The 72089-nt window shown below is 43.6% G+C and overlaps 1 protein-coding gene across 1 annotated transcript; it reads left to right on the forward strand.

Moving 5' to 3' along the window:
* Nucleotides 1-36428: 36428 nt before the first annotated feature.
* On the forward strand, nucleotides 36429-39763 carry LOC136493199 (uncharacterized). Its single transcript, XM_066489258.1, has 5 exons — nucleotides 36429-37540; nucleotides 38439-38496; nucleotides 38581-38664; nucleotides 38745-38886; nucleotides 39093-39763. Exons 1-5 carry the CDS (start codon nucleotides 37057-37059, stop codon nucleotides 39492-39494), a joined length of 1170 nt encoding a protein of 389 aa, XP_066345355.1. The 5' UTR covers nucleotides 36429-37056; the 3' UTR covers nucleotides 39495-39763.
* Nucleotides 39764-72089: the final 32326 nt, after the last annotated feature.

The following is a 72089-nucleotide window of genomic DNA, read 5'->3' on the forward strand; positions in this document are numbered from 1 at the left end:
TCTCCCGGGTACCATCGGTGTCCCCTTGAAGTCAAAGCCCGCGTGGGCCCTTTCCTTGCAGGGCTGGACACGGCACACTATGAAGCTCGCTGCCACCAACCCGCCATTCATCTTCACACCCTTAATTAGGCTAAGGAGCTCCCTTACCTACTCCATGTTAGCACTGCTCAGCCTCTCCGACCAGCTCCTCTATTTCTCTAGAACAAGGTCGATGTCATAGTGGATGGTGGGATGGCTCTGCTTTATGTAGAACCACCTAGCGTTCCACCCCTTTAGCGAGGTGTTTAGTGGTATAGTGATTTACTCACCTGCCATTCCATCGCAGAGTTAAAGATAAACACCACCGACCACCTTCGAACTGCCGCCACCCTTGTTCTTCAGCCAGAATAGATGACGAAAGAGGTTGAAGTGGGGAAGAACTCTAAGATATGCCTCACAGAAATAGATAAAGATAGAGATGTGCAAGATGGTGTTTAGGTGGAGGTTGCATAGACTAATTCTCCAGAACTCTAGAAGATCCCTCAAGAAAGGATGAATGGGAAAACCAAACCCATGCCAGAAATAATCTTAAAAACTACTACTTCATCAGTATGCGGCATCAGGAAGGGATCACCTGTCGTAGAACCAACCAATTTATAAGAGTACAAGTACAATGGCAGCCCGCAAGTGGTCGCACTGTCATACTTGAACCTATATAAACCTAGTAGTCCGTCGAGTACCACGACGGGTCTCGATAAACGATTTACAACAACCAATATCATACAGGATTCAATATACATGCCACATATTATATAAAGTTCACAGATACATTTTATCATCAGAGTATGAATAAAAGTTATTACAAACCGAGTTTGATAAATAAAGCGGAAGCAATTAAGTTCGAAAATAAAGTTTCCAACATAGTTTGATATTGTGCCAGTCGGATCACGGTCCACAAAAGCAAGGATAGGAATTAATAAAGAAGCCTGCCCAAGGCTTACTCCTCATCCATGGCAGGATAGAAGCAACTCTTGCAATAACCATGGTACACAGTGCCATCTGCAACAATGGGAAATAAAACCCTGAGTACGAGAAGGTACTCAGCTAGACTTACCCGTCATGAACCAGAAATAAAATGACACTAAGGATTATGCAAGGCTGTATAAGTGGATGCAACTTGACAACATTTTGCGTAAAAGGCAATTGACCCGTTGTACAATTATGATTACTTTATCAAGTTAATTATAACTATCCATTTCTAGATTAGCAACTATCTTGTGCCAAACATGTGGTATATCATTTAGAAGCATACAATAGTAACCATAGCAGGTATTGTAATTCCATATTCATCTGAACCATCATGTTTCATAACACAGTTACTATGATGTTGGAGCTAGTCAAGTTTCTCACTAACCGGGAGAGATGGTGATTCGAATTGATTTCAACCAGCTGGGAATTTATTCCTAACACAAACCCAGGTCTACCAGCCACGATAGCCTTAGGTCACCTTTGGTACAACTCAGGTACACATTTCATGGGTCCGTACCACGCCGCACAATCTGGAACACTAGATGCCAGGATGCTCAGGCCAAGCCAGCCCTTGGGCTCAGTCTGATTGTTCCCTGGAAGGAGCGCACAACAGAACGGGTCCCAGCCTGAGTTGAATTACTCGGCTTCGCGGTCGGAATGAGTTATCCGGCTAGCTAAGTGAGAGGCATGCATTCAATCTTGTTAGAAGTTCCAACAACGGTATGGTCCTTGATCGACACAGACAGGGATAGATCCACACCCAAGACCTCCATGTCTTGTTGCTTCTCTATCGACCTCCCATCCGGTCTCGATTTACTTTTACCCCATGGTTCTGTTCCACGATAGCAGATATAGCCAACCGTGCTCCGGTATCCACCTATATCTCGCAGGTGACAGGATATCACCTGACTTCTACCGGTCTAAGCATGGCTAAGCATATATTCGATCCTGGACCTATACCGGTTAAAGGTGTAATATCTAGACAAGGAATGTACATGCATCAAGTGGTTCCATTCAACTCTTATAACCTAATGCATCAATCATAAGTACTTAAGTAAATAGTTGTAAATTACTGGGAGACTTAGAATGCTCATAACTAGAGTTCTACTAATCCAAATACAGTAATCCTAGACTTTCTGGAAAGCTTATCAAATTCTCTACAACTTTGTTATTAACTATTTTTACAGTACACATCATTTTCAACATGCAACTCATCAAACTCCAGAATCTGTCCAGAAACTATTCAATTTGCAATACAAAGCAACAATACTTCTACTTCATGTAATCGGTCAAAATTTTACAACATAAAATCTACCAACAGTTTAAGCATACTAAATACATTTAAGATAAAATAATGGTGAAGCCCAAACTATTTATTTAAATGCCTTTATTATTTTACTGAGATATTTAGGTTAAATAATAAACATATACCAGATGTACTTCATAAATTCTCAAAAATTTATAGTGCCTTGCTAATGCTATCAAAGGACTACTATAAAAATTTCATGTCATTTTGCCAAGTAGAACATCCTATACAAAAATGACAAGGCAGCAATGCTTGAAATAGTATAATTAGAAAACCCTATTGAAAAGTGTCAAGCAATAGATTTCCTATTTTTCTTAGCATCCATATACTACTAGTATACCCTCCAACAAATTTCATGAGTATTGGATTCCTAAATAATTTATAAAAATTTACACAAGGATCTCCTAATTATAAAAGAAAAATCTATAACTACAATTCTACACATGCACTCATCTTCCAATTTTTACCAGAGCTCATATATGCTAAGACTAGCTTACCACAAAAATTTCATAATTTTTTGAGCATGGGAACTCTAGATATAAAATAAACAAATTTGAATGCATTCAAAAGCACATTTCAAATCCCTATTTAAATCTCCAAAAATTTCTACTGTAAATGTCAAGAACATATTTTTCCTAAATACTACACTTCCTAAGGAACACCAACAAATTTATTTCACAATTTTTAAAGCTACCAAACTAAAGATACAAAAATTACAAAACATATGAAATCTCCATTCAAAATGAACTGGCTTTAATACATGGAGTCGCTGATCGGTGGGACCCGCTGGTCAGGGGACCCCACGAGTCAGTGACTCGAAACAGGGCAGTGGCGCTGCATAGCGCTGGCGCGGCCAGAGCTCATCGCCGGTGAGTTCTCCGGTGAAACCATGGGCAACATCATGACCTACTACTCAATACGCGTCGGATGGTCTAGGTGGTGACTGTGTAGGTGCGGCGGGGCATGCTCGTCGCCGGCCATGGCGGCACGGCGGTGCTGCTCAACACGGTGCCAGCCATCTCCGGCAATGGGAATGCTAGGCGAGGCACACAATAGTACCATGGTGACCTAGTGACTCTATTTAAACCATATAAGCTTCACGCAAAGCTCCGACGACTCATGGCCACGACGCGGTGGTGCGAAGGTTAGAGCGTGGCGGCGCGGGTTGTCACGTTCCACGCCGGCGGGATCACTAACGAAGGTAACATCCTAGCACTGGCTAATACACGTCCTGACCAAACGCTAACGCCATCAATCAGAAGAAAATCGTAGATGAGCCGAGCCATGGCAAGCTTGCCATGGAGGCGGCCATGGCGACCGAGAACTTCGGCGAGATAGAAAACAGCAAATACGCCCTCACCGAAGCGTGACAGCCGCTACAATCAAGACGAGGGGTAGAGGGAGGTGTGGCGTAGCTATGGGTGAGATGGAGGTGGTGGTGGTGCGACGTAGTGCACACGAGGTGATGGCAGAGGCGGTGCTGTGCTCGGTGGCGTTGCCTGGTTCCACGGCGAGAGCAAGGGAGGGCGCTGGAGAGGGAGAGAGCTGGCGTGAGTGAGTGGAAATGGAGCGGGCGCACGCGGGGTGATAATGGCCGGCTCAGGCCTGGCGCTGCCCGGTGGATCAGAGCAGCGGTGACGCGTGGCCTTCATTGCGTCCACGTGGCGTTCGCGTTCTGGTGCCGGTCGGCCACCGAGCGCTGGTTCAGTTCGTCAGTCGTCCACGAAGCTGAGCCTGACAGCGGGTTTTCAAGTCGATCAAACTCCTAATCCATGGACTTCTAGCCAAAACTTCCTAAACCAAAGTTGAAGCCCGAAGTACCAGCTACAAATCTTGTTCAAAGAACTTGTTCTAATTCGCAACAGAAATGGAGTAAAATCATCCCAAACATCGGCTGTTAGCACGGTTAGGGTACAAGACTTAGAAAAATTTCTTAAGTGTTTAAATCTTGATTTTGCTAATTTTTGTGGGACCCATTCAAGCATGTTAGAAGCAAAATCAGTCAATGACCCAAAAATAAAAGTTGTTCCTTATGTCAAATACTACAATTTTGCTTTAGTGATCTCCTCCATGCAAGGTCTCTATCACCTAGTTCAAACTTGGTCAAACATGTCACATTTACATGATGATACACATCAACGCATGGCTTAATGACCTTTTTACCCCTAACCATGAATATCAAAGTTGTTCATAATGATACTCTAAACATGTTTAGGCAATTTGCAAGGTCATCAGTCATTTCATGTAGTAGTCACTCATTGAGCTAGTTAGTGTAATCACAAGAAAGCTTAAGTGTTGGTTCATGAAATGTAACCATGAACAAGGTCCTATTTGCTACCCTAGGTGTTGCTACATGTTTGTGTGACTCACATCCATCAAGTACATGTGTCCACTCATGATCATATGCATAGACACATGGAGACATGAAATAATGAGAAAAGTTGCATATGTTTAAGAAACATGCGATAATAAGCAAACGCTGCAGATGTTTCAATCCAATGTTTCAAGTGTCAAAGCTTATATATGAATGCTTTATGATCATGCTCATGCTATGCAAGTCAAGTTATGCAAGGCTAACACCTGAGGTGTTACAGCCCCTCCCCCTTATAAAAATCTCATCCCGAGATTTGCAAGACCTACCATTCTTGGAAAAAGGCGGGATAAACTTCTCGTTAATAATCTTCTCTTTCCCACGTAGCATCTTGTTCACTATGATTGTTCCACACCACCTTATAGAACTTAATAATCTTACTCCATGTTACTCTCTCCATCTCCTCTAATACTCGAATTGGCTTTTCTTCATTGGTCAAATCTGATTGAAGCTGCATGTTGGTGGGTGCAATAGCTTCTTCAGGTACTCAAAGACATTTCTTCAACTGGGAAACATGGAACACATCAAATATTGCACTCATTTCTGGTGGAAGCTGTAACTTATACGCAACATTTCCTTTTCGTTCCAAAATTTTGCATGGCCCTACATATCTTGGTGAAAGCTTCTTTTTCATCCCAAATCTTTTCACACCTTTCATGGGTGATACTCTCAAGTATACATAGTCACCCACTTCAAAAGTCAGTGGTCTTCTTCTTCTATCAGCATAACTCTTTTGTCTTGATTGAGCTGCCTTCATATGTTGTTGGATGATATGTACTTGCTCTTTGGCTTCATTGACAAAGTCAATACCAAAGTATCTCCTTTCATCGGGCTTAATCCAATTCAATGGAGTTCTACATTTTCTGCCATACAAGGCTTCAAATGGAGCCATTTTGATACTCGCTTGATAATTGTTGTTATAGGAGAACTCAGCTAAAGGTAACCATTTCTCCCATGAACCTTTTGAAGATATAACACAAGCTCTAAGTAAATCTTCTAGGATTTGGTTCACTCGCTCTGTCTGTCCTGAAGTTTGCGGATGATATGCCGAACTTCTGATTAGCTTGGTTCCCAAAGCCTGGTGTAAGTGCTCCTAGAAACGAGCTATGAACTATGGTCCTCAATCTGAGATTATCGTCCTAGGTACTCCATGCAGTCTCACAATCTGGGAAACATATAACTCAGAGTATTACCCCACGTGATATGTTGTGTGAATTGGTACAAAATGTGCTGACTTAGTGAGATGATCAACAATTACCCATATTGAATCGTGACCTTGTGGCGTCATTGGAAGGCCTATGATAAAGTCCATGCTAATTTCCTCCCATTTCCATCCTAGAATAGGCAATGGCTGAAGTAGCCTCACAGTTTTCATATGGACAGCTTTTACTCTACTGCAGTTATCACACCTAGCAACATAGGTTGCGATCTCTTTCTTCATCTTAGTCCACCAAAAACGGGTTTTTAAATCTTGATACATTTTACTACTACCCGGATGGATGGACAATTTAGACGAGTGAGCTTCAGCTAGAATTTGGTTCCTCAGCTCACGGTCTTTTGGTACCATGAGTCGGTCCTCGAACCATAATACACCTCTTTCATCCAATCTAAACTGTTTGGTTTCTTGCTCTTGTATTTTTCTCTTGATGTGACTTATCCCTACATCTGTCTGCTGTAGCTCTATGATTTTGCTCTCAAGTGAACAACTGACCGTGATATTGTGTAGTACACCAGGATGTAACAAGTTGAATCCATCTTCCAACAATGCTTCCACAGTGTTGCAATGAGACTTCCGACTGAGTGCATCGGCTACTACATTAGCTTTACCCGGATGGTAATGCACTTCTAAATTGTAGTCCTTAATTAATTCCAACCATCTTCGTTGTCTCATGTTTAGTTCTGGCTAGGTAAAGATATACTTGAGACTTTTGTGGTTAGTATAGATATGACATACATTGCCCAACAAGTAATGTCTCCATATCTTTAATGCATGAACAACAGCTGCAAGTTCCAAATCATGTGTAGGGTAGTTGACTTTATGTTTTCTCAATTGCCGAGAAGCATACGCAATAACCCTTCCTTCTTGCATAAGCACACATCCCAAACCTATTCCCGATGCATCACAAAATACATCAAAAGGCTTTTTAATGTCTGGTTGTGCTAGCATAGGTGCTGTAGTCAACAAAGTTCTGAGGATGTGAAAAGCTGCTTCACATTCTGGTGTCCATTTGTACTTCTCATCTTTCTGTAGTAGTCTGGTCATAGGCTTAGCTATCTTTGAGAAATCTGGAATGAATCGACGATAATATCCTGCTAACCCTAGAAAACTCCGAACTTCATGAACCGAAGTTGGGGCTTTCCAATCCATTACCTCTTGTACTTTTGATGGGTCTACTGAGATTCCATCTCTTGATAAAATGTGACCTAAGAAAGGTACTTTGCTCAACCAAAATTCACATTTGCTAAATTTGACATATAGCTTATGCTCCCTCAATCTGGATAGGATAATCCTCAGATGCTCTTCATGATCTAACTCATTTTCTGAATAAATCAATATATCATCGATAAACATGACCACAAACTTGTCAAGTTCGGGCATGAATACCGAGTTCATCAGGTACATGAAGTAGGCTAGAGCATTTGTTAGTCCGAAAGACATAACCAAATACTCGTATAAGCCATACCTAGTAGAGAAAGCAGTTTTAGGTATATCCTTCGGTCTGATCTTTATCTGATGGTAGCCTGATCTCAAGTCAATTTTGGAGAATACCTTTGCCTTCGCTAGCTGATCGAACAAGATGTCGATGCGGGGCAACGGATATTTGTTCTTGATGGTCACAGCATTGAGTGGTCTGTAATCTACACACATTCTCAGTGACTTATCCTTCTTTTTCACAAACAAGGCTAGACATCCCCACGGAGATGAGCTAGGTTGGATAAGACCCTTGTCTAATAGATCTTGCAACTGAACCTTAAGTTCTGCTAACTCATTGGGTGGCATTCTATAGGGCCTTCTGGATATGGGTGCCGTACCTAGCACTAACTCGATCTTAAATTCCATGTCCCTATCTGGGGGTAGACCTGGTAATTCCTTAGGAAATACATCCAAAAAATCACAAACCACAGGGTTATCACATATTGTGGTGGTTTGGATAGCACAGGCTAAATGTTGGGGTTCAAAATCATGGGAGAGTGGTACTAGAAAAGCATTCCCTCCCATGGGTTCCCTCAACATAATAGTATGGGTGCTAGTGTCAATAATAACACCATGATCCTTCATCCAATTCATGCCTAAGATTATACTTATCGATAACCCGGGCAATATTATCAAATATGTTGTGTACTCCCTCCCTTGTATAGAGATGAGTACATTTTTTACTATCTTTTTGGTAGTAACAGTTCCCCTTGCTGAACTTATGTTAAAACCCCCTTTGCTTACTTCAATTATTTCTTGATCATGTCTAGATGCAAATGCTTGACTCATAAATGAATGAGAAGCTCCCGAATCAAATAAAACAACAGCGGGATGCTTGTTGACGAGAAACATACCAGTCGTGACAACTTCTCCAGCGGGCACTTCCTCCACAATGGTATAATGCACTTGTTCCTGACGTGCCCTGGCATTCGCCTGTCTCTGATTGTTCTGACTTTGGTTGCTATTCTTCTTGGGGTGGGGGCATTCCTTGGACCAATGACCCAGTTGGTTGTAGTTGAAACATGGTTGATTACTTCTGAATCCGGTGGAGCTGTCCTGACTGCCATTTCCTTTTGGTAAGGCAATAGTAAATGCCTTACAGAATGGTTTCGGTGGCCTATTATTCTAAGCTTTCGGTGGTGGAGGCCTAAACTTGGGTGCAGGTGGATGGAATTGTGGCCTAGCTATGATAGGCGCTTTTGATTGGAAGGATCCGGATGCACCGGCCTCATATGCCCTCTTGCGACCCTTAGCAACCGCATGCATGTTGTTGTGGTTTTCTTGGGTCAAGGCATCACTAATAAACTCATTGTACGTGGCACACCTAGAATTTGCCATAGTCTTCATCAGTTTAGTACCCATACCTCACTTGAAACTCTCTATCTTTTTCTCTTCAGTATCCATGAAACTTGGAGCATATCTGGACAAGTTGTTGAATGCGTGCATATATTCAGTGAGTGACTTTGTTCCTTGAGTGAGCCTCATAAATTCGGCCGCTTTTATGCGCATCAGGCCCGGGGGAATATGGTGTCCCCTAAAAGCTAGCTTGAACTATTCCTAGGTCACTCGCGCGTTAGCAGGCAAAGACGATAGGAAATGTGTCCACCAGATCCCTGCTGGTCCTTGCAATTGATGAGAAGCATACTCAGCTTTCAGATGTTCTGTGACCCTCAGCAGACGAAATTTTTGCTCAATGGTATTTAGCCACTCAGTGGTTCCTCAGCCACCTTGAAGATTGGAGGCTTCATGTCCAGAAACTCCTTGAATGTACTATGCTAATTTGGTTCGGCCCCTGGTTGATGTGGGTGGCCCCGAGCAGTGTTTTGTGTGATGAGGCGCAAAGCTTCCTCCATTGTCCTTTGGCTCCCCAGGAACTGGGTAAAGAACTCCTGAGTAGACAGCGGTGGTGGGGGTGGCAAGTCGTCATGGTTGCCATCCTGGCTACCACCAGCTCTAGCACGGGTGCGCGTCATCTGCGAAATTGCCACAATAAGCGATTATTGGTTGATGCCAAGAGATTGCAGATGAACCATAATCATGCCAAACTGAAATTACTGGGGAAAATTTCTCAACATCATAATAAAAATAGAGGCATAACAATTCATTTTCGCAACATGACATCACCAATTTGACCACTTATCGCGCTCACAATGCATGCAAATTTAAATCATGATTACCAACAAAGGACTGGAATTGCATTGATGTTCAACCCAACATGCGATAGTCGTACGATTAACAACATTACATGATAGTCAGATTACTATTACCAAATTTGAGCTACAGGTCTATTACACGAATAAAGGTGATACATTGTCCCTTCCACTAAGTACTAAGCGATCTAATCCTCATCATGATCACTATCGAGGTTAGACGTAGGATCATCTCCTTCCTCAGGCTCCACTTCTTCTTCAAGCTCCACTTCTTCTTCTTCCTCGTCCTCCTCTAGATCCATCTCTGTGGCTCTAGGTGGGACATAAGGGTGGAGCTGATTATTCAGCAGATGAACCTCCTCATGTAGGTTATCGTTGTATTCTTCCGCATTGGCTAGCTGCTTCCCCAGCTCGAACTGTCGAGCTCTCAGAACATCTTCTCTGGACCAGGCTACATTCCTCTGGTGAGTTAACCGAGTCATCTCTATAGTGAGCCTCTCAATCTCGGTGTCGTGCTCCCTCTGAAGCTGACATCGATCCTCGCGGGCATGACCAAGAGCACCAGACACACGTCTGAGGCTACCTTCTACTCCATCTAACACTCTCATCACTGCGAACATGGCGCTCATGGAAGGGTTATCACTGTTCTGCCCTTCTGTTGCACCAATCTCCAAAGATCTTCCTCTTGCCTGCTGCCATGAGTTAGTGGAGGGATTGCCCCTCGGAAAGACTCCAACCAAAGCGGCTGCCAGCTCCTGAGGAAAATGATCCATGATATCCCTCAGGATCCCAAAGGCTGCCCTACCAGCTGCTTCTTCAGTAGTCCTGCTAGTTGACTCATAACACCAGCCTATCCACTCAGAATCATCACCTCAGGGATGAACAATGGCCTCCACAGTAACTAAGAGACCTTCTCCCAACTGCTCATTCGCCCAGAAGTAGCAGGGCTCCATTCCATCAGGATAGCCTACATAGCTGAGCACTCTCCACAAGAGTGTAGGCATCCCGAACTCTCCAAGAAATGTGTGACATTGACGGGTACGTGGAGCAAGCTGACAGCTGAGAGCTCTGCCTCCGGTGGACTTGCGAGCGGTCTGCTTTGTGCGTGCCCTCTGCACCATTAACATGTACCACTTGGTGAGACAATGCCATAATGGATAAGAGTTACTTAACCGAGTAAGAATTTTATAAGGGGAGGAACAATGTAGTTATGTGAATGGTAATTATCATGATGCATGCTCATTCCGTATGTCCTCACAAACTTAGGAAAAATTTGTTTCTAATCGGTAGACACGGTGGCATACATTCGTTCTCTCATAAATAGCGTAACTAGTCGAGCTACACATTTCGTTGTCAGTGTACCTGCATAAAATTCCATTTCAGCCCTAACCCATAATGAAATATGCAGAATGTAATTGTAAATACTTCCATATATGTATACCCATACATATATTTCCGTATCAATCTACCCAACAATAATTTAAACCCATAATTAAATACGTACCATATACACATGCAAGCATGCATACATAGCTGTACCAAAGCTAACTCTCCCCGACTGCACGCTTACCTCTTGCGGTCATACACTCATCATCTTACTTTGGCGTAGAGGCATTTGATCCATACATTACCACTCAAGTGAATGGCATCCATACAATAGCACACCGTATGGACAACGAAGTAAAAACCCCCATGTTAGTACTTAAATAGCCACCTAATAGTCCTTAATTTGGGCATAAGGAAAGTGATCATTGGCACACTTTAGATTTCAAATACCTATTATATAACTATTAGTTGCTCGAGAAGGGTTTTTGGAAAACAAAAACTTTTGTTTTAAATACACTTGTGACAATTAACGTTGAATCTTGCTCTGATACCAGCTGTCGTAGAACCGACTAATTTATAAGAGTACAAGTACAATGGCAGCCCGCAAGCGGTCGCACTGTCATACTTGAACCCATATAAACCCGGTAGTCCGTCGAGTACCACAACGGGTCTCGATAAACGATTTACAACAACCAAGATCGTATAGGATTCAACATACATGCCACATATTACATAAAGTTCATAGATACATTTCATCGTCAGAGTATGAATAAAAGTTATTATAAACCGAGTTTGATAAATAAAGCGGAAGCAATTAAGTTCGAAAATAAAGTTTCCAACATAGTTTGATACTGTGCCAGTCGGATCACGGTCCACAAAAGCAAGGATATAAATTAATAAAGAAGCCTGCCCAAGGCTTACTCCTCATCCACGGCGGGATAGAAGCAACTCTTGCAATAACCATGGTACACAGTGCCATCTACAACAATGGAAAATAAAACCCTGAGTACGAGAAGGTACTCAGCTAGACTTACCCGTTATGAACTAGAAATAAAATGACTCCAAGGATTTTGCAAGGCTGTATAAGTGGATGCAACTTGACAACATTTTGCGTAAAAGGCAATTGACCCATTGTACAATTATGATTCCTTTATCAAGTTAATTATAACTATCCATTTCTAGATTAGCAACTATCCTGTGCCAAACATGTGGTATATTATTTAGAAGCATACAATAGTAACCATAGCAGGTATTGTAATTCCATATTCATCCGAACCATCATGTTTCATAACACAGTTACTACGATGTTGGAGCTAGTCAAGTTTCTCACTAACCGAGAGAGACGGCTATTCGAATCGATTTCAACCAGCTCGGAATTTATTCCTAACACAAACCTAGGTCTACCAGCCACGATAGCCTTAGGTCACCTTTGGTACAACTCTGGTACACATTTCGCGGGTCCATACCACGCCGCACAATCTGGAACACCAGATGCCAAGATGCTCAGGCCAAGCCTACCCTTGGGCTCAGTCTGATCGTTCCTCGGAAGGAGCGCACAACAGAACGGGTCCTGGCCCGAGTTGAATTACTCGACTTCGCAGTCGGAACAAGTTATCTGGCTAGCTAAGTGAGAGGCATGCGTTCAATCTTGTCAGAAGTTCCAACAACGGTACGGTCCTTGACCGACACAGACGGGGATAGATCCACACCCAAGACCTCCATGTCTTGTTGCTTCTCTATCGACCTCCCGTCCAGTCTCGATTTACTTTTACCCCATGGTTCTATTCCACGATAGCGGATATAGCCAACCGTGCTCTGGTATCCACCTATATCTCGCAGGTGACAGGATATCACCCGACTTCTACCGGTCTAAGTATGGCTAAGCATATATTCGATCCTGGACCTATACCGGTTAAAGGTGTAATATCTGGACAAGGAATGTACATGCATCAAGTGGTTCCATTCAACTCTTATAACCTAATGCATCAATCATAAGTACTTAAGTAAACAGTTGTAAATTACTGGGAGACTTAGAATGCTCTGGGGCTTGCCTCGCAGAAAGGAAGTAGGACGGTGGTTAGGACACTCCGGAAGCTCTTCAGGGTTCTGCTCCACGCCTTTGGGAGCTGCGGCTTGCGGATTCTCCTGCGGGTCCCCTTCCTCTGCTTCTTCGAATTCCAGCAACGTTATCTCTTCCTCCGATCCTAGATGCATGAATATGGCATAAGTATTACGAATGCATATAAGTTAACAAGTGCATCATATTTATTGAGTAGGTGCATATCTCTTTTCGATTATTTAATCATCTACTTCCATAATGCACCGACTATGCCACAAAATAGTAGCTACTTGTTTCACTCATAACTGGAGTTCTACTAATCCAAATACAGTGATCCTAGACTTTCTAGAAAGCTTATCAAATTCTCTACAACTTTGTTATTAACTATTTTTATAGTACACATCATTTTCAACATGCAACTCATCAAACTCCAGAATCTGTCCGGAAACTATTCAATTTGCAATACAAAGCAACAATACTTCTACTTCATGTAATCGGTCAAAATTTTACAACATAAAATCTACCAACAGTTTAAGCATACTAAATACATTTAAGATAAAATAATGGTGAAGCCCAAACTATTTATTTAAATGCCTTTATTATTTTACTGAGATATTTAGGTTAAATAATAAACATATACCAGATGTACTTTATAAATTCTCAAAAATTTACAGTGCCTTGCTAATGCTATCAAAGGACTACTATAAAAATTTCATATCATTTTTCCAAGTAGAACATCCTATACAAAAATGACAAGGCTGCAATGCTTGAAATAGTATAATTAGAAAACCCTATTGAAAAGTGTCAAGCAACAGATTTCCTATTTTTCTTAGCATCCATATACTACTAGTATACCCTCCAACAAATTTCATGAGTATTGGATTCCTAAATAATTTATAAAAATTTACACAAGGATCTCCTAATTATAAAAGAAAAATCTATAGCTACAATTCTACACATGCACTCATCTTCAAATTTTTACCAGAGCTCATATATGCTAAGACTAGCTTACCACAAAAATTTCATAATTTTTTGAGCATAGGAACTCTAGATATAAAATAAACAAATTTGAATGCATTCAAAAGCACATTTCAAATCCCTATTTAAATCTCCAAAAAATTCTATTGTAAATGTCAAGAACATATTTTTCCTAAATACACTTCCTAAGGAACACTAACAAATTTATTTCACAATTTTTGAAGCTACCAAACTGAAGATACAAAAATTACAAAACATATGAAATCTGCATTCAAAATGAACTGGCTTTAATACATGGAGTCGCTGACCGGTGGGACCCGCTGGTCAGGGGACCCCATGAGTCAGTGACTCGAAACAGGGCAGCGGCACTGCATAGCGCTGGCGTGGCCAGAGCTCGTCACCGGTGAGTTCTCCGGTGAAACCATGGGCAACATCGTGACCTACTACTCAATACACGTCGGATGGTCTAGGTGGTGACCGTGCAGGTGCGGCGGGGCATGCTCGTCGCCGGCCATGGCGGCATGGCGGTGCTGCTCAATGCGGTGTCGACCATCTCCGGCCATGGGAATGCTAGGCGAGGCACGCAATAGTACCATGGTGACCTAGTGACTCTATTTAAACCATATAAGCTTCATGCAAAGCTCCGACGACTCATGGCCACGGCGCGGTGGTGCGGAGGTTAGAGTGCGGCGGCGCGGGTTGTCGCGTTCCACGCCGTCGGGATCACTAACAAAGGTAACATCCTAGCACCAGCTAATACACGTCCTAACCAAACACTAACGCCATCAATCAGAAGAAAATCATAGATAAGCCGAGCCATGGCAAGCTTGCCGTGGAGGCGGCCATGGCGACCGAGAACTTCGGCGAGATAGAAAACGGCGAATACGCCCTCACCGAAGCGTGATAGCTGCTGCAATCAAGACGAGGGGTAGAGGGAGGTGTGGCGTAGCTATGGGCGAGATGGAGGTGGTGGTGGTGCGACGTAGTGCACGCGAGGCAACGGCAGAGGTGGTGCTGTGCTCGGCGGCGTTGCCTGGTTCCGCGGCGAGAGCAAGGGAGGGCGCTGGAGAGGGAGAGAGCTGGCGTGAGTGAGTGGAAATGGAGCGGGCGCACGCGGGGTGATAATGGCCAGCTCAGGCCTGGCGCTGCCTAGCGGATCAGAGCAGCGGCGACGCGTGGCCTTCATCGCGTCCACGCGGCATTCGCGTTCTGGCATCGGTCGGCCACCGAGCGCTGGTTCAGTTCGTTAGTCGTCCACGAAGCCGAGCCTGACAGCGGGTTTTCAAGTCAATCAAACTCCTAATCCGTGGACTTCTAGCCAAAACTTCCTAAACCAAAGTTGAAGCCCGAAGTACTAGCTACAAATCTTGTTCAAAGAACTTGTTCTAATTCACAATAGAAACGGAGTAAAATCATCCCAAACATCGGCTGTCAGCACGGTTAGGGTACAAGACTTAGAAAAATTTCTTAAGTGTTGAAATCTTAATTTTGCTGATTTTTGTGGGACCCATTCAAGCATGTTATAAGCTAAATCAGTCAATGACCCAAAAATAAAAGTTGTTCCTTATGTCAAATACTACAATTTTGATTTAGTGATCTCCTCCATGCAAGGTCTCTAACACCTAGTTCAAACTTGGTCAAACTTGTCACATTTACATGATGATACACATCAAAGCATGGCTTAATGACCTTTTTACCCCTAACCATGAATATCAAAGTTGTTCATAATGATACTCTAAACATGTTTAGGCAATTTGCAAGGTCATCCAGTCATTTCATGTAGTAGTCACTCATTGAGCTAGTCAGTGTAATCACAAGAAAGCGTAAGTGTTGGTTCATAAAATGTAACCATGAACAAGGTCCTATTTGCTACCCTAGGTGTTGCTACATGTTTGTGTGACTCACATCCACCAAGTACATGTGTCCACTCATGATCATATGCATAGACACATGGAGACATGAAATAACGAGAAAAGTTGCATATGTTTAAGAAACATGCGATAATAAGCAAACGTTGCAAATGTTTCAATCCAATGTTTCAAGTGTCAAAGCTTATATATGAATGCTTTATGATCATGCTCATGCTATGCAAGTCAAGTTATGCAAGGCTAACACCCGAGGTGTTACATCACCGCTGGCTGGGTGCCATCCGATGGTGACGTGGTTAGAAAGAACCCCTACCTCCACCATCCTATTGATCTCTGCCTCCCCCATGTTCGACGGTACCCAGTCGTTGTCATGGCTAGCTCTGGCGGTCGACTTCTTTAGGTTTCTAGCTCCCTTCTTCAGCACCATCTCACAGATCTAGTTTGGGATTGGCAGCAGAAGCGCATGTGAATCTAGAAGTGCAAGGGCTGAGGAGGAAGATGAAATGACAAAGTGGCAAAGGTGGGAGCATGGGGTGCGACGACATAGTTATAAAGCACTCCCCCACCTTTCGCATTCAAGGGTTTTTGGGAAATCGCTCCACGATTTGCTCCCCTCCAAATTCTCCGCAATAGCATGGTGGGGCGTTACCTGGGCTTTCACACAACTACAGCCCGTATCGCCCATTTATCGTCATAATTTGTTACTGCTCACCGAATATTCGCCGACTTATAAGAAAAATGGACCCTAGGCCATTTACTTTGGATTTTGGTGTTTGATGACCAACACAACCAAATTGGACTAATGAATTTGCAAGTGATTGTTTTGTAGTTCAATAGGGTGCAAGACATGACTTGGACAAATGCGATATGATGATCCGATGATAAACACCATAAGCAAGACCTTAGAAGCACAAGAGAAGACCCAAGATATCAAGCAAAGTCTAAGCACGAAGATAGGAACCAAGCCGGATGTAAGATCATAAAGAAACAAGCTCACAGAGGTGACCGGATGCTAGACCGGACGCTGGTAGCACAGTGACTGGATGCTCCGATCAAGAGGCTCAGCAGCAGCAGCGACTGGACGCTGAAAAGCAAAATCGACTGGACATAGGACAGTAGCATCTAATCAAGTACAAAGAGGTTCCAGAGCGGCAAAATTATGACCGGACGTGTCCGGTGGCATGTGACCGGATGTTGGCAGCGTCCGATCAGTTAATCGTGGCTCCAATGGTCAGGACGACCGGACATGTCTGGTTAGGACATGATTAGCGTCCGGTCAGTAGTAGAAAAGTAGGATTTCATCCCCAACGGCTACTTTCTCAGTGGGGCTTGTAAATACAACCCCAACCGGCCAAATGAAGTGAGTGGAGTTGAGGAAACATATCAAGGGTGTTGATACACTATTTTAGTGATCTCCACTTGCATAGTGCTTAGTGATTCATTAGGTGATCAGCGTAGGTGCTTTGTGAAGTGCTTAGGTTGATTAGACCACCGCTTATGCGCTTGCTCTAATTTTAGGCCTAGTGTTTAGTGAGGTTTGCATACCTCTTACCACTCGGTGCTTGCGTGCACCATTGTTGTACATCGGAGGGGCTTGTAGTCTTGTGAGATCACACCAACCACGTTTGTGGTGTGGCCGCCACCGTGTACCGGAGGGAACAAGGCCCGTGGCATTTTGGCCGAAAGCTTGATAGTGAAGACGGCGGGGAGCATCTGGGAGAGGCTTGCCGAAAGGCATGTCGGAGACCCACTTGCGCGTGGGGAAGGCCCGAGGCTATCCACAAAGTTTCCTAACTGGGAGCTTGGCCCTTGTGAGGGATTCCTTGCGAGGGACTCCAATAAGGACTTGGGGGAAGCTTGCATGCTTCTTGATACCTCGATAAAATACCAAAGTCATCGATGAGAGTTTGCATATCTCTACCTTGCTTTTTAGCTTCCGTATTTACATTGATTGTATTACTCCTTTTGCGGTAGAGAAAGCAACACACTAGCAAAACCAAAGGCGCTAATTTAGATAGTTTATCTATTGCATAGGTTTTGCTAGGGTTAGAAAAAGAGGCCATAGTTTAGAGTTAGAATTTTAAGTTGCCCAATTCACCCCCCCTCTTAAGCGTCATGGTCCTCTACAAGTGGTATCAGAGCCAGTTGGCTCAATTTGGACCTTTGGCTTAACCGCCGTTGAGCCGATGCTATTTATAGTGGTTGTGATGGATACCTCTAGGCCTCCGCACTTTGATGGCACTAACTTCCCCTATTATAAAGCTAGAATGGCTTGCCACCTTGAGGCGATTGATTTGGGTGTTTGGAGAGTCACTCGTGATGGGATAAAATCCATTAAGAATCCCGATAAACCCACAAAGAGTGAAGAAAAGGAAATGCATTTCAATGCTAGAGCTAAGAATTGCTTATTTGAATCATTTAGTATGGATGTGTTTAACCAAGTGTTCACTTTAAATATGGCACATGAAATTTGGTTAAAACTTCAAGAGCTCCATGATGGCACATCTAATGTCCGTGAACAAAAACATTGTCTAGCTAAACAAAATTATGATTTATTTACAATAAATGATGATGAGTTTGTTCAGGATATGTATTCTTGTTTAAATCTAATTATCAATGAGCTCCATTCAATAAGATTAACAAAGCTAGATAATGCGGACATCATGAGGAAGATCATCTTTGTGCTATCACAAAATAATTATGCAAGCATCATCACCATCCTTCACAACATGAAGAACTTGAGCACCATGACCCTGGGCATAGTCATTGGCAAGATAGTGGCACTTGAAATGTCATGTAAGATAGGTCAAGACAAAGCCTCTTCATCAAGCAAAGGCAAAGCTCTCGCATGTAGCGAGAAAAAGAAGATGAAGGGCAAGCAAGTTGAAACAAGCTCAAGCTCCTCAAGTGAAGATGAAGAAGAAGATGAGGACGATGATGATGATGATGAAGATTCAAGTGAAGATGATCAATCTTCCTCCTCCACCTCTGACCTTGATGAAGAATCAACTAAACTAATCAACAAGGTGGAGAAGATGATCCAAAGGCTCAATGTCATGGGTGTGCCCATCCAAATTCAAGATCTCATTTTCACCAATCAAAGAAATGAGCAAAGAAAGAGAGGATGCTATGGATACAACGAGTTGGGGCATTTTGTGGAAGTTTGTCCAAATAAGCCCACACCCAAGACAAAGAAGAAGGCATGCAAGAACCAAGCCCTCACATCAATAAGGTCATAGGATGATTCTTCAAGTGAAGAAGAACACCATCACAAGAGGTGAGGGCGCAAGCACTCATCATCAAGCTCTTCTCGTATGTGCCTTATGGCATGAGGTAATGAAAGCTCATCCTCTAGTGAGAGTGATAGTGATGATGAAATATCTTCTTATGATGAAATTATGCAACAAAATCTTAATTATGCTAAAGTTTACACTAGTCAACAAAAAAGCTCGAAAAATTAAAAGAAAAGCTAGGTAGTTCACAAGAAGCATACAAAACTTTGCTTAAATAATATGAGAACTTTGCTAATCTCAATGTTGAACTATCTACTAAAATTGAGCAACTTGAGGCTAGTGCAACAACAAATGCATGCACAATCAATGATGAGCAACTTGTAAAGAAAAAAGAAAAATTAAAAGAAAAGTTAGCTAGCTCACAAGATGCTTATAAAAGTTTGCTTGCTAAAATGAAAACCATGTGTAAACATTCTGATGAGCTAACTAATAAAGTTGCTAAGCTTGAAGCCATTAGTACAACACCCACCAAGGCATCTAAAAAGAAAAATTCTATCTTTAACATGTCTAAAAAGGACTCTCGTGGTCGGACTCTAAGTGGGCGCACTTGGTCCACTGCGAGGAAATTTTTGATTTTGAACCTGAGCTCCTTACATCCTTATGGCAACCCTAACTTGGGATACGCTGCTCGGTGATGGTTCACGCTGCTCGGCGATGGTTCACACTGCTCGGTGATGGTTCACGCTGCTCGGTGACGGTTCACACTGCTCAGCGATGGTTCACAACTGCTCGGCAACTCATCACGATGGTCGGACCATGAGTTTGACTACTCGGTTTTGTTCGCACCTGCTCGGACAAGCTCAAGACGGCGTTGCACAATGGATACAAGTTGCTCGAGGACTAGCTGTAGGGGGTACAACCCCGGATACCCATGGTAGACCACAAGATGAAGCCTTGTGGGACACGACGCTGCTCGGCGTGTCCCGCAAGACACCGAAAAGATATCCTAAATATACTACAAGATCTGTTAGGATACGTATGATCCTATGATTCGTATAATCTGTTATTACTTTTTGGTTATCTCCTAGATCCAACCAACTTGTAACCCTACCCCCTGAACTATATAAGGTGGGCAGGGACCCCCTCCAAACACACATAATACCATACGATAGCCAATACAATCCAACAGACCACAGGAGTAGGGTATTACGTCATGCTGACGGCCCAAACCTGTCTAACTCGTGTATCTCTGTTGCCTTCTTGTTCTTGATTACACGCATCTCTATCGATCAATCTACCTTTGTGGGATACCCCTCGGAGGACTGTCGATGATATTCTGTCGATAGAAACACACAAGTAGGGGAGCAAGCTCATGAACTTTGATTGATTGCATTTGATATGTGCATATTCATAGGCTTGCTTGCATTGCATAAGCGTTTAAATTCAATATGCATGCTTATGTTGTGTATGCTAGTTGTAGAATTTGATTGATGGAATGAAAACTAGCATGCATAGGATGATAGCTAGACACTTGGTATGCTTTTTCAAGTAATGCTAGCACCTTGTTTTTAATGTTGATCTCATAAGGTATCTAGTGCTTTTATTTTCAAGTGATATCTAGCTAACCATGGTGCTAAAGATGAACTTAAATGTGCAACTCCGATTGATATCATGCTTCAAAGGTTTACTCTATACACCTTAGCATTATTTGGTAGTAATTACTCTCTCATAATTCTAATCTATGCATATATGCGAGCTTCAAACCAAATACTCTAGCACGTATGTAGGGGGAGCTAATACTACCAATTAGGGTTTGTGGTACTTGTCCAAAATCATTTACACATGGTAAAATTGCTTGGGCAAACAACATGAATCCAAAAGAGCTTAATTTCTATATCTTTGTAGAGTTGTCATCAATTACCAAAAAAGGGGAGATAGAAAGGTCCTTATTTGGTTTTGGTAATTGAGTGACAACCTATGTGGACTAATTGTGTTTGATGTGAGATACACATGAAATTAGTCCATAGGTACATGTGTGTGAGCAACATATATCATGGTGGTGAAAATGGCCTGGAGATGTTGCAAAGCTCACGCATGTGATGAAGGAGCTTATTGCATATGAGACATGACATGGAGTCATATGACTAAGGTGGAGAAGATCAAGACAAGGTTTGGCTTGATGGGCCAGTTGCAAGCGTGAAGGGCAAGTTGGAGGCTTTGGAGCGATGGACCATGTGGTGGTGAAGCTTGAGCAAAGACTTGGCACCAATGGACCGATGTAATGGTGAAGAGCAAGTGGGGTCAAGATCGATGAACCAATAAGGTCACATGATGATATGAAGTGGATCATATCATTGTTGATCATGTTGGTGCATATATTGCATCGACATTGGAGGAAATGGAATGGAATGCCCAAGGCAAAGGTATAACCAATAAGACATTTTATTTCACCGGTCATAGATGTATAGAGAATTTTATGACTAGGTTTAGGATAGATGGCCATACTATCAAGAGGGGCAAACTTATTTGCATATCGGTCATCTAGTGCCACTTGAGCGATCTAACTTTGCGATGTTGCTAGGATCGAGTGGCGTGGTAAATTGAGTGACTAATTCTTTGAAAAATGTTTGTGAAAATGCTAACACACTTTCACTTGGTGGTGTTGGCACATTTGCAAAGGAGAAGAAGTTGGAGTTGTTGTGGATCAACTTAGAGAAGAGAAAAATGTTTTTTGGTGTACTCTGAACTATAGGATGGTCCTTGGATTGGAATACTGTTTTGATCCATTGTGATTTGAATCAAGTATGCATGTGGGATGTGTAAACCTCTGAGTAAGCTTTCCAAAATGTCCAAGATCATCGAAATCAGAGTTCAGAGCTAAGAGTTATAGCTGTTTTAGTGTTGAAAGGTCTATGACCGGACTGTGCGACCTACGTGTCCGGCCGGCACCTACGAGTCCGGTCAAAGAGTCCGGTTAGTGTTTTTAACACGTCTAGGAGCGACCGTACACACGGAGAGTCAGTCAGTGATGACCTGACATGTCCGGTCATCAAAAGAGCTCTCTAGAACCTCTCTGGAAGTGTTCGGACACTGATAGAGTCGAGTCCGGTCATAGGATAAAGGTGAGTCCGGTCAGCTATGCAGAAATGCGTTGGTAACTAGACTCGGCCTCGACACGTCTGGTCATTGGATGTAGGCGCGTCCGGTCAAGAGTATGCGCATGTGGGAGCTAGCCGTTGAAGTCCAATGGTCAGCTTCGAAAGGAGGGGATGCGTGGCATCATCCTAGCGACCGAACTCTATGACCTGCGCGTCCGGTCATTATGACCTGCGAGTTCGGTCAGTTCGAAAAGTGCCCAGTGAAGGGGTACAATGGCTCTATTTTCTTAGGGGCTATAAAATCAAGCATTGGTCAGCCTTGGGCTGGTTGCTGAGCACACTAGAGCCTTGCTGGCTATGTGGTAGTGCTTGGAGCCCTCTAACTCACTTGAGCTTTGTAACAGAACCGACCAATTATACGAAATTAAGTAAGAAAATCATCCGCTAGAACAGACGATTTAGCAAACTTAAGCCCATATAACACGGTAGTCCATGAAATCACGAAGGATTTCAAACCAACTTACATCCCAGCCAAGATCATAATAAGTTTAGCGGTCACCATCACATATTACATAAAAGTTTGCATCTTAGATACATCAGAGTTTAAACATAGTTATTACAAAATGAGTTCAAATAAAAGTAGCAGAAGCCATTTGTTCAAAACCACATACACTCACACGGAGTTCAAATACAGTGCTAGCTAATGATCATCTCCAACAAAAGCATCAGACGAGACGTAAGGAATGACCATGCCCATGGCCCTAAGCATCACCCATCGCAGGATAAAGGCAGTTGATACAATAGCCGTAATACATCTGCCCATCTACAACAAGTGGGAATAAAACCCTGAGTACAAGAAGGTACTTAGCTAGACTTACCCGACATAACCGAAAATAAGTGACACCAAGGATTATGAAAGGCTTTATAGTAGGGTAGCTGACTCATTTGCAAAAAGAAGCATTTTTAACAATTCAATAACCTTTCCAAAAGCATTATTGTCAAGTTAATTGTTATTAACCTGTCGACTAGATTTGCACCTATACTAGAGCAAACATGTGATTAAGCCAATAATGATAACCAATGATCATTAAACAACTTCCATACTGTCATATTCATTATAACTATCCAAGTGTTCCATTAACATTACTACGATGAAGTCACTCAAGTCAAGTGCTCACTATCCAGGAGCGATGGCGATTCGAATCGATTCCTAACCAGCTGGTGATTTATTCCTTACACAAACCTCACTCACCCGCTAAAGTGAGGTATTGATCACCGAGTCAACTATCCAGGAGTCTTGAGTTTGCCAGGAACCACATGTACCCGGGGGCTGACCGACTGCACTTTGGTCTTATCATCTCGCCCCTATGTCCTACCACACCTGCTCTGGTACAGTGCGCTACAGGCAATCTACTCGGCCTGAATAATCTCCTAGCTTCATGGTTCCCAAGTTGATGATCTCTATGTTTGGTCAACTGAATCCTCCTCACCAGCTAAGTCTAGAAGTTCCTCAATGGCCCCCTTATAAAAATCTCGTCCTGAGATTTGGGTTATGAACCATTTGTTATAAAAATCTTCATAAGCTTTTTTGTAGATATTCTCCCATTTCCCAAGTTGCATCTCCCTCATCATGATGATTCCACTGTATCTTATATGTTTTCACCACACTATTTCGAGTAGCACGTTCTTTAGTATCTAACACATGGACTGGTTGCTCACGATACACCAAATCTGATTTAAGTTGGATACCTCGAGGTTCTATTCTTTCCTCCGGAACACGCAAACATTTCTTAAGATGTGATACATGGAAAATTGGGAAGACGGTACTCATTGTCTCAGGTAACTCTAACTTATAAGCTACTAGACCTCTTTTTTCCAAGATCTTGTATGGTCCTACGAATCTCGTGGCAAGCTTTCTTCGGACTCCAAACCTTTTCTTCTTCATTGGTGTGACCTTCAGATAAACATAGTCACCAACTTCAAACACAAGGGGTCTCCTTCTTCTGTCTGCTTAACTTTTCTAACGTGATTGGGCCGCCTTCATATTTTGCTGAATAATATGAACTTTCTTCTTGGCTTCTTCTACAAAGTCAATGCCATAATACCTTCTATCTCCAGGCTCGACCCAATTCAATGGTGTTCTACATTTTCTGCCATACAAAGCTTTGAATGGAGCCATCTTGATGCTTTCTTAATAACTATTATTGTAAGAAAACTCTACTAATGGTAACCATGACTCCCATGATCCCTTAGAAGACAATGCACAGGCTCTTAACATATCCTCCAAAACAGCATTCACTCATTCAGTCTGACCATCTGTCTGAGGATGATAAGCAGTACTACGAATCAAACTAGTTCCTAAGCCTTTGTGTAAATGTTCCCAAAAGTGAGCCGTGAACTGTGACCCTCTATCAGATACTATAGTCCTTGGTATACCATGCAACCTCACAATTTCTGCGATATACTTCTCGACATATTGAGGTGGTCGATAAGTTGTCTTGACAAGTAGGAAATGAGCGGTCTTAGTAAGACGGTCCACAATTACCCAAGTCAAATCATGTCCCTTTTGAGTAGTGGGCAAACCCGAGATAAAATCCATACTTATATCATCCCACTTCCAACTAGGGACTGACAAGGGTTGCAACATACCGGTAGGTTTCATATGAATGGCTTTCACTCTACAACATGTGTCACATCTGGCAACATATGCTGTAATTTCTTTCTTTATTTTGGTCCACCAATAATGAGGTCTTAGTTCTTGATACATCTTACTACTTCCCGGATGGATAGATAACTTAGAAAGGTGAGCTTCATCCATGAGTTTATTCCTAAGCTCTCGATCCTTGGGAACCACAAGACGGTCGTCAAACCACAACACGCCCTGTTCATCCACTTTAAAATGCTGAGATGGCTTTTCTTTGATTTTCTCTTTGATGTGGAATATTCCCTTGTCGGTTTTCTGGCCTTCTATTATCTTACTCTCCAAAGAGCAACTAATCTGAATACTATGTAACACAGCAGGATGCATCAGATCAAACCCATCTTCAAGTAATGGCTGCACATTCAAGTAATGTGACTTTCTGCTCAAAGCATCTGCCACTACATTGGCTTTTCTGGGATGATATTGCACATTCAAGTTGTAATCCTTGATCAATTCCAACCATCTGCACTGTCTCATGTTCAGCTCAGATTGGGTAAAGATGTACTTAAGACTCTTGTGATCTGTGAAAATGTTGCACACATTACCAAGTAGATAATGTCTCCAAATTTTTAGGGCATGCACGACTACAGCAAGTTCAAGATCATGTGTTGGATAGTTAACCTCGTGCTTTCTCAATTGACGTGAGGCATAAGCAATGACTCTCCTTTCTTGCATAAGAACATAGCCCAATCCAATTTTCGATGCGTCACAAAACACATCAAATGGTTTCTCAATGTCTGGTTGTGCTATAACAGGAGCAGTGGTCAACAATTTCTGCAAAGTGTGGAAAGCTGCTTCACACTTCTTTGTCCACACAAACTTGTGATCCTTCTATAGCAGACTTGTCATCGGTTTGGCAATCTTCGAGAAGTCTGGTATAAAGCGACGGAAGTAACCGGCTAGTCCTAAGAAACTTCTAATCTCAGGAACAGTGGTCGGTGCCTTCCAATCCATAACCTCTTGCACTTTACCTGGATCGACTGAAACTCCATTTTCTAACAGAATGTGACCAAGGAAAGGAACTTTCTTCAACTAGAATTCGCATTTACTAAACTTAGCATACAGTTGATGATCTCTAAGTCTGGTCAAGACAATTTTCAGATGCTCTTCATGATCCTTCTCGTTCTTGGAGTACACCAGAATGTCATCGATGAACACAACCATGAACTTATCCAATTCTGGCATGAAAACTGTATTCATCAAAAACATAAAGTATGCAGGAGCATTTGTCAAGTCAAAGGACATGACAAGATACTTATACAACCCGTATCTGGTGGAAAATACAGTTTTTGGTATATCTTGTGGCCTAATCTTGATATGATGATAATCGGATCTCAAATCTATTTTTGAGAACACCTTAGCCTTGGCTAACTGGTCAAACAGAACATCAATATGAGGCAAGGGATACTTATTCTTGATGGTTACAGCATTAAGTGGCCTGTAATTTCCGCACATTCTCAACGTGCCCTCTTTCTTCTTCTTTACAAACAAGGCGGGACATCCCCATTCAGACTTGCTTGGTCGGATAAACCCCTTTTTCAATAAATCTTCTAGTTGCTTCTTTAGCTCAGCTAATTCATCTGGAGGCATCCGATAGGGTCGCCTTGAAATTAGAGCTGTTCTGGGGATTAACTCAATTCCAAACTCAATATCCCTATTCGGTGGAAGACCAGGTAGCTCATCCGGGAATACATCCAGAAATTCACACACTACCAGAATCTAATGAATAGGAATGACTGCCGTAGCACATGTCACACTTATAAGGTTTGTTCTCTGAGGCAATGGTACTTGGAAAGTACCCTCACCCAGGGGATCCTTAAGGGTAAGTACTCGACTTCCAGTATCTATGACTGCTCCCCAATCCTTCATCTAATTCATCCCTATAATGACATCCAAAACTAGTCCAGGCATAACAATCAAGTTCACTCAAAACTTCCTGCTATCTAATTCAAGGGTTGCCCCTCAAACCATTCGGTTGGTCAAAACATCAGCCCCTGCTGAACTTATACGGTAACCATAACCTAATTTTGTGCATAGTTGTTCATGTTTCTATGCAAATGCTTGACTCATAAAAGAATGCGATGATCCAGAATCAAAGAGAACAACTGCAGGGTTTTGGTTGATAGGAAACTTACCAGCAGTGATGGGCTCTCCCTCAGGAACCTCATCCACAGTCATCCTATGTACCCAAGCATTATAGGTCTGCTTCTTCTTGGGCGGATAAGGACAAAATCTTGCGAAGTGGCTGGGTTGGTCACAATTATAGCAGGGTCCCCTCACTATCCCAGCAGATCCCATAGCTCCCTTGGAACTGCCTTGTACCGCAGTTGCGGCTGCCTTGTTAGGCTATACTGCCATTTTGTAAGGCTTTTGGGGTCCACGGAAATTCTGACTTCTCTGCTGTGGTGGCCTGAACCTAGCGCCAGGTGCAGATGGACGATAGGGAGGATGACCTCCTGTAGGTGCTCTTGCTTGGGACGGATCACCTTCTAGGGCTCTCTTACGAGTCTTGGCTGCGGTGCTAGTGTTGTTGTTCTTTTCCTGCTTCAGACAGTCACTGATGAAGTCATTGAATCTGACGCGGTTATTGGTACCCACATGCTTCATCATTTTTGGATTGAGTCCCCTCTTGAAACTGGCTATTCTCTTAGCATCGGTGTCAACCATGTCGGGAGCATAACGACACAAGTTGTTGAAGGCATGCAAATATTGCGTCACGGTCTTGGTGCCCTGATTCAACGCCAAGAACTCTCCCAACTTCATCTCGGTCAGCCCAGGTGGAATATAAACTCCACGGAAGGCCTCAGCAAACTCTCTCCACAAAATCTGAGCATTTGGAGGGAAGGTGGTGCGATGGTGCTTCCACCACATTCTCGCTGGTCCTTGCAACTAATGTGCAGCATACTCCATTTTCAATACCTCAGTCATCCTCAACACATGAAATTTATCTTCCCTAGCATTGATCCATTCCTTAGCATCGAGTGGCTCTATTGCTTCCTTGAATATTGGTGGCCTGGTGTCCATAAAATCTTTGAAGCTGCTATATTGGTTCACTCCAATGCCACCACCCTGATTGTTACTGTGTTGAACGTTGTTGGCGATGGTATGCAGAAAATCCTCCATGTTCTTCTGGGATTGTTCCGCATTGCGCTGACTCCCGAGCAATTATGCGAGGAACATCTCTAGGGTAAATGGGGGAGGAGGTGGCAAATGCGGTTCATGTGGAGGCTCGTTGTTGTTGCCGTGGTTTCCACCACCACCACCGGTCCCCGCACTGTTAGCACCGGTCTCAGCGGCCTCATATGTGGTATGGCGAGTGTTTGTCATCTACATATTTTAGCAATAAGTAATGATTGAGTGAAGCTGTAATAATTGCGAGTGAAGGAAAAATTATGCCGTACTGAATTTACTGGAGAAAATAAATTCATACAATAAAACAGAGGCACAACAATCGCATCCCAATTAAAACAACATCACTTAATCAAATTACTTCAACAGCAAACATCACATCCATATAACCAAATTGCTAGCATACATACATTGGACTTTTATGCGTTCAGATATCGCATTCTTAATCAAGTTCCAATCATATGCCAAGTCTCATAAGTTCGAAGCAAAATACATTAGGTTACATGCCAACAAAAGAAAGGTCATCGCGACAGGACCTAGATACTAGCACAAGGCCACTAGCCTACTCCTCAGGGCCATCGTCAGGATCAGAGACGTCACCATCGCCCCCAGGTGAAACTACAGGCTCATCCTCGTTGTCGTCGTCGATGTCCATGCCAGCGGCGTCTGGTGGAGCATATGGGCCAACCCCATTGTAGAGCGCGTGAAACTCCTCGTGCAGATTGCCGTTGTACTCCTCTAGCTCATCAACCCTCTGCAGCAGAAGGTCCCTCTCATCCTAGGCTTCATTCCTTTCCTGAACCAACTATCCAATCATGCGGTCTGCATTGTTGTTGGCTTGAGTTAACATATGCACCCGCTGCATAGCTCTATCACCTCTCTCAACCGCCTGGTCTTATTGTAAGTTCATATCAGCCAACTGCTCCTGCAAACTAGCTATAGCACATGCCTGTCTCTTCTTCTGCTTTCTCCCCTTGAGCTTATCCTGACCTCGTAAGCCAGTCAAAGTCCAGTAGGTACTCTCAAGACCCTTATATGCTCTGATGGCGGCGAACATAGCACTCATAGAATGGTTGTCGCTAGCCTGTCCCTCAGCTGGACCTCTGACCAAGGCACTTCCCTGAGGCTGAACCCAAATAGCATCACGAGGATCATCCCTAGGAAAGGTGCCAGCTAGAGCTGCTGCAAGCTCACTGGGAAATCTGCTCATGATATCCCTGATGACACAGAAGGCTGCTCCCTCTGCACCCTCAGTAGGAGTGCGACCCTCAAACTCCAAGTGCCAACCATCCCAATCTAGAGCATCACCAAGAGCAGGAACCATGATCTCTACCCCTACAAGTCCATCCTCTGCTAACTAGCTCTCATTCCAAGAGTACACCGGCTCTTGACCCTCTGGGTACCCCACATCATGGAGCACTCTCCAAAGCAAGGTTGGCATGCCAAACTCGCTCAAGAAGGTGTCTGTGGTGCGGTGCTCCCTCAGGGCCAACGGACGTCGAGGTGCTCTTCCTCCGGTGGACTTATGGGCGGTTTGCTTCGTGCGGGCCATCTGTAGCAAAAGTTCTTTTATTACCCCATGGAAACATATTTTAGGTGATACAACTTTTATCAAAATGAGATAATCAATTTATAAGGGGAGGAATGCATGACATGAATGAAATGCACAAGTAATATGATGTATGTACGTACCGTACGTTCTCACAAACTTATGAAACAAATAATTTCTAGCGACGAATTCGGTGGCATACAAACGATCTCTCAAATACGTAGCTAATACGTTCTATACGATAGCGTTGTTATGTACCTGTAGAAGATTCATTTCAGCCCAATTCCCAATGAATGCATAAAAGCAGTAAATTTTATCTACACGCTCTACATGAATCCCCAGATACGTGTACAACGGTAGTAACTACCCAAACCATCGTCCTATTGACAGCATCTCCTCAACTGACGGAAGACCCACACATGAGATACCTTTGTAAAACATGCATAGAACATGTAATTACTTCAGCATCATATAAGCATTCACCCTAGATCGGCGGTGTATCCGATCATGCTCTCACAACTCACACTTACCAAGGCATAGAGGCGATTGATCCATACACTACCACTCAAACAAGTGACACTCATACAATAGCACGCCGTATGAGCGACGAAAGAGAAATATGATGCAAGAACCCTAAGTCAGTATTTAATTAAGCCACCTAGAGTCCTTAACTGGGCATAAAGGATATGACCACTGGCACACTTTATAGTTTGGAAATCACGTTTTTCAAATGCCTTTTTGTTTTAAATACACTTGTGAACAGTAACATGCTAAACCATGCTCTGATGCCAGCTGTAACAGAACCGACCAATTATATGAAATTAAGTAAGAAAATCATCTGCCAGAGCAGACGATTTAGCAAACTTAAGCCCGTATAACCCGATAGTCCATGAAATCATGAAGGATTTCAAACCAACTTACATCCCAGCCAAGATCGTAATAAGTTTAGTGGTCACCATCACATATTACATAAAAGTTCGTATCTCAGATACATTAGAGTTTAAACATAGTTATTACAAAACGAGTTCAAATAAAAGTAGCGGAAGCCATTTGTTCAAAACCACACACACTCACAAGGAGTTCAAATACAGTGCCAGCTAATGATCATCTCCAACAAAAGCATCAGACGAGACATAAGGAATGACCATGCCCATGACCCTAAGCATCACCCATCGCAGGATAAAGGCAGTTGATACAGTGATACAATAGCCGTAATACATCTGCCCATCTACAATAAGTGGGAATAAAACCCTGAGTACGAGAAGGTACTTAGCTAGACTTACTCGACATAACCGAAAATAAGTGACACCAAGGATTATGAAAGGCTTTATAGTAGGGTAGCTGACTCATTTGCAAAAAGAAGCATTTTTAACAATTCAATAACCTTTCCAAAAGCATTATTGTCAAGTTAATTGTTATTAACCTGTCGACTAGATTTGCACCTATACTAGAGCAAACATGTGATTAAGCCAATAATGATAACCAATGATCATTAAACAACTTCCATACTGTCATATTCATTATAATTGTCCAAGTGTTCCATTAACATTACTACGATAAAGTCACTCAAGTCAAGTGCTCACTATCCAGGAGCGATGACGATTCAAATCGATTCCTAACCAGCTGGTGATTTATTCCTTACACAAACCTCACTCACCCACTAAAGTGAGGTATTGATCACCGAGTCAACTATCCAGGAGTCTCGAGTTTGCCAGGAACCACATGTACCTGGGGGCCGACCGACTGCACTTTGGTCTTATCATCTCGCCCCCATGTCCTACCACACCTGCTCTGGCACAGTGCACTACGGGCAATCTACTCGGCCCGAATAATCTCCCAGCTTTGCAGTCGAAGGTACTTTATCCAGCCAACTAAATGTAAGGCATGCGTTTAACATGACTCGAGGCCCAACAACGGTCGGTCCTTAATCGACACAGACAGAAAGCACTATAGCTCAAAACTCTATAAGTCTTCGTCCGGTCTTAACTTCATTTAACACTTAGTTATACCATGACTACATAGTTATCCAAGCAGATCCAGGTAACCACCTATAGCTCATAGGTGATAGGAAATCACCCGACTTCTACCGGTCTAAGCCAGCTAAGCATTGACTCGACTGTGGATACCAGGGTAACAAGGATATAGTATAACAAAGGTAGACAAGGTATAATGCAACAATAGTTGCAAACAACTCTTAAACGTAATGCATCAATTAAAGTAAAGCATTGAATTAATAATTGCAAACCAGGGAGAAAATGCTCCGGGGCTTGCCTCTCTCGAAGGAGCTCGGGCGGTGATCGGGGCACTCCGGAAGTTCCTCAACGTCCTTCTTGTCGACTTCGAGCACTTCCTGCGGCTAGACCTCGAGCTGCTCCTCGGGCTCCTTGGGTATGACGACTGGATTCTCGGTTTGCGATCCTGTATGATGCAATGTGCGTAAGTGCTTATGCCATCGATGCATCGGATGAGATGAATACAATGGATATGCTTGAATGCAAGGTAGTCAACATCATCCAAGAACATATACTACAAGCACAGGTCATCTACTGCATTCTCTTCTACTATTAATATGATAAGTCAACACATCTTATTAAATGCTTCAAAGATACACCAAAGCTTCACTAATTTCTTAATCACACATAAAGCAACACTTGATTAAACCCTAATTAATAATAATAGGTTTGAATAGCAACAACTATTTTTATTGCTTAGAAAAATCTTAGAAAATTACCATAGCACAGTACTATCCTAAGTAGTCTACCATCAGATTTTCATGGTATTTGAATGAGTGGATTAGCCTACACAAAAATAACAAGCTATGGCATGATTATGAACATGAAAATACTTTGTACTGTGAAAAATATCAAACAATAGAGGAAATATTTTTCCTATGTTCTACACAGCAAATAATCACTGTACAAAAATCATCACATGCATGTTTTATACAAATTTTGCTCTCTAGCAAAATTAACAAAAATCAGCCATCAAAGGCACTTGAACTACACCTCATAATTTTTCTACAGTACATGCATGACACATATTTTTCCTAGGAAGTACATTACATAAGAAGATTAACAAACTTGGAAATCATATTTTTCTGAAGCCTATAGGTTTTTCTACACATTTTTCAAGTTATCAGTAATATCAAGGATTAAATAAAGCTCTACAGAAAAGTATCTTAAAAATGACATGCAATATTTTTCTCATGTAGATCTGGTGACAAGGAACCTAGAAAAATTTGTTTCAACAGATTTGGAGCAAATTTGAGCATACAAACATTTTCCAAATCATTTCTCTTTCCAAATAATAAAAGAAAAACTGAAACAAAATCTTCCTATTGCTACTGGGCCGGCCCGTGGAAACCAACTGGCCCACGGCCACACTCGGCCTGCTCAGACCAAGCGAAGGGGAGTGCGGCGGCCTAGCTCGGGGCTTCGGCCCAAGCTAGCCTGGCCCAGCTCGGTCGAGGCAAGGAAGCCACGCTGGCGTCGAGACGCCATGGCGGCGCGGCTCTGCCAGCGGGCCGACGGTCATTGCCAGCCGGGTCAGGGCAAGCGGCCGAGCGCATGGGGTTCACAAGGAGGTGGCGAATGCGAGCAGGCAACTAGGAAGGGTGGAGGAGGGGAAGAAGGATGCATTCCACAGCGGCCGAGCACGACGGCGCCATGGCTGACGGTGGTGAAGCGCGAAGAAGGCTCTACCTTGGCTCAAAGGCATCACAACCACGAGCACTAGGTGCCAGAGAGCGAGGCGGAGCTAGGTACACTTGATTGCTGGCCGTGGTGGAGCACCAGCGGTGAATTCGACCGGTGGGGCTGCGGTGGCGCTCGCTGGCGAGAGAGCAGAGCGCGTGCAGGTGGAGCAGCGAGGCAGCGCGGGAGAATGGAGTGGCGAGCGCAGCGGCTTCGGCAGATGAAGGCGGGCGCATGGGAGCAGACGCAGGCCGTGGCTGCCGCGCGGCGAGCGTCGCCGGCGCATGGCCACCACGCGGCGGTCGCGCCCTGGCGTGGTCGGGACGCGACGCGCGGGAATGGGCGCGGCGCAGCGCTGGGCAGGCCGGACGCGGCGCTGGGCTAGGCCGAACGCGGGGCGCACGGGAGGCGGGCACTGCTGCAGGCCGGGCCGACTTCGTTCGTGGGCCGAGAAGCGAGGCGATGGCCCGTGAAATGAGAAAACCCTTTTTCAAATTATATTTTCAAGAAATTTTCAAATACCAGTTTTCAATTATCATTTTGAGCAAGAAAATGACATCTTTTGAAAATGTCCCAAAAATGAAAGTTGCTTAGAATTTAATTCTCTACAACTTTGCTTTTATGACCAAAGTCCAATTCTTGATAGATTTTGAATTATAAAATTAAAGTCAATTTTAACTCAAAACCCTAATTTTGGAGAATATATTTTTAAAGCAGAATTTGGCAATAATTTCAATAAAAACTTTGCTCCAAAAATTGTGCTAAATAATTCTAGATGATTTACAATGATAGCCAAACATGTTTTTTTACTAACCGAGCAAGCATAATTAGGGCAAAAACAACTCTAGACAAGTGTATGCAACATTCATGTTTCACGAGCATGTTTTGTATGTTTCGAAGCAGTGTTTCAGTTGTTATTTACATGATTAGGCATGTATGATTAGGATGTTTGATGATGCATGATTTACAGTGCCTAAATGCTGGCATAACACCGGGGTGTTACAAGCTTGATAGTGTTCATCCAATCCAATGAGTGAGCGATTCTAGTACGATTGCATCATGAGGTTGCATTGAGTGGCACTAGGTGATCTCTTGCAAGCCGGTGGTGCTTGTTACTCTTGAAGGTTGCTACCTCCTAGATGACTTGGTGGTGGTCTTCATCGAAGCCCGCAAGAAGCTTGTGCGGTGCTCCGGAGAAGAGCTTTGTGAGGGGCATTGTGCTCGCCCCACGGGAGCCTTGAAGAGCAACTCTAATTGAGCATGTCATTGAGCTACCCTTACTTTCGGGGTAGGTTCTTGCAGTGCTCGACGTGCGGGCTTGGCGGGTGATGCCAATTAGCCGCCGAACCACCAAGTGAGCGATCGACACAACGGAGACGTAGCATATTGGTAAGCACATGAACCTCGGGAGAAAATCACCGTGTCAACATTGATCTTCCCGTTGGTTTGCAATTCCCTTACACAAGCTTGTAATTACTTTCATATACATTGTGCTTGTGTAGTTGCTCTTGTAATTAGTTAGCTTGTGTAGCTCACTAGTTACCTTCTTGCTTGTGTAGCATAGAAGTAGCTCCCTTGCATGGTTAATTTGGTTTGTGTAACCTTGTTAGTCACATTACTTAGTTTGTGTAGCTAAGTATTTACGCTCTCTAATTTGGCATTGGTTGCCTTATTATTGAGCATTGCTAGTGAGCTTAGAAGCTTTGTGCTTTTGCTTACTAGAATTGTGTAGGAGCTCCCTGGTGTGCAAAATACTAGTGGTATAAGTTTGTGTGACCTTGCTCCTAGAATTGGATACATGAGCTCTAGCTAGCTTGGCACCTTAGTTGCTTAATTAGGATCTTTACAAGGTGCTAGAGAACATAGATAGAGGGGTGTAGTCTTGGCTAGATCGATAGTTTTAATTCCGCACTTGTTTCGGTTAGCCTGCGCGATTAAGTTTTAGAAAGGACTATTTACTCTCCTCTAGTCTGCCATCTCGACCCTACACCACTGCCTCCAATATTACCATGAATAGCACTGCCTTCACCAGTTATGACACCAGAAACACATCTACGAGCAGTACTAGCATTACCAGAGCCTTCCCCATGTTTACTGACCACATCCGCTACAAGAACAGCAACCCTCTTAGCTCATCTTTCTTTAATTAGCTGATGAAAATATTCATCCCTTCTGACTTTCCAATCAGAATCACTGTTAGTGTCAACTACCCAGACTGGTAGAGTTTGTGATGGCCCCAAGATGATCTTTGTGGCCATATCATCATTAAATTTCTCTAGACTATACTGCAAGTTTCTTTCCAACCACACATCATGCTCTTGGTCGGCCATTTCTATTAGCCCATACTCCTCATTAGTAACGTACTTACCAACCTTAACAACTAATCTAAACACGTTGCCAGGATCAATCCTGACAGAATCAGTGAACAAAACAAGAATCACAGAGTTAGAAAATATGCTATGCGACATGCTTCCTATTCAAGGTCTACAATTTCACGTGCAGTTCAAGATTGAACTTACCAAATGGGGCACCCGCTAGAATCCATTGTAAGGAGTACTACCAGATTAGCTGCCTACGAATCACAGATGGAGAAAAAGCCGAATCAGAATGACAAACCCTAACCCTAAAACCAACCTCACAGTGCAATGCGGATCGGGGCTTCGGTGAGTACCAGAAACATACCTTTACTCCATCGCGAAAGAGCTCGGTGGCTTCTGGGACATGGCTCGAGGTGGGGTGCGGGCGGCGGTGTACGCGTCATCGTCGTCGACGGCGTTGCGGTGGCCAAGCGTCACACGAAGCAGAGGAGAAAGAAGGGGAGAGTGAAGTGGGCCAGGCCGCGCGGGGGAGGAAATAGAGGCCAGGGGTAGGGGCAGTCATTTCACCTGACCCTAATGCCTCTGACCCAAGATGGACTGCTGTGCTTGTGTGTCACGCCAGCAAATGTGACAAATCTGTATTGGTTTCCTCTATCTGGTGTTAAAAATGTAGCGCTAAAAATAAGACGGCTATCTCACGAGGCGTCCTCTGATGGGACGATTTGCAAAAATAGGACTCGAAACATCGGTCGTTTGCAGATTTGACACTGGATCCACATTCGTAGACACAAATGATTCACTTATCATCCATCCGAGTATTATAATAATCATGGAGTCGATATTTCTAGCATTATTTTTATAATTTTTTTTTCTCCGATCAGACGGTAAAAAGTTAAATATCCCGCGACGGCAGCACGAGCCACCCAAGGCAGAACTCAGAAGACGCAAGTCATCGAGAGGCGAGAGCTAGGTACCTCGCCAAGCCAAATCTACTGCCGACCATCACGGCAGGCACCCTCCAGTCCTCCACCCACCCACCAATACCAGCGGCAGTAAATTCCGAGCAGCCTCTGCCGAGGCTCGAGGCTCCCCTCCTCGCTCCCCCACCCGCCTCCTCCTCCTAGGGTTTCCTCTCGGCTCGCCGGCGTGCCGCATCGCCTCGCTATTGCCGCGGATCCTGGCGCGGGGCGTTCCGCCGCTCGGGGTCCCCCGAATCGAGCCTTGAGGGAGCTGTTCCTGCTGATTCCTGCGGGGTCTTGTGGCTCGGACTCTGGGGGCGTCGGTTGGGAAAGGTTTTGACACCTGTGGGGGCTTTGGATCGAGGGCCCTGAGCTGTGTCTCCGCAATGCCGGGCTGGTCTGGCGGCGATTGCTAGGGTTTTCAGGTCGGATTTCGGCGGAAGAGCTGAGGTTTTGCTTCGAGTGCGGGAGCTGTCTGCAATCCGCCGCTTGCCTCGGCCGGAGTTCGGTGTTTCCGCAGCAATGCCTCGCCGATTTTAGCTCGCTCTGGGGGTTCTGAAGGGCGCAGGGGCTGTCGGGCGGTTTGAGATTGCAAAGGAGTCGGTGGCTCGGTCCAATGTCCGGGGCTAGCGCGAGGGGGCGGCTGTCGCCGGCGTCCAGCGGCGGCGGGGACTCCGAACCGCGGTCCGCGGGGGGCAGGACGCGCTCGGTGTCCGCTACTCGCGGCCGGAAGCCCTCACCGAGGCCCGGGAGGGATGCGGCCGCGGCGGCAGGGGCAACGGAGGACAAGAAACCTGCCGCCGTGCCCACATTGCTGCCCTCGCTCAGTGTGCCCGCAGGGATGCGTCGGCAGGAGCTGCTGCTGCGCTCGGGGCTGTCTCTTGACGCGTCCTGCTCCTCGGACGCGTCCACGGACTCCTTCTGCAGCCGGGCATCCACGGGCCGGATTGGGAGGCCGGCATTTGGGGCTAGGAAGAAGAAGACCCTCTCTCAGACTGATTACAAGCCTGTTTCCATGCTGGAAAGGGAGGGTGGATTGGCTTCCCAGACTGATGCTGCTGGCGTGAAGAGGAGGTGCGCGTGGGTGACAGCAAATACTGGTGCGTGCTTCTGGCTTTCATGTTTTTAGCATTTGATTTAAGGGTAACCTGCAATTTGTTTAGTATAGCAGTTTGTAGTGCTTTAATAGTTACCCTGTCACTAATAGAGAAGCTAAATTTTGGGTCTATGCACAACTAAAGGCCTATCTCTCAGTAAGACAGAATCTAGAATGCTAGTTGACTTAAGCTTGGGCTTTGCATAGTGGGAATTGGGAGCCATCAGCCATGTCAATTGTTTATGATAGGGGCATTGTAGTCTCCAGTTCTCCTACGAGCATTATTCTAAGATCACAAAATTGAAATGATAAGAATGCTGTTTCTGTATGTTTAAATTGCTATTTGACATTGAACCGATTCATTCGGAGCAGAGGTTAGAACAATCTGGAGGTGATATCCAAAATGCTGTTTCTTTTCTCATTAGATTCATGTTCTACAGTTTTTTTTTTTATTCAGGAATCAGAAAGTTTACCTAAAAATATCCAAAATGGGAGGTGATAATGTTATGCACTAAGGTTCCTTTTTAACCTCTAGTTTGATCATGAAAACGACTGAAATTGAGTCTGCTAATGAGGGTTACAAATTTGGTCAAGGTGTAGGATATTTGTCACCCGTTTGCCCAATAATACACATGTTGAAGTGAACGAGATGATTTCTTTATTTGTACGTTGTGTTAGCTTAATCTGCCCCTCATTTATCAGTCAAAAGTGATAGTTCATTCTGAAATCAAGTTTATGACCTTATATGTTTCAATGCATATGAGACCCATGAGCACAATGTAGGCTGTTACTGTTCACTACGCATCATTTATTCATGTTCATTGACAGAGCAATAGAACTTCTATTTTTTATTCTCCTTGTATGTATTGAATATTTATTTTGATTATCGTTTACAATTGCAGATCCCTGTTATGCTGCATTTCACGATGAAGAGTGGGGAGTTCCTGTTCATGATGACAAGTATGCAGAAACAACTGTTGGTATATATTTTTTCTCATAACATCATCAACTATTAAATAATCAAATGCTTCATATAAATTGCAGGAAGTTATTTGAGCTGCTAGTGCTGTCAGGGGCATTAGCTGAACTGACATGGCCAGCAATTCTGAATAAGAGAGACATATTCAGGTACCTCTTTGCATTTCCTTCTGTTCCTGAACCTATTACTGTGGCTGGGAATCTTAGTAATCTACTTGTATGGTTCACAGGGAAGTTTTCATGGATTTTGACCCAGTATTGGTCTCAAAATTAAGTGAGAAGAAGATTATTGCACCTGGAAGTCCTAGCAGCTCCTTGTTATCTGAACAGAAACTGCGTGGTGTTATTGAAAATGCACGCCAAATACTCAAGGTTACCACTTCGTACTCTTGAACTTTTTGTTGGCATGATAGAGTCTAGATACTGTTTTATTTAAAAATGATGATGTGGTTTGTGGGATAGCTTGAAATACAACCACGCATGTATTTACCCTCCCCTTCTTAAAACAAGGATGCCTTTAGCTGATGCCTTCTTAGATATTACTTGTTCTTGTCTGAATTAAGTGCATGTCATTGCAGATCATAGAGGAATTTGGATCATTTGATAAATACTGTTGGAGCTTCGTGAACCACAAACCTATATTGAGCCGATTCAGGTACTCTCGTCATGTGCCTGTCAAAACATCAAAAGCAGATGCCATAAGCAAAGACTTGGTTCGAAGGGGTTTCCGCAGCGTCGGCCCAACAGTTGTTTATACCTTCATGCAAGTCTCTGGCATGACTAACGACCACCTTATCTCCTGCTACCGTTTTGCTGAATGTGTGGCCTCCTCAGCTGGTGCTGTTAAACTTACCGATGGAAGCCTAGCAAATTCAAGCGATAGCAACCATGCCACGGCAGAGCAGAAGATGAACGGGACGAATGGGCTGGATTCAGATATTGAACTCTCCAGGACTATAGATGAGCTCAGCATTTCATAGCGGTTAGGAGGGGCGCTGAGGCGAGATGGTGTTAGCTTGTGTATTTTGTGTGCTGTAGTGTAAAGGCTATGTTGTTGTTGTTGTAGTGTAGGTGTGATTCGGTGTCCTTTTTCTATAGTTTTACCACTCGTCAATGTAGGGTAGAACAATCTTAGTCTTGGGCGTGTCAGGACCATTGAGCGACAGCAGTGTAATGATGTATATTCTTTGTGATGCGAGTGCACCTGTTTTCCTGCATTTCAGTTGAGCTGGCTTTCGCCAGTGTCGGTACCATATGCTTTTGTTCCCTAATCCCTCGTGTGCTTAATGTCTGCACTTTTGCGAATACAAGCCTGTCGCTCCGTAAAACCTGTCGTCGACCGGAAGAAGGTTACGGAATCAAATGGAATGGTTGAAACAACAACGGTTCGAACAGCAAGTTTTGACTTCAGAGATGCTGTTGACAAAAAGGGGTAGTTGTTATCGACGTGAAGGCATGTGAGGGTGTGTGGTGATTCAGATAGGATAACATATCCAGCTGGAACATCAAGGTCAGGGTGTATCTGAAAGGCTGAGTGCCGCTGCATTTTTTGGTTGTAAAGCAACAGCCAAGCCAAGCTACTCCCTCTGAACTTGCTGCTTGTAGCTCTCTCTGAACTATCTATCGATGTCTCTGCCTCCCGGGAAGCCGCACGGTTTAAGGCGACAGCTCGTTCGGTTCCTACACCATTGCCGTCGTGCCTCCAAGAAGGTCGAGGGTTGCCCCCTTAGTCGATGAACGATGGCAGTCGCTGTTGCGGCCTCTTCTGGAGCCGTCCTCAACAGCGCCGCTTGTTTCAGGGCTATATGCAGTTGCGGAGTTCGGACCGAGCGGACTGATGAGACAAACGGCGAGTGAGTAGCCAGAAGCTTTGTTCACCACGGCCCAATTGTCGCCAGATACAAAGGCATCCATCGGAGCGTCATCAGCTTTGTTCACCACCGGCACGACTTCTTCCCCTCCCGTGCGCGCTTCCTAAAAGGCTCGCCCATGGCGGTGGCTAAGAGTGAAGATACACAGGTGCATATCTAAGTTTGGAGAAGCCATGGGTAGAGGAGGTTTGATACCAATGGCGAAGAGGGACCTTGCGCTAAATAGTTCCAATGAGTAGCGGTTCGTCTCCGTCAAACCGCGTGGGAGACGATGCTCTCTCGGTCAAGGGTTAGCGGTTCACCTCCCCCAAACCTCGTGGAAGCCGACGCTCGCTCGATCGTGTGTTAGCGGTTCGCCAGCGCGCAAAACACGTCATTTTGGCTTTGTTTCAATCGGAGTACATGATAACGTTCAATTTGTGCACATTATTAGTGAACACCGGACTATACTTGGGTGTTTCGTGTTGACAGCTTCATAGGACCCAATCATCACCAACGGTATGCACTCCCTTCACCGCCGCTTATAGCCAGCGGAGATGGTACGTCCAAAATTTCCAAGCCTGCGCGTGTCTCCCGCGCGAACTATAGAAAGTTTTGATGAAATTTCCATTCCCGCTGCTCCTACTATTTGTTACTCGGCGAGATCGCTCCCCACCCTGTCTCCTCAGTGCCGCTCCTGCTCACTAGTGCTCAATGGCGAATCTGCCCCTACTCATCGGCGTGCAAGAGGCCATTCTGAAAGATCCTAAATGACTAGAGGGAGTGTGAATAGGTTAATAAAAAATCTACAAAATACTAGAACAACTTGATTAGTAACACTAAATGATGAATACGGTTTTGCTCTAGCTCTAATACAAAGGCAAACCACCTATCCACAATTTAAGTTAATTATGATCTCTAAGGCACACAAAGGCTATGCCTGTAGTTCTACACTAGTGAGCTAGCTATGATCAACTAATTACCTCTAGCTACTCAACTAGGCTACACTAACTAAACTAGAGCTACCACTAACAAGTAATGCTAGAAATGTAAGTACAAGAGGAGTGTGAATTGTACCGAGCCGGCAAGAGATAAATCAATAACAATGAAGTCCAATTTGACACAAGATTTATCCTGAGGTTCACTTGCTTGTCGGCAAGCTACGTCCTCGTTGTGACAACTCACTCACTTGGTGCTTCACATGTTAATTGGCATGCACAAGCCAAACCCTATGAAAGGATCAAGATGCCCAAGAGAGGGGGTAAATTGGGTTAATTCTAAATTTCTTTACAATAATTAAATCCTATGGTTAGCCCAAGTAACCCCTTGTGCTTAGAAAGTGTTTCTAATTGTTCTATCGCACAAAAGATTTGCAACCTAAGTTCTAATCCTACTCTAGCATGGCAGTCCTATGAATGTAAAGACACGAATTGAATTGCTCAAAGTAAATGCTCAAAGTAAATAGAGAAGGAGGAACACGACGATGTTTTGCCGAGGTATCGGAAAGTCGCCACTCTCCACTAGTCCACGTTGGAGCACCCGCACAAGGGTGTAGCTCCCCCTTGATCCGCGCAAGGATCAAGTGCTCTCTACGGGTTGATTCTTCGACATTCTGTCGCGGTGAATCACCCACAACCGCTCACAACTTGAGTTGGGTCACCCACAAGCTCCGTCGGGTGATCACCAAACTCCCAATCACCACCAAGCCATCTAGGTGATGGCGAACACCAAGAGTAACAAGCATGAACTCTCACTTGACCACGACAAGCCTAATGAGAAGGTGGATGCACACTTTGCTACTCTTGATCTTCACTAATGAGGGCTCTCTTTGGGATTTTCAAATCTCAATCATCTCACTAGGACCTTGCTCTTCTTGGCACTCTCTAAGGTGTTTCTTAGTTGTTGGAATGAGCAAAAGTACCCCCCACACACGAGTAGAGGTTGTATTTATAACACCGGCTAAAAAACGAACCGTTATGTGCCTCTGTAGGGTGACCGGACGCTCCGGTCATATTGACTGGACGCACTGGTCAGTAACCCTGAACTCCATTGGTTAAGTGTTGATCGGACGCATCCGGTCATGTTTTCCCTTCACTGGAACCTTACTGGAGTCGACCGGACGCTGGCCCTCAGCGTTTGATGACTTGACCTCGCAGCGTCCGGTCACTTCCAGACGCTTTCACCTTAGTCAAATGAACTGACTGGACCCTGAGCCAGCATCCGGTCAGTATTTGACCCTCCATTCACTTCCAACTCTCGATCATGTGTGACTGAAGTTTGCTCCATTGGATCAAAGGGCTGTTATGGAGCTACCTAGTGCTAGTTTTAACAAGTGTGCACCACACCTAACTCACTAGACTCACCTAGGTCAAGCTACCCGTTCATACCCCCCTTAATAGTACGGCCAAAGGAAAAACAAAGTCCTAAACTACTCTAAGTGTCTCTCCAACTCCAATCGACACTTAGAACTAGTCCATCCTTAACCTTGTCGTCCATCCTTTGAAAACCGAAATGATTTCCACCATAGGGGCATGACAACCTTGATTGCTCAATCGATCTCCATTACCGTGACCTAACTTACTTGTTTCTACAAAACACACGTTAGTCACAGTAATCACGTATTGTCATTAATCACCGAAACCCAACTAGGGGCCTAGATGCTTTCAATCTCCCCCTTTTTGGTGATTGATGATAATACTACCTCAAGTATGTGAAAGAGATGAGGTTTTTAACATGCTTGGTTCATATAAGCTTTTGGCAATAAGAACAAAGGTGTTAGGCAAGCTTATATGACCCAAGCCAATATGATGTACTCAAAAGATATGAAATAAGCATGAGTACAAGTAATGAAGCTCATTTGCATCGGAGTAAAACGCGGAAGCAAAGGCAAATGAGCAAAGCACAAGTGATATGACATATAAAGAATTCAAAGTAGAGAGCACACATGTCATATATCACGATCACGTAGATATCACTATCACATAAATATAGTAGTAAACATGAATGCATAAGGTATCACACACACAAATGCATAATAGTGTATCTCACATATAAAAAACTCTAAATGTAATAGATAAGCTAATATAATAACTAAGCTCCCCCTAGATATGTAGCTCCCCCTAAGCCTAACATACTCGAACCCTCTCCCCATTTGGCATCAACACCAAAACCTAAGGGTCGGTCGGCGGGGCTGCAGCGGATGAGCCAGGCGCTGAGGTATGAGGAGCGAGGTGGAACTAGGTGCCATCATCGTCTGATCCTAAGCTCTAAGCTGTCTGACCCTCTGTAGCTGGTAGTGAGGCTGAAGCAGTCTAGGTCAGATCAGGAACTGGTGCTGCTGTAGGCTGGGCTGGTATAACTGAGGCAGCCGGCTCTAATGATGCCACTGAGGAGGGGAGCGTCTTTGTAGTCGTTGTGATAGGTGCAGCTATAGAAGGACCTAGAACATGCAGGTATGGAGGAGTGGGTTGCCCTATCAACTCACTGAAGGAGGCTCCAAGACTCCTAGAAACTGAAGTGTCTGGCACTAGCAGCGACGACGTCTATGCCGGTGTGAATCCCGTCTAAAGTGGTGTGAACTATGGGGCTACCACTGGCGAAGCGAACCACAGGGACACCTGCTTTGTCGGTGAAGCATACTGTGCTGGTGGCTATCCCTGACTATGAAGCCTGTAATGCTAGAGTCATCGAAGTGGTGGCAGGCTGACCAAGCTAGGGCGAAGCCTGTGGCGGTGGGGGCCCAATCGCTGTCACTACATGCTGCATGAGAATCTACTACTGATGCATAGCCTGCTGCTGCTGCTGTAGAGCCTATGTCTGCTGCTGAATAACTAGCTGCTGTCGCTGGAGCTTGTCCTGCCGAGTCTGGAACTGAGCAAATGTAGCAGCTGTCTCCTAAGCCTGTCGTGCCTGGTCCTGCCTCATCCGCTCAAGTATAGCTAGAAGATTGGGGTCTATCTGCGGGCCAGGTGGTGCTGAACTAGAGCTACCGGCCTCAGCATCATGTCGTTGTGGAGGCATCTGAGGAATGCGCTGGTAGTCATCATCAGAACTGTCACTGGGCTCGCTAGTGACCAACCCCTCCTGCTGAGCAAGCTCCTCCTCCTCTGTGGCTGCAATACCCCTGATAATATTATCCTACTGGGCTACAGTCTCTGGCACCTCTGGATGATGGCACGGCTGGCTAGGTGCCTATGGTGTACTGTGGTGGATCATCTGAGTCAGGTTATAAGCAGGAAACTCTATAGTGGCACCACTGTACTCAGCTATCATGTCAGGTGGCCTAACTGTAACTGCTCTACGAATAAGGAATGTGATCCAGTGAGCATAGGGTAGCTGCCTATGACCTTTGAAGCCCTTAGCTATAGTGTCCTCCATCTCTGACAGAAGAAGATCCCAAATATCAAAAATTGTCTGCTGCATTAGAGAGTTGAGAAGCCATAGCTATATACGAGTCAATCCCTCTCTATATCCCATCCTCGGAAGTAAAGTCCTCCTCATGATAGCCTCAATCACGCGAGTTGTGGGAGTGAGATCACTAGGGTTCCTCCATGACCCCTCGCTAAAGGGCTCTGTGAAATAGTGACAAACCAAGTCCGTAGGAGGCACCATACCACCATGAGGACATCTGGGGGGGTGCGGTCTATCCATAGCACACCTCATGGAGCCTAACTGGCTGCTCCTAAAGCCTGAGTATCTCCCTGGCCCCGGTGCTCATCAACCAATAGTCATTGCCATCAAATGCAAAGTGTATGAACCTGTACTGGGGGTCAATCTAGAGAGATGCATAGAACTAATGAACCCAAGATGGAACATATAATCCGGTCTGTCCAATCAAATCTATTAGCCCCGGCAGATATGCAAGGTAGGGGCGAATGTGCTCTCCAGCTGCTGCAACAATAGACTTTATGTTGCACACTCTCTGTGATCTGAAGACTGCTCTACTATTGAGATAGACATTATAGAAGTCCTCCTGCAAGGGTGTATAGAATCCCTCTGATGCTCTCTCATCCCTCCTGGGTGGAAACCACACCTCAAAGTCCATGAACCTCAGTTGTTGCACCTGCTTGGCCGTGGCGGCCCTTAGGTCAAGATGGGTCACTAGAGGCAGACCCTATGGTCGAGGCGGTGGATGAGAACCCCTCCTCTAAGTGTCTGCTCTTGGCGTCACTGGCACACGGGTACGACCAGAGTGGCGTAACTGTGGCTAAGGTGCCATCTCTATCTCCATGGTCTGCTTGCCCTCCTGAGTCTATTGTGCCGGCTGTGCCTCTTATGTCTGCTAAGCTGGCTAAGGCTCCTAAGTCTGCTGTGCTGGCTGAGCCTCTTGAGTCTATTGTGCTGGCTAAGGCTGCTGCTGTGGCTCCCCCTGAGGCTGAACCTCATCAATAGCAACACGCCGTCCTCCAATCATGAGGGTCCTAGCTGGACCACCATAAAGGCGCTCAACTCGCTCAAGTGAAGCCCTTGCCTCTGGTGAAAGCTGATCAGCTATCCGGACTCCACTACGAGCGCTTCCTCTCTCAGCATGCTCTGTAGCCTCTACAACTGTGGCGGCTCTTGTTGTATCTGCATCTGGATACTTGCGCTTCCTTACTGCCAACTTCTTGGTCACCTTGCCTTTTGGATCTATAGGCTGGCAAGGTGGGGGCCTTGGATCCTTATCATCAGTACCACCTCTGACATTCTTCGTACGAGCCATCTGATGGATCAAAGAAGAATCAACTACCCCTGATAAAGATCAACTGTCACTTTCGAGGCTTGGCCTCGTTCTGTACTCGTGAGCTTGGCCCTAAGTTAACTGACAACTGCCACTGACGCCTCAATGGAACTGGCTTACTGCATGATGGAATAGATAGGATATACAAATAAATACAATATATCTAATAGATACGAAACCCTATGAAGCAAGCAATTTAGGTACGAGATTGAAATGGAGGCTTGCTACCTGACGAATCGGTGAAACAGCGAGAAGAGGAACGATGTGCGGGGAACCACCAAATCGTGAGGCAGGGTTAGGGTTCGCGGTGAGCAGTGAATTGATGGCCCGGTGTTGGGCGTGGGGCATGGACGCTGTAGTGGATCTCAGCGGTGGTTAGGGCAGTGGATGTGCTCGGTGGCTCTGCTACGGTGGGAGCCCTACAGCATGCGGGCACGGCTAGGGCACGGTGCGACATAGGATAGGCGACGCGACGAGCAAAGCGGGGAGCTGTGGTGGCTTAGGCTCTTCTGGTGCGGTGACGCGTGAGCTTTGCAGCGTAGGACAGGCGGCACAGGGGTAGGTGCAGAGAGGTGCGGGGAGGCCCGCATGCGGTGGTGCGGTGGCGTGGAGGTAGAATAGGGTGATGCGGTGGCACGGATGTGGGGAAAAGAGTACGACGGCTCGCATTAAAAAGGGGTCCCCCACGGGATGAAAAAGGAAATGGAGAAAAGTTCTGAAACCGCACGTAACCCACCCAGCATCTAGTCGATTCCAGAGAGGTCCAAATCCTCTGGAATCATGACCTGACGCGTCCGGTGGACACCGACCGGACACAGCATAGAGTCTGGTCAATACAGTCTTCGTCCTCTCCACTCTATTGGACGCTGAAAGCCTTTTGACCAGACGCTGAAAGCCAGAGTCTGGTCACTCCTTCGCAGCAAGTTCACCTCCTGTGAACTGACCGGACGCTGGACACCAGAGTCCGGTGCAGCGTCCGGTCACTCTTTCTTCAGCAAATCTTCAAAGTCCTTCATGCTGTCTGTTCTCAATCGAGTCCTAACTCGAATAAGATCCAAATAAACACCAATTGGAACTGATGTGAGTGACCACTCTCAAACCCTCAAGTTTTTCAAGATATTTTGCCTTAGGCTATAATTCTTTTTAAGAAAATAGGCAATAAGAGGGCAATTTCAAGACAAACGACAAACAACAATCATGCATATGCAATGCAATACTTGAAAGTAAATCTAGTTGCTTGTCAAGTTTGATCCAAGGTTAAGCTTCTTCACATGCTTTTTGGCGGTTATCTTAACCATGTTTGACAAGTCCTATATGCATTACCAAAGATTAAACATGTTGTATTTTACAATGCAATGCAAGGGACAACACAAGCTCATTTTTTAGTGAAGTTACTAAAATCAAGCACATTGAGCTCATTCCGCAATCTACAAAATGTTGCCTCATCTAGCGGTTTAGTGAAGATATCCACCAATTGATCCTCGGTCCTTACACCTTCTAGTGATATATCATTTTTAGCAACATGATCTCTAAGAAAGTGATGGCGGATATCTATGTGCTTTGTGCGAGAGTGTTGAACCGGATTATTTGCAAGTTTTACCGTACTTTCATTGTCGCATAAAAGAGGTATTTTATCTAGAACTACACCATAGTCTAGCAAAGTTTGTTTCATGTAAGGTATTTGTGCACAACAAGTACCCGTAACAATGTATTCCGCTTTGGCGGTGGACAATGCCACACTATTTTGTTTCTTGGAGGACCAAGACACAAGTGATGTACCAAGCAAATGGCACCCTCCGGATGTGCTCTTTCTATCAAATTTGCAACCGGCATAATCCGAATCGGAATAGCCAACTAATTCAAATATAGCTCCTTTGGGGTACTAAAGGCCAATGCTTGGTGTGTGCTTAAGATACCTAAGGATTCTTTTTACAGCAATTAAATGAGTTTCCTTAGGATTAGCTTGAAATCTAGCACACATACACACACTAAACATGATGTCGGGCCTAGATACGGTCAAGTATAACAAGCTATCAATCATAGAGCGGTAGAGAGTTTGATCAACCGGGTTATCTCCCCTATCTAGGTCAAGATGTCTATTAGTTGGTATTGGTGTCTTGATTGGCTTATATTTATCCATCTTGAATCTCTTGAGAAGATCATTAGTATATTTCTCTTGAGAGATGAAAATCCCTTCTCTCATTTGCTTGACTTGAAAACCAAGAAAGAATGTAAGCTCTCCAATCATTGACATCTTAAACTCCTTCAATATCAATTCACCAAACTCTTTGCATGAATCTTCATTTGATGATCTAAAGATGATATCATCAACATACACTTGACAAATGAAGATATGCCCATCAAGCTTCTTGGTGAATAGTGTGGTGTCGACCTTTCCAATGGTGAAGCCTTTCTCAATGAGAAAGTCCCGAAGGCGCTCATACCAAGCTCTTAGGGCTTGCTTAAGCCCATATAATGCCTTGGACAACCTATAAACATGATTAGGATATCTAGGGTCTTCAAACCTAGGAGATTGATCAACATAGACTAGTTCATTAATAAAGCCATTTAAAAATGCACTTTTCACATCCATTTGATAAAGTTTTATTTCATGATGTGATGCATATGCAAGGAGGATACAGATGGCTTCTAATCTTGCAACCGGTGCAAAGGTCTCTCCAAAATCCAAACCTTCAACTTGAGAGAACCCCTTTGCCACTAGTCTTGCCTTGTTCCTCACAACAACACCTTGATCATCTTACTTGTTTTGGAACACCCACTTTGTTCCAATGACTCTTGCACCTTTTGGCCGCTCTTCAAGAGTCCAAACTTCATTGCGGGTGAAGTTGTTCAACTCTTCATGCATTACATTTATCCAATCCAAATGTTGAAGAGCTTCTTCTACCTTAGTAGGCTCAAAGCAAGAGACAAAAGAGTGATGAGCAATAAATGAAGCAAGTTTTTGTGATTGAGTCATTACACCCTTTGATGGACTCCCTATGATGAGATCTTGTGTATGATCTTGAAGTAGAGGTGTATTTCTTCTATTGACCACTTGAGGGGGAGGTTATGGAGCATCAACATCTTGTGCTTGTACCACCATTTGTTCATGAGAGACATGACTATCTTTGTTTTCTACTCTCCCATCCTTATCGCCATCTTGTGGCACACTTGATGAAGAAGATGAATCAATTACTTGTACATCATCTTCATCATCTTTAGGCTTGATGTCTCCAACCGGAATGTTCTTCATAGCCTCCCTCAATGGTTTATCACCTACATCATCAAGATTCTCATGTGCTCCTTGGGAGCCATTAGATTCATCAAATTCCACATCATATGTTTCTTCAACCAAGCCAGTGGCATGATTAAATACTCTATATGCTTTAGACTTTGATGAGTAACCAACAAGGAAACCAATATCACAATGTCTTTGAAACTTCCCTAGGTGTTGCCGCTTCTTATAGATGTAGCATTTGCAACCAAACACCCTAAAAAAGGAGACGTCCAGCTTCTTTCTATTGAGCAACTCATAAGGTGTCTTGCCAAGGAACTTTTGAAGGAATAGGCGGTTGGATGCATAGCATGCGGTGTTGATTGCTTCTGCCCATAGAGCTTCGGGGGTGTTGTACTCATCTAGCATTGTTCTTGCAAGAGTGATCAATGTTCGGTTCTTTCTCTCAACTACACCATTTTATTGTAGAGTATATGTTGTGGAGACCTCATGTTTGATTCCAACTTCATCATAATAAGCTTCTATGTTTGTGTTGTCAAACTCCTTCCCATTGTCACTTCTTATCTTCTTGAGCTTCACTTTAAATTCATTTTGTGCTCTCTTGGCAAACTTCTTGAAACAAGATGCAACTTCAGATTTATCATGAAGGAAGAATACCCATGTATACCTTGAATAGTCATCAACAATCATAAGACAATAAATATTTCCTCCCAAACTCTTGTATGTTGTTGGTCCAAATAAATCCATATGAAGGAGTTCTAGCACTCTTGCAGTTGACATGAAAGCTTTTGTTGAATGGGTATTTGCAACTTGCTTGCTGGCTTGACATGCACTACAAAGCTTGTCCTTCTCAAACTTCACATCCTTCAACCCTCTCACCAAATCATTCTTCATTAGCTTCTTGAGTGAGCTCATCCCAACATGAGCAAGTCTTCTATGCCATAGCCACCCAAGTGTTATTTTGGTGAATAGGCATGTCTTCAAGTTTGCATCTTCGGAGGTGAAGTCCACTAGATATAGGTTGTTGTATCTAAATCCTTTGAATATCACATGATCATCATCCTTCTTGGATACAACAACCTCCTTCTCGGTAAACAAGCATTGGAAGCCAATATCACATAATTGTCCAACGGATAGTAAGTTGAAACTCAATGAAGCAACATATAGCACATCGGAGATGGAATGATCATTTGATATTACCACTTTGCCCAATCCTTTGACCTTGCCCTTTGAGTTATCTCCAAATGTGATTCTTTCTTATCCATCTACTTCTTCATCTAGTGAGGTGAACATACGAGGATCACCGGTCATATGTTGTGTGCACCACTATCAATAACCCAATGACTTCCACCAGTCTTGTAATTCACCTACACACAAGAGATCAAGCTTTAGGAACCCAAACTTGTTGAGGGCCCTTCACCTTCTCAACAAGTGACTTTGCAACCCAAATTTTCTTAGGCCTATTCTTATTGGGAGGACCTAAGAACATCACTTTCATCTTTCCACTAGAATCCTTTCTAAGCATGTAGTGAGCATTGAAGGCAAAAGGTCTAGCATGCTTGGGCAAGGGTTGTGGTGGTGGAGTTTGGCACTCATGAGCAAAGTGGCCTTCTTGTCCACACTCAAAACATCTCTTTGGCTTTGGCTTGGACTTAAGTTGTTGTTGAGCTGAAGCCTTCTTCTCTTGATTTGCCAAGTACCCAATGCCACTTCTATCCATCTTCATGACGGTATTCATTAGTAGCTCACTTTGAAGATGCTTGCCTCTAGTGAAATTGTTCAATCCAATGTTAAGATGCTCTTTCTCCAACTTGAGCTTCTTGTTTTCTTCCTTGAGAGCATCATTGTTCTTCTCTTCCTTGAGCTTCTTGTTTTCTTCTTTGAGCTTCTCATTTTCAAGTATCAACTCACCATCATGATCAAGAGTTTCTAGCACAATGGTGTTGTGGCTTTTGATCTCTTCAAGATCTTTCTCGAGCTTTGCATTGTCATTCTTAAGCTTGACAAACTCATCATAATCATCGGCTTCAATCACTTGCTTGACCTTGCTACTAGAACTTTGCTCAATGCTCTCAATAATCAAGTCATCACATGATGTAGCTATATCAATCTTAACAACATCGTTAGTATCATCATGTGGCTCATTAGATAGGAATTCTTGAGCAATAACAAGATTATCATGATTGACCTTAAGAGTGGTATATTCTTCTCTTAGCTTGTTGTGGTTAGTGATGAGCTCATTATGTGTCCTCTCAAGTTTATCATGTTTATATTTAAGCTCTTTCTTAGAAGATTTGAGCTCCTTGAGTTTGTATGATATAGCATCATTTGCTTCTCTAAGCTCAACACTAGCCTTTTTGGCTATATCACATTTTGCTAAAAGTGCATTATTTTTAGCCTCTAGCTTTTCATTCTTAGCTCTAGTTTTTATAATGATCTTAGTGTATTATTTTAGCAATCTAGCAAGATCATCATAAGAAGGTGATTCATATTCATCATCATCACTATCGCTATCATCATCACTAGCATGCTCATCATCACTACTATCATCATTGTTTGATACCTTGCGGTCACCCTTGGCCATAAGGTATAGGTGTGTAGAGGATGATGGCGGTGGTGGTGATGAAGATGATGAAGAGTTGATAACAATTGTGGCCACCTTCTCGTTGTCACTATCATCATCGGATGAGGCACTAGATGAATCAATGTCTGTGAGCCAATCACCAACAATGTATGCCTTTCTACTCTTCTTCTTCTTGTGGAAGTCCCTCTTCTTGACATCTCTCTTCTTGTATGGCTTGTTCTTCTTCTTCTCTTCTTCTTCTTCTTCTTCATTACTTGAGTCATCTTTCTTGCCCTTGTATTTGTTCTTGAACATGTCTTTCTTGGGCATAGTGCATTGGTGTGCTAGATGACCAAGTTCTCTACAATTGAAGCAATCCATCTCAGAGATTGGCTTCCTTCTAGAGCTAGTGAAGAACTTCTTCTTCTTGCCATCAAACTTGATGCCACTCTTGTTGAGCTTCTTTAGGATCTTGGTGGTCTTCTTCACCATGAGAGAAAGACTTTCATCATCGACTTCATCATCACTTGAGCTCTCATACTCAAGTCTTGCTTTACCCTTCTCTTGGCTAGCTTTGAATGCTAAGTCCTTATCTTTCTTCTTGGTAGAGGATGAGCCATCTTGTGGCGTGATGTGCATGTACATCTCATAAGCATTGATCTTTCCCAAGATTTGTGTCAGTGTAGCAGTGGAAAGATCACCTTGATGAAGCACGGTCACAATATGCCCATATTTATCAATGGAGAGGACACTCAAGATATTTCTTACAACATCAGATGGTTGCATTTGAGTGAGTCCAAGCCCATTGACTTCCTCTACAAGAACATTCAAACGTAAATACATCTCATTAGCACATTCTTTAGGAAGCATTTCAAAAGAGTTGAGCTTTTTCATGACAAGATGATAGCATTCCTCACGCTCACTCTTAGTTCCCTCATGGAGCGCACAAACGTCCGACCATAGTGCATGGGTGTCTTTGTGGTTCCTCACCCGATTGAACACATCTTTGCAAAGGTCTCTAAAGATGGTGTTTCGAGTCTTTGCATTTCACTTCTAATAATTCACCTCATCGTCTTATAGGTGAGTAGCATCCTGAGGTTTTGGGAAGCCTTGTGAGGCGGCTCTAAGAATACCAACATCTAGAGCTTCTAAATACGCCTCCATGCGAATTTTCCAATAAGGAAAATCATCTCCCTCAAAGATAGGAGGAGGTCCATCCCTGTGAGACATCTTGCTCTAGGCGATTAAGCCTAAATACGTGAGCATGAGGCTCTAATACCAATTGAAAGGATCAAGATCTCCAAGAGGGAGGTGAATTGGGTTAATTCTAAATTTCTATGCAATAATTAAATCCTATGGTTAGCCTAATTAACCCCTTGTGCCTAGAAAGTGTTTCTAATTGTTCTATCGCACAAAGGACTTGCAACCTAAGTTCCAACCTACTCTAGCATGGCAATCCGATGAATGTAAAGACATGAATTGAATTTCTCAAAGTAAATAGAGAAGGAGGAACGCGGCGATGTTTTACCGAGGTGTCGGAGAGTCACCACTCCCCACTAGTCCTCGTTGGAGCACCCGTGTAAGGGTGTGGCTCCCTCTTGATCCGCGCAAGGATCAAGTGCTCTCTACAGGTTGATTCTTCAACATTCTATCACGGTGAATCACCCACAACCGCTCACAACTTGAGTTGGGTCACCCACAAGCTCCGCTGGGTGATCACCAAACTCCCAATCACCACCAAGCCGTCTAGGTGATGGCGAACACCAAGAGTAACAAGCACGAACTCTCACTTGACCATGACAAGCCTAATGAGAAGGTGGATGCACACTTTGCTACTCTTGATCTTCACTAATGAGGGCTCTCTTTAGGATTCTCAAATCTCAATCACCTCACTAGGACCTTGCTCTTCTTGGCACTCTCTAAGGTGTTTTTCAGCTGTTGGAATGAGCAAAAGTACCCCCACACATGAGTAGAGGTTGTATTTATAACACCGGCTGAAAAATGAACCATTATGTTCCTCTGCGGGGTGACCGGATGCTCCGGTCATGATGACCGGACGCACCGATCAGTAACCCTAAACTCCAATGGTTAAGTATTGACCGAACGCTGGCCAGCATCCGGTCAGCACTAACCGGACGCCTCCGGTCACGTTTTCCCTTCACTGGAACCTTACTAGAGTCGACCGGACGCTGGCCCTCAGCGTCCGATGACTTGACCTCGCAACATCCGGTCACTTCCAGATGCTTTCACCTTGGTCAAATGAACTGATCGGACCCTGAGCCAACGTCCGATCAGTATTTGACCCTCCATTCACTTCCAACTCTCGATCATATGTGAATGAAGTTTGCTCCATTGGATCAAAGGGCTGTTATGGAGCTACCTAGTGCTAGTTTTAACAAGTGTGCACCACACCTAACTCACTAGACTCACCTAGGTCAAGCTACCTATCCATACCCCCCTTAATAGTATGGCCAAAGGAAAAACAAAGTCCTAAACTACTCTAAGTGTCTCTCCAACGCCAATTGACACTTAGAATGAGTCCATCCTTTGAAAACTGAAACGATTTCCACCGTAGGGGCATGGCAGCCTTGATTGCCCAATCGATCTCCATTACCGTGACCTAAGTTACTTGTTTCTGCAAAACACATGTTAGTCACAGTAATCACGTATTGTCATTAATCACCGAAACCCAACTAGGGGCCTAGATGCTTTCACCCTACATAAGGGTGCCGTAAGAACCAACATAAGATGAGGGTACACAAGCCACGAGCATTCCACTAAAGTGGCTTTTGACGCTTCGAATGGGAATAAGCCCATGAACCCCTCACAATATCATCGGGAGTGGCCACGAACAATCACCAACTTATGCCAAAGCTCCTCCGCTACTCCAAGCCGTCTATGCAACACCCTCGGTGTTACACCCTAAATCATTTACTAAGACACGTCATGAGCATCATATTTATGTGTTAGTGCATGTGATGGAGTGCATAGATGAAGCATTGCAATTAAAACGATCAATACAAGTGTTAAACAAAAAGTTACTCCATAACTCATAAATTAACAAGTAGGGTTGTAAACCAATTTTTATTGAACAAAAACACTATAGAACACACATGTGACACTTAAATAAAGTTTGAAATATGAACTTTGTAGATAATAGTGAAATACTTGCTGTTGAAAAATGATATTACTAACTAATATTTCTACTAGCCTAGAAATTACAAATTGAAATCAAGTTTAGGTCAAAAACTTAGAAAAATTTCTAGGTTTGTCAACAGCTAGACAATGCTATGTTTAACAAATTATTTTGAGAGATTGGGTTAAGGGGTGGTGTAGTGTTATAGCTCGATTTGGTAGTCTCATATACCATCTTGAGCGTAGCTAAGACCATTTAGGTTTTGTAGCAGCAGTTTAGTCATAGTGGGAGCTTTTTAAAAACCGTGCATAGCACGTCCTTGGCCTATTTCCCCAAGTGGGCGCGGTCATCGTGCCTTAGGGGCACTACATTGTCGTGTCGGTGCGTCTTGAGCGCGCCCACGCATTGTTCGTGCTCGGCTAGCCTTGCCGGCTATCCAGTCTGTTGGGGGCGCTACGGTGTGGGGCCACTGTTGCCGTTCGCGTAGCCGTGCGATGCTGCCCCTATCCCACGCGCTGTAGCGCTGCTAGCCCGCCGTGTGTCGCGACGCAGCCACTGCCGCTACCATCACGTCATCCTTGCGCTGTGCCTCTGGCCTGGTTGGATGTCGCGTGCTTGCCGTCGCCATGCCATTGATGGCACTATGGTGCACACGCCTGTCTGCTAGTGCTAGACGTGGGTCTCCCCGGTTGTGCCAACCACATCCATCAAGGCGTGATACGCATAGCCACTAGCCGTACCCCACCACCCTCTCTCTATTTCTCATCTCTCTGCCACCATCAAGCCACGCCCACGTTCGAGCCAGAGAGCGGGCACCTCTACTCAATTCCGCCCGTCTGCACCTTCGCCCTCCTGTCTTCTCGCCACCCGACCCCGCTCAGCCATGATGATGCCCTGGCCAAGCGCTAATTTGGCTCCTTTCCACCGATGTGCCGTTAAGGCCATGCCTCAGCCATGAACAAGGGTAGACCACCATTTCTCCACCCAAGCCCAATTACTTATGCCACTACATTCACCTTGCTCTCCTCTTAGCCCTACGCACCCCAGTATAGTCGCTACCGCCTCTACTCTGCCGTTGACACGCCCGTGCCACCGTGATACGCCGCCGCACGGTTCGGCCACATGTGGCCGGCCTCCCTCCGTCGCTCTCCACTCCAACCCTCACTACAGCTTGGCTTATGGTACTCCCTTGATGCTCTCACAGTAGCTGCTTGGGACCATAGCAGCTCTAGTTCGTCGGGGTGGCTGCGCCACCGTCGTGGCCGGCCACGCGCCGCCGTAGCCATCTCTAGCTCGTCTCGTAGCCCCACATCGCTGCTAGGTGTACGTAGCTTCTCCATGTCATCGCTCGTCGTGTCGCCACACGTGGGGTCATGGGGGGGGGTCTGAGCGGGAAAATTTCTAGAATTCTAGGGAGTTAAACGAGAGTAGTTGTGAGTGATAGGACTTCGATGTAGTTTGGGAATTATTTGGGGTGTTGGCCACAAAAGTGCCTCGCGCGCGGGCTCTCTCTTTGTCACAGGCCGACCTACTTTGCATGGGCTGGGTCAGCGGGCCGCGTGTGCACGCACGCTGCACCGCGCGTGTGAGCCGCGCGGAGAGATTTGTTTTTCGTTTTCATAAGGAATTAGAAATAGTTTTCTAATTTAATTTCTGAGCTGATCTTTGGTAATTAATATAAAATCATGTAGGTGTTCAAAAATTGCAAAACAAATTTTGTTAGGTTCCTAAAATTATGCTCTATCTGTTGATGTATTTAGTTCATGTTTATATGCGTTGACATTAGGGGCTATTAAATCAATTGAGGATGCTTAATAATATTAAGTTAGTTATTGTATGAATTTTTGTGGTAAATTGGTGATAGCTTTAGTCCTAAAATCTTTATAGTAGCTTCATTGTATTATTATGTGCTCACTGTAATTTTTGTGGCTTTAGAATAGACTAAGCATTAGGGTAGTTAAATGCTCTTTGTTTCAATATACATTAAATCATCAATAGAAATAAAGATATATGCTTCATTTGTAAAGCTAGGTGTTTGTTAGTTGAACCCAACACTTTGCTTCGTAAAGATGATAGTTAGCTTAGTACCTTGGTCATTAGAGCTAGCTTAGTAGCTTAGTATGCATATTCTTAGTCTAAGAGTTGTTGTTGTTGTCTAAATGCTAAGTGTTGCATCATCATCGCATGCATGTAGAGAATGAGTTGACAGAGATCATGACCACCGGCGATCATAAGTTCGAGGAGATCATCGAGGAGTACTTTAATTGTGTCTAGCCCTTTAGTGGGTTTTGGTGAATTGAATGACAACACCATTAAAGGTCTAATAAGTTTGCTAAGTGTTGAATAGGAAATTGAGTTTATTGTATACACTTGTGGATTGTGGAATGAGAAGTGTATATAGGTTCAACAAGAAGGCAAACTTGATGATATTCCACATAATGTTCAAATCAAGGCTAAAATTGTGTATTGTTGTATTAGAAGACCACCGAAACAATATAGTTCAAGAGAAAGACAACAATGCAAATGAAGTTGATGAAATGGCTTCTATGTTGAGGAATATCATAGTATCATGAGAAAGCAAGCATATTTGGCAAATGTTAAAAGAGACATGAGTTGATGATTTTGGATTGGTCTCAATAATGGCTTGCTTTGCATGAACAAGAAGAGTTTGATAGTGGATTAGCTTTTATCAAGGATTGAAGGATGAGTCAAGAATGCATAAGTGAAGAAATACCAAGCAAAGGTTTAAATGACAAAGGACACAACACATATTGAATATAAGTCGGTCTTTGTGTTGGTTTGGTTGTATGGATAAAAATTTGAAAAATCACTTTGCATTGCTTTGATCAAGCTAGAAGTATGAAGATAGATATTGAAGTGAGTACTAGGAGTGTTAAGCCAAGATGAAGAGGATATAAGGAATCATGAATTGGCTTGACCATATTGATGTTGATTCATATATGTCTTTATGTGAATCAATCTAAAGCTTGATTGATCTCAACATTCATATCTAGAAGATATTCAAGCAAGGATCATACTATTGAAGAAATGGTTTTTCAATGGATGCTTAATATGATGTGACTTGTGTATGGCTTGATAAGGTGAAGATAGCAAGGAAAAGGGCTTTGAGGGACTAAGTGAAGGTGAAGGGCAAGCGATGGCTTGAGGACCGAGGTACCATGACTAAGGTGAAGAAGAGAGTACTTGCATTGAGTCGAGGAACTAATCAAGCTATAAGGAGTCATATTGTGTTGAGGATCAAATCATTAGTAGAAGTGACTTGAAGCCATGAGGTGAACTCATATATATGGAAATGGTTCAAGTCACATGCTCAAGATATGTTTGCTCAAAGAAATGAGACAAAGATGTTTGCAAAGCCTTTATGAAGTGATATTGAGAAAGAGGATAATACATGTAATGGTGGAAACCTCCAATTATAAAATGATGCGGTGACCAACTCAAAGGTGTTTAAATTCTTTAATGTTTTGAATTTGAGTTTAGAAAAAGCCATATTATAAAGGGGGATACAATGCACAAGCTTTAATGTGCAACCAAGTGCTCATTTACCCATCAAATATCCTCAAAGCCTCAGCCAAGACAGCAAGCTTTGCAATCCTATCTTTTGTGATGCTTGGCAGAATGGTAGGTGAGACACTGCCGCACCTGAAGAGAGGCACTGCTGCAGTGTGGCACTGCCACACTTGAGGAGCGGCACTCCATGACTCAAGTGACCATTGGGGCTGAGGGTATTTATACCCTTCCTCTTCCTCCCCAACGGCTCTCTTGAACCTTCTGCTCATTCTAGCTAGTTAAAAATAGAAAAGAGTCGTTCTCTCTCTCCCTCACTCACCATTAGAGACCCTCAAGCTTCTCACTTTGATTCTCTTCTAAATCCAAGAGAGTTTGAGCCTCCAAACTGCATTAGAGAGTAGCCCCAACTGTTCTTCATCTCCTAGAGCACTTGGTTCACATTTAAGCCAGTGGATTGTATTTGTTACTCTTGGAGCTTGCTCCTAGCCAGCAAGAGCATCATCCATGAAGCTTGCCAACTTGTGTGGCAGCCTCAAAAGGTTTGTAATCACCCCAAACATCTAGTGAAATCACCCCTCATCTCAAGAGTTCATTCTCTTGACTTGAGAATGAGGAAAGGGTTGAAAGAGATCCAAAGCCTTTGTGGCAACCTCAACAACATGGACATAGGCAAGCCTTAGTGGTGAGCTAAACCATGGGATAAATCGATGTCTCACTTATGTTCTTGTGATTTGCATTGCTATACTTGTATTTGTGGTGATTCTAGGGTTTTGTCCCGATCTACTTGCTCGTGCACTTCCACCAACATCTAGGTGGTGGAATAGGCTCTACACTACCATAGGAACATCATTAATTTGCTCAATCTACTTTTCCTCGGATAGTTTTTGAATTGTAGTTCAAGCTTGTCTGCAAGCGTGGTAGTACTGCACCTTGGGAGCAGCAGTGTTGCACCTAGAATTTAACTTCCGCTATGAGTTTGTTTTAAACAGGCCAATTCACCCCCTCTAGGCGACATCAAGGTACTTTCAAGTACAAGGAGGAGATTCTCATACAGGAGGAGGTCCCAGAGCTACCACTAACTAACTCAGCTGACACCGTGCCTGCCCAAGGCAAGCCCTGGTGCATAACCCCTTTATTTTTGATAATCACTATTTATATATGTTATGTGCATTTAGGTTACATGAATTTTATGGAAACCACATGCATAGATATAACTATCCTAAGAGTCTTACTAGTGCAGGTTCGAGTAGATGCTATGCTTAGGTCATCGGTAGCATGAGTAACCTATCGTTGCTCACAATAGGGGATTATTATTACTCTCATAATAAAATGATGAAAGGAAAAATAGAGACAGGGCAGGGATATGGTATGGGTATTGGTGGGTGTAATAGGTTGTGTCCCGCTGCCAATGGGACTTAGCTTGGTTACACTATTTTCCTTGTTCATGTCGATTAAGGACCATCCAAGGCTGTGGATGGTTGTCAGGTCACAGACTTATTATCCTAAGCACATACTTACTTATGGGATAGGGAAGGCACGTTACGCTCTTTTCATGGGTTCTGGCTCTTTCTGAACCGACTGATTAGAGGCGGGGAGTCTAAGCACCATATTGAGACTAGGTCTCAAGGGTGGGGGCTTGGAGTCCAAGTTTCAATGGGGACCTAGACCCCGTGATAGGAGTGGAATGGGTTGGTCTTGTTTGTGCCCGGGGTACAAATGGGGCATATGTTTTGGGGTACCCAGCTGGGATACTGTTGACATAAAATGTGACACACTGTGCCTCACACACAGCAAGCCGGAAAGCGTGGCTTCAATCGGGTCCTTGGGTGCTTCGTGATCCAGAAACGTGCCAGTCAGTTTGACCTGAAAAAACTGACAAGGGATAAAACAGTTAAATGCCAAACCGGAACATGTCGGGTGAGACCAGACAGTTCCATATATATGGCCCTGAAGCCACTTACAACGACATACAGCTATAGGAAGCTGTCTGCCAACAAGTTTATAAACCATTCAGCTAATCATAAGATGAGCACACGTAAAGATCCGATTGCCGAATGCATGTGCATGGGAAGACATGTTTGAACAAGTGAAATTAATTATGAGTTAATGCATAACCAAGCTCAGCAGTCCAGCCGAGTTGGGGTCCATGAAGAAGGAACATGCAAATAAACATGATTAAACTAATCTAAAACCTGCATCTGCCGCACGACACCTAGTTTCGTTAAAGCTTAAACATAATTAACATGCATGAACCCACGACATGTGACAATCTAGATTAAAATAATTCAGCCATTATGAGCATGTTATCTATTTGCAAAGGTAATATGAAAAGCAATGATCATTGAAGCGTGAATAAAACCATAAGAGAGGGCCAAACAATATCAATCTAGATTGGGCAGAAGTGTGTTACAAATATATAGAATATTTAAAACATGCAACATAGGATAACTTAATGAATCTATTTAGATTTTGTCGTATCTAATAGAGCCGATAACTGTCTTGCTTTTACTAAGCATATTGAGCAAACGCCTGCCGCACGGTATCTACTCATAAACAAAGCATAAGCAAAGACTTCTTGATTGTCAAGCAAAGATCCGCCGCACGATCATTGAAAACAAACAAGACTACTTGCATCACGTCTAAATCCACCGCATGATACTAAACATGATAACAAGGTTGTCGGAACTTACGGAGGTCGACGGATCGATGACTCCTCTCGAAGAACTCGACGACACGACAAAAGGACTCGAAAGTTGGCATGGGACCAGTTGTATTGATTTGGTTGTGAACTCCCATTACAATGGTCGAGGGCCAATATTTATACCCTAGACAAAATACGAGTCCTAAAAGACTACGATTTACAAAGGAAATCTTAAATAAACTTGGAAACTACGATTCCTTGCCCTAAACTCTCAGAGTCCTTTATTATTACAACTTTCATCTTTTCGATCGATTTTGCCTACCATCTTCTGCTTTCCTGAATGGAGTCACCACCTTCTAAAGTAACCGACTGCACAAGCATTTAGCCGACCGCTCGTTTTGTTTGCCGAATATCCTTCTTCCCGCATGCGGGTCCACCTGTCATCCTCCAGAGTCGACCAAAATCCGGTGTTAACACATGCCCCCTCAATTTCGGGATAAAAGTTGTTTTATTCTGAAATTGACCACAAGCTCCTTCTTCCTCCTAGGTCAGCATCGTTCAACACCGCAGCCGCTGTCCAAAATTCAAGCTTTCAGCGCAACCTTGGACCCACTTCGAATCTTCAATGGCGACCCAGGATGAAATTCCAGAGGTAAACTTCACTTATATTCTGCAATTTCCACTCGATCTTCCCGTTCTTCTTTTGGCTTATTCCTCTTTGATTTCAATCACCCTTTAAAGGAATACAAGAATCAGATTTTGATCCCCTATGCTGCTAACCCCGATTCCTATTTCCTTGGCCCAATGGGAAATCCTGACCCTTTTGAAATTATCGAGAAGGAAACCCAAAGAATCCCTTTCAAATCTGGGATCACCTTGCCAAACCGATGGCCAAACACGTTCAAGAATTGGCCATTTCCCCCAATCGCTAGATGGTAGAATTGGTATAGGAGAATGCTAGAGAAAAGCAGTAGCCACTGGGAAAGTCAAGACATCAGTCATTGTCTGGAATTATCCTTAGCAGAAACACCCAGAAATGATTCCCTTTTGATAGCAGCTTCCCATTTTTGGTCTGACACCATTAATGCCTTCATTTTCGGCCATGGTATGATGACCATCACTCTAGCCAACGTGTTCATGATGACTGGCTTGAACGTGTCACTACCAGTATACCCTTATAAGTATAAGAGCAAAAGTAATCAAAGAGCCGTCAGCTCTGGATGTGGATGGGTCAAATACATCCAGAACTACATGAATGCATCTGGCACCATCTCTTGAATCACATGGTGATGGCTGAAAACTTAGCTACAGGCACTCAGATCCCACTAGGCAAATATCTCTTAGGGTCTGTTTATCATATGATGCATCAGATTACTCTTCAGATGCGCCAAGGTGGAGAAATCTCTTATGTGAATGGTCCCTGGTGGCTAATTCAAATGTGGCTCCAGCTATACATGCATCAGATAACCTCTATGAGCCTCTTTAATCTAAGTTTTCCTTCAGTTAACTATGCTGAAGGCAGTACAGCAAAGGTTAAGGCTTGTCAGACTTATGGGGAAGCAGCAGCATCTATCAGCATTAACATAGACATCGGTCATTTCTTCAAGCTGTTTTTCAAAGGATTCGGCAATGTGCTCTAGTTTCCTTACAGAGAAAATGAAAATTTGACCTTGCCCTGCAAGTTTAGCTATGAAATTGGTTGTTCAGGTCAAGAATCCACGGAGATCTTCAACTCCTTTATCAAACCTTGCACTCTGCCAGCCGAATTTCATCATGGGAGGTTAGTGCAGTCCACCTATGAATTCTACTATCCAAATATGGTGGCCAGACAATTAGGATGTGGCCAGTTGCCCCCAAGATTCCTCTTCTCAACAATCATAAAGTCAAGGGAAGTAATAACAGAAAGAATGGAAGCCAAGAAAATCTTTGAATTAGGATGGGAATTGCCAACATACGAACCATCTCCATTTGGGCTAATAGATGTTGCTCATCCCTTCTTTGTCTCTTGGTGGCAAGAATGGCATGCTCATATCTTCAATATATCAGTTCATCCTTTATGCAAAAACTTGCAGCCCGATTTTACTTCTGATAGTGAGGTAATTTCATTATGCTCATCATTTCCTGCTCTTGAATTCACTTCTTATTTTAACATCTGGTTATGCACAGGATCTTGAGTCTACTCCCTCAGCCAAAGCAATCCAGTACTATTCGACTGGTCCCAAGCCTGCTCTGGGATTTGATGCTCCAAAATTAAAGGAATTCATGAAAACTCCTGCAACTTTGGATTTAGTACCTTTAAAGGCACTCATGAGAACTCCTGCTACTTCAGCTGCTGCATCTTCAAGAGGAAAAAACAAAAGGAGAACACCTGAAAATTTTCTCTTACCCAAGAAACCAAGGACCAAGAAAGCCAAATTATCTCTTAAGGTATGAACCTTTTATTCTCTATCAGGTTAACAACCCCACTTAGCAGTAAAACCAACCCCTGAAGTTTCTACCGAAAATGAAGAAATCCATGACAGTGAAGCTTCAGAGACTCATGAAGCTGAAGGTTCAAAGGCTCATAAATCTGATGAGACTATAGGTAACATCGTTCAACCAATTCTCATTTTTCTCCCCCTCTCTTTTTTTTTAAATAACATCTATCCCTTATGCTCATTATCATTTACTTTATTGAGAATAGATGAAATCTTAGATAAACTGGTAAGGGAAACTTTTCCTGATCAAGCTCCAAACCCATTCCTTCTGAACCTTCAGCCAAGTCCTCCAGCAAGCCAGGGTATAACCCATCCTGATGATCAATCAGTTCAGCAGGTAATGCCTTGTCTTACACTATATTTTAGCAAATTCACCTAATCGGCTAACACCTCCTTTCTTCTCTTTTCTTTAGAAGAACATCACTAAACCGACCACCAGCTACTCCTTCTCTATTGAGGACTATATCATTGAGAAAGGTGAAGAAATTACTTCTCAACAAACCTTATCGCTGGAAAATTAGGCTCGGCTAAAAGAAGTGATCATTCTACTGAACAAGGATACCATTAGTCTGGTTCAGGATGTAGACCAGATAAGATACCTCCTTGAACTCATTGATCAAGATATCCCTTCTACTCTCAAGGCCCCCCTAGAATCTGCAGCCCATCTTGATGACCACTTTACCATGGTGAGAAGGGCAACCAAGAACATATCTTCGAGGGCCACTTTGTAGAAGGATAGATCTTTGAAGAAGCTGGAGATTAAAGATCTTCACTCTCATATCCAGACTACAAGAAATTCCTTGACAACCTTGGAGCCTGAACTGAAAGCCATGGAGGATGAAAAAAGCAGACTAGAAGCTCAACTAGCCGAACTGAATGCCACAATTCAGTCTCACAGGGCCCATATAGCTAATTTGCCGAAGAACATAGAAACAACTTCACTAAAGATAACTTCGACCATCAAAGAAGATCAGCAAATCAAAACTAAGTTATCCAGCATCCAGAGTTCTGAAGATGAGGATCAGAAAGTGCTAGATAATATTAGCCAAATCAGGACTGAAGCCATAGAGGCAATCAATCAGCTTCTGAACAAGTAGACATTGGGCTTGTAATAAACTTAAGTGTGATATCCTCTGTCCCTTGATCAATCAACTTTATGTTTACATATTTTTATTCATTCGAAAAAGCAATCGGCCATTTTCCCTTAAATTACTCGATTAGAATGTAGCCGATTGTCTCCATTCTTCTAATAGCTGAACGAATCCTAATTTAAATGTTGTGAGGGTATAGCCGAACAATGCTGGCTCCAACAAATCAGGGAGATAGTCGAACGACGTCCGACTTAATCCATGCCTGGCCCAGCCCAGTAGCGGCCCAGCTAAAAGGGAAAAACCCTACTCCATCGTTCGGCATTCTCACCCCATGACTCCGTGGAATTCGCCACGATTCTTTGCTTCGGCTTATAAATAGACCCTTTCGTTAGCCTTCATCGCTATCTCCGTTTTAGCGTTCTCACATCTGTCTCCTCCACTTCCTTTGTTCGATTCATTCCAGAAGAAAACCCTAACCTCCCCCAAAGCAAATGGCGAGCAGTGGCGACCGTGGCAAGCGTCCTGCTGACGGAGAGGCGGAAGGAAGCAGAGCATCGCGCTGCCGGCGCCGTGGGTACGATTCGGCTCTTTTGCCCCCTTGTGATTTTCTTGTTCATCTCTTAGTTTTAATTTTTTCTTCCTCATTCATCAGGATAAGGGTCATCAGCTCCAGCCAATATCATCTCCTTCCTTTGGCGACAGCAGCTCAACCGAGAACTCCGTCATCCGGCTCTTCCAGATCCTCCAGCTCTTCAAGCTCCTATCACTCCAATCCTTGGGGCCCGACGGAACTAGCAGATGCACACCATCCATACTCTCACGAGGAAGCGCTCAGGTTTCACTAGGAGAGGGACGAGGCCCGGGAGGAGCTAGGCGACGTCTCCAAGAAATTCGGCATCGAGCAAGCCAAATGGGAGGACCAGTGGAAGCAACTCTGCAATGCCATCACCGGTTTGATATCTTCATTTGGTTTTATCATTCTGGCTTCCTCCGCTTGCTGACCCATTTTTTTCTTTTCTGCCCAGCTCTTTCTGCGGAGAATGACCGCCTGAAGGCGGCGGCGAACAAGGTTGCCGACAAGGTGAATGCCTAGGGGAAGACATCCGAGGCACGCCTTGATGCTGTGGACGGCCGTATTGATCAGGCCGTCATCAAAGGTGTGCACCTTGGCGTTTCTCTCGGGCTGGCGGCAATGACCTCCTGAACCAACGAAGACTATTCCTTCCAGCCAGTCGGTTTCGCTGGAGGACGCCCGGACGAGATCGACGACATCAATGAGCGTCTGGAGGTCTACGATGATCATGCCGCCGCCCTTGCCGAATCCACAAACCCCCAGTCTGTCCTCAATAAGTTATTTGAGGAGTAGTTTGTATTAGGATGGACTTCTATAAATAATCTTGTCTTTTGGAAGAATACTTATTTCTTTGATTCTTTTCGACAAAATTCTGCCTGCGACTGTCAGAAAAATGCTGAAAACCCCCAGTCTTGCATAAACATTCTTGTGCTAGAGGCGATGCAAACAGCATCGGCTATTTTGTGCTAAAGGCGATATGGACAATATCGGCTATTCTCAGTCTTATCTTTTTTCCTAGGCTAAAGGCGATTTTCCCTTTATCGGCTTTTCTGATCTACAGTCATGAACCAACCTCAACACTGGGGTAATATTTCTTAAGAAATCTTCCATTGATAGCTCTGGTAAACTCCTCCCCAAATAAAGTCTTCAATATGTATGCATTGCTAGGTACACATTCTACTATTCGGAAAGGACCTTCCCAATTTGGAGACCATTTGCCGAACGCTCTATCCTTTGCTCCAACTGGCAATATAGTTTTCCAAACCAAGTCTCCTTCTGCGAATTGCTTCAGCCTAACCCTTTTGTTATAATACTTGGCAACGCGTATTTTATTTTTCTCAATATTCTCCAATGCCTTGAGATGAATCAAATGTAAATCTTCCAATTCATCCATCATCAGATTCTTATAATCTTCTTCTACCAATTCTTTCTGTAACACAACTCGCCTTGAACCTGACCGTAATTCCCATGGTAATACAGCATGATGCCCATAAACCAGTTCATAGGGAGATGTTTGAATGGACCCATGACAAGCCATTCGGTAAGCCCACAATGCTTCATTAAGAACCAAGTGCCATCTCCTTGGTTTTTCATCAATCTTCTTCTGGATGATTTTAATCATAATCTTATTTGATGCTTCTGCCTGACCATTAGCTTGTGCATAATAAGGAGAAGAATTATACAACTTAATCCCCCATATCTTTGGCAAAATCACAGAATTCTAAAGAAGTAAACTGAGTTCCTTGATCAGTTGTTATAGTTTGAGGAATCCCGAATCTGTGAATTATATGTTCCTTAATAAAACTGATCATATTCTCTGATGTTACCTTCTTCAAAGGGATAGCTTCAACCCACTTGGTGAAATAATCCGTGGCCAAGAGTACAAATTTGTGTCCCTTACTAGAAGGAGGATTGATCTGACTAATTAAATCTATACCCCATCCTCTGAACGGCCAAGGCTTGATTATGGGATTCATAGCAGATGCTGGAACTTTTTGAATATTGCCAAATTTTTGACAATTGTGACACCATTTGTAATATTCAAAACAATCCTCCAACATAGTCGGCTAAAAATAACCAGTTCTCCTAATTATCCACTTCATTCGATAAGCTGACTGGTGTGCACCACACAATCCTTCGTGAACCTCATACATCACTTTCTTGGCCTCTTCTTGACTTAAACATTTTAGCAATACTCCATCGACGGACTTGTAATATAACTGATCATCAAGGAACACAAATTTGAGAGCTTTATACCTGAGTTTTCGGGAAACTTTTTGAGATGGACCTTTTAGATAATTGGTAATTTCGTATCTCCAATCACCATCTACTTGATCAGTATTTAAAACACCTTCTTTTATAGCAAAAACCTCCTGACTCTCTCGATATCCAGAAGCAGCTTGAGCTAACTTATTTGCTTCTTCATTGTACTCTCTAGGGATATGATGCAAGGTTACTACCAGAAAATTCTTCAAAAGTTCTCTACACTCCTCATAATATTCTCTTAACACATTGTTCTTGCATTCATACTGACCACTCAGTTGATTAATCACCAACTCAGAATCCCCAAAGATTTCAACAGCAATGGCCTTTACTTCTATAAGAAGCTGAAGCCCTCTAAGCAACGCTTCATACTCTGCCTGATTATTAGTAACATGAAATTCAATAGGAACCGCATACTCAAAAGTTTTTCCTTGTGGGGAAATCAAGAGAATACCACCACCACCACCTTTGTTATAAGATGATCCATCGAAGAACAAGGCCCAAGGCACAATGCTTATCACGTAGCTTCTCCATGTCATCGCTCGTCGTGTCGCCACACGTGGGGTCATGGGGGGGGGTCTGAGCGGGAAAATTTCTAGAATTCTAGGGAGTTAAACGAGAGTAGTTGTGAGTGATAGGACTTCGATGTAGTTTGGGAATTATTTGGGGTGTTGGCCACAAAAGTGCCTCGCGCGCGGGCTCTCTCTTTGTCACAGGCCGACCTACTTTGCATGGGCTGGGTCAGCGGGCCGCGTGTGCACGCACGCTGCACCGCGCGTGTGAGCCGCGCGGAGAGATTTGTTTTTCGTTTTCATAAGGAATTAGAAATAGTTTTCTAATTTAATTTCTGAGCTGATCTTTGGTAATTAATATAAAATCATGTAGGTGTTCAAAAATTGCAAAACAAATTTTGTTAGGTTCCTAAAATTATGCTCTATCTGTTGATGTATTTAGTTCATGTTTATATGCGTTGACATTAGGGGCTATTAAATCAATTGAGGATGCTTAATAATATTAAGTTAGTTATTGTATGAATTTTTGTGGTAAATTGGTGATAGCTTTAGTCCTAAAATCTTTATAGTAGCTTCATTGTATTATTATGTGCTCACTGTAATTTTTGTGGCTTTAGAATAGACTAAGCATTAGGGTAGTTAAATGCTCTTTGTTTCAATATACATTAAATCATCAATAGAAATAAAGATATATGCTTCATTTGTAAAGCTAGGTGTTTGTTAGTTGAACCCAACACTTTGCTTCGTAAAGATGATAGTTAGCTTAGTACCTTGGTCATTAGAGCTAGCTTAGTAGCTTAGTATGCATATTCTTAGTCTAAGAGTTGTTGTTGTTGTCTAAATGCTAAGTGTTGCATCATCATCGCATGCATGTAGAGAATGAGTTGACAGAGATCATGACCACCGGCGATCATAAGTTCGAGGAGATCATCGAGGAGTACTTTAATTGTGTCTAGCCCTTTAGTGGGTTTTGGTGAATTGAATGACAACACCATTAAAGGTCTAATAAGTTTGCTAAGTGTTGAATAGGAAATTGAGTTTATTGTATACACTTGTGGATTGTGGAATGAGAAGTGTATATAGGTTCAACAAGAAGGCAAACTTGATGATATTCCACATAATGTTCAAATCAAGGCTAAAATTGTGTATTGTTGTATTAGAAGACCACCGAAACAATATAGTTCAAGAGAAAGACAACAATGCAAATGAAGTTGATGAAATGGCTTCTATGTTGAGGAATATCATAGTATCATGAGAAAGCAAGCATATTTGGCAAATGTTAAAAGAGACATGAGTTGATGATTTTGGATTGGTCTCAATAATGGCTTGCTTTGCATGAACAAGAAGAGTTTGATAGTGGATTAGCTTTTATCAAGGATTGAAGGATGAGTCAAGAATGCATAAGTGAAGAAATACCAAGCAAAGGTTTAAATGACAAAGGACACAACACATATTGAATATAAGTCGGTCTTTGTGTTGGTTTGGTTGTATGGATAAAAATTTGAAAAATCACTTTGCATTGCTTTGATCAAGCTAGAAGTATGAAGATAGATATTGAAGTGAGTACTAGGAGTGTTAAGCCAAGATGAAGAGGATATAAGGAATCATGAATTGGCTTGACCATATTGATGTTGATTCATATATGTCTTTATGTGAATCAATCTAAAGCTTGATTGATCTCAACATTCATATCTAGAAGATATTCAAGCAAGGATCATACTATTGAAGAAATGGTTTTTCAATGGATGCTTAATATGATGTGACTTGTGTATGGCTTGATAAGGTGAAGATAGCAAGGAAAAGGGCTTTGAGGGACTAAGTGAAGGTGAAGGGCAAGCGATGGCTTGAGGACCGAGGTACCATGACTAAGGTGAAGAAGAGAGTACTTGCATTGAGTCGAGGAACTAATCAAGCTATAAGGAGTCATATTGTGTTGAGGATCAAATCATTAGTAGAAGTGACTTGAAGCCATGAGGTGAACTCATATATATGGAAATGGTTCAAGTCACATGCTCAAGATATGTTTGCTCAAAGAAATGAGACAAAGATGTTTGCAAAGCCTTTATGAAGTGATATTGAGAAAGAGGATAATACATGTAATGGTGGAAACCTCCAATTATAAAATGATGCGGTGACCAACTCAAAGGTGTTTAAATTCTTTAATGTTTTGAATTTGAGTTTAGAAAAAGCCATATTATAAAGGGGGATACAATGCACAAGCTTTAATGTGCAACCAAGTGCTCATTTACCCATCAAATATCCTCAAAGCCTCAGCCAAGACAGCAAGCTTTGCAATCCTATCTTTTGTGATGCTTGGCAGAATGGTAGGTGAGACACTGCCGCACCTGAAGAGAGGCACTGCTGCAGTGTGGCACTGCCACACTTGAGGAGCGGCACTCCATGACTCAAGTGACCATTGGGGCTGAGGGTATTTATACCCTTCCTCTTCCTCCCCAACGGCTCTCTTGAACCTTCTGCTCATTCTAGCTAGTTAAAAATAGAAAAGAGTCGTTCTCTCTCTCCCTCACTCACCATTAGAGACCCTCAAGCTTCTCACTTTGATTCTCTTCTAAATCCAAGAGAGTTTGAGCCTCCAAACTGCATTAGAGAGTAGCCCCAACTGTTCTTCATCTCCTAGAGCACTTGGTTCACATTTAAGCCAGTGGATTGTATTTGTTACTCTTGGAGCTTGCTCCTAGCCAGCAAGAGCATCATCCATGAAGCTTGCCAACTTGTGTGGCAGCCTCAAAAGGTTTGTAATCACCCCAAACATCTAGTGAAATCACCCCTCATCTCAAGAGTTCATTCTCTTGACTTGAGAATGAGGAAAGGGTTGAAAGAGATCCAAAGCCTTTGTGGCAACCTCAACAACATGGACATAGGCAAGCCTTAGTGGTGAGCTAAACCATGGGATAAATCGATGTCTCACTTATGTTCTTGTGATTTGCATTGCTATACTTGTATTTGTGGTGATTCTAGGGTTTTGTCCCGATCTACTTGCTCGTGCACTTCCACCAACATCTAGGTGGTGGAATAGGCTCTACACTACCATAGGAACATCATTAATTTGCTCAATCTACTTTTCCTCGGATAGTTTTTGAATTGTAGTTCAAGCTTGTCTGCAAGCGTGGTAGTACTGCACCTTGGGAGCAGCAGTGTTGCACCTAGAATTTAACTTCCGCTATGAGTTTGTTTTAAACAGGCCAATTCACCCCCTCTAGGCGACATCAAGGTACTTTCAAGTACAAGGAGGAGATTCTCATACAGGAGGAGGTCCCAGAGCTACCACTAACTAACTCAGCTGACACCGTGCCTGCCCAAGGCAAGCCCTGGTGCATAACCCCTTTATTTTTGATAATCACTATTTATATATGTTATGTGCATTTAGGTTACATGAATTTTATGGAAACCACATGCATAGATATAACTATCCTAAGAGTCTTACTAGTGCAGGTTCGAGTAGATGCTATGCTTAGGTCATCGGTAGCATGAGTAACCTATCGTTGCTCACAATAGGGGATTATTATTACTCTCATAATAAAATGATGAAAGGAAAAATAGAGACAGGGCAGGGATATGGTATGGGTATTGGTGGGTGTAATAGGTTGTGTCCCGCTGCCAATGGGACTTAGCTTGGTTACACTATTTTCCTTGTTCATGTCGATTAAGGACCATCCAAGGCTGTGGATGGTTGTCAGGTCACAGACTTATTATCCTAAGCACATACTTACTTATGGGATAGGGAAGGCACGTTACGCTCTTTTCATGGGTTCTGGCTCTTTCTGAACCGACTGATTAGAGGCGGGGAGTCTAAGCACCATATTGAGACTAGGTCTCAAGGGTGGGGGCTTGGAGTCCAAGTTTCAATGGGGACCTAGACCCCGTGATAGGAGTGGAATGGGTTGGTCTTGTTTGTGCCCGGGGTACAAATGGGGCATATGTTTTGGGGTACCCAGCTGGGATACTGTTGACATAAAATGTGAC

The sequence above is a fragment of the Miscanthus floridulus genome, chromosome 11 (assembly GCF_019320115.1).
Source record: "Miscanthus floridulus cultivar M001 chromosome 11, ASM1932011v1, whole genome shotgun sequence".
NCBI lineage: Eukaryota > Viridiplantae > Streptophyta > Magnoliopsida > Poales > Poaceae > Miscanthus > Miscanthus floridulus.

What these genes read in the sequence shown, in the direction of transcription:
- LOC136493199 (XM_066489258.1), top strand. Translation starts at nt 37,057, where the DNA reads ATGTCCGGGGCTAGCGCGAGGGGGCGGCTGTCGCCGGCGTCCAGCGGC. An exon ending in AATAAGAGAGACATATTCAG is followed by an intron (nt 38,665 to 38,744) that starts GTACCTCTTTGC and finishes TATGGTTCACAG; the next exon opens with GGAAGTTTTCATGGATTTTG. An exon ending in ATGCACGCCAAATACTCAAG is followed by an intron (nt 38,887 to 39,092) that starts GTTACCACTTCG and finishes ATGTCATTGCAG; the next exon opens with ATCATAGAGGAATTTGGATC.